The sequence below is a fragment of the Diplotaxodon limnothrissa genome, linkage group LG8 (assembly GCF_057381915.1).
Source record: "Diplotaxodon limnothrissa isolate DT_005_m linkage group LG8, D_limnothrissa_male_GT1.1, whole genome shotgun sequence".
In the NCBI taxonomy this organism is placed as follows: domain Eukaryota; kingdom Metazoa; phylum Chordata; class Actinopteri; order Cichliformes; family Cichlidae; genus Diplotaxodon; species Diplotaxodon limnothrissa.
In genome coordinates, this window is record NC_140603.1 from 10,310,416 (window position 1) to 10,382,112 (window position 71,697).

General features: G+C 42.3%; 3 protein-coding genes across 4 annotated transcripts in view; 1 reads left to right on the top strand and 2 right to left on the bottom strand.

The window, feature by feature from the left end:
- The first annotated feature begins 3,471 nt into the window (after positions 1-3,471).
- Positions 3,472-35,126, top strand: ep300a (EP300 lysine acetyltransferase a). Of its 2 annotated transcripts, none has more exons than XM_085361244.1 (31): positions 3,472-3,935; positions 6,356-7,023; positions 11,099-11,278; positions 11,731-12,049; positions 12,332-12,451; positions 12,852-13,091; positions 13,474-13,579; positions 13,707-13,829; positions 14,289-14,406; positions 14,696-14,837; positions 14,963-15,034; positions 15,410-15,495; positions 15,696-15,845; positions 19,277-19,768; positions 20,196-20,616; positions 20,726-20,844; positions 20,989-21,052; positions 21,218-21,393; positions 23,007-23,095; positions 26,530-26,610; positions 27,015-27,071; positions 27,167-27,244; positions 27,349-27,416; positions 27,748-27,898; positions 28,342-28,488; positions 28,618-28,731; positions 28,864-29,029; positions 29,135-29,302; positions 29,453-29,614; positions 29,733-30,014; positions 30,184-35,126. In XM_085361244.1, exons 1-31 carry the CDS (start codon positions 3,842-3,844, stop codon positions 33,262-33,264), a joined length of 8,334 nt encoding a protein of 2,777 aa, XP_085217370.1. In that variant the 5' UTR covers positions 3,472-3,841; the 3' UTR covers positions 33,265-35,126. The 2 variants fall into 2 exon arrangements, with proteins under 2 accessions (XP_085217370.1, XP_085217371.1); XM_085361245.1 differs by having other exon boundaries at positions 12,332-12,445.
- Positions 35,127-41,481: 6,355 nt separating this feature from the next.
- On the bottom strand, positions 41,482-58,620 carry cbx7b (chromobox homolog 7b). Its single transcript, XM_085360447.1, has 6 exons — positions 58,552-58,620; positions 48,478-48,521; positions 45,740-45,805; positions 43,928-43,994; positions 43,470-43,809; positions 41,482-41,850 (listed from the first exon to the last, which is right to left on the bottom strand). The coding sequence occupies exons 1-6, from the start codon at positions 58,618-58,620 to the stop codon at positions 41,660-41,662; spliced, it is 777 nt and encodes a 258-aa protein (XP_085216573.1). The 3' UTR covers positions 41,482-41,659.
- A 3,997-nt stretch (positions 58,621-62,617) lies between these two features.
- The window catches only part of josd1 (Josephin domain containing 1), a 10,698-nt gene continuing 1,618 nt past the window's right edge, over positions 62,618-71,697 (bottom strand). The window contains exons 3-4 of the mRNA XM_085360448.1: positions 70,223-70,417; positions 62,618-63,847 (exon numbers count right to left, since the gene is read on the bottom strand). Of these exons, the coding sequence (XP_085216574.1) occupies positions 63,748-63,847; positions 70,223-70,417 (295 nt within the window). The 3' untranslated portion in view covers positions 62,618-63,747. The remainder of the gene's footprint in view (positions 63,848-70,222; positions 70,418-71,697) is intronic.

The window sequence follows — 71,697 nt, forward strand, 5'->3', positions numbered from 1 at the left end:
TTCAGAAATGGAAGGAGTATGGCACAACTGTAAACCTACAAAGACAAGGCCGTCCACCTAAACTCACAGGCCGAACAAGGAGAGTGCTGATCAGAAATGCAGCCAAGAGGCCCATGGTGACTCTGGACGAGCTGCAGAGATCTACAGCTCAGGTGGGGGAATCTGTCCATAGGACAACTATTAGTCGTGCATTGCACAAAGTAGGCCTTTATGCAAGAGTGGCAAGAAGAAAGCCATTGTTAACAGAAAACCAGAAGAAATCCTGTCTTGATGCATTCTCAATCATCCAGGAAAGGAAATCTCCAAAAGTCGATTCTGTTCATCTGGACGTAGCGTTTTGTGGGAGAAACATTTCGTCACTCATCCAAGTGACTTCTTCAGTCTCAGCTGACTGCAGGTTTCCCCAAATCTTATAAACAGTACATTTGCATAATGACTGAAACCAGCTCACTGAAGGAACAATGGGCTAGGAGGTCAGTTCCTTCATCATAATTATGCAAATTCTCATGACCATTGATCAACAACCACTGACCAAAACCCACTGATCAAAGACCACTGATCAATGGTCATGAGTCCCATTCACAGAGAGTTGGGGAATGGCTGCAATCACACCATTGTAAGATGGCGAAATATGTTCTTGATCTTCTTGATGTGCTGTTCTTCTGCCTCTCTGGCCGCTGTGTCAGTGGGGATGGTGTTCGCTCGGTGTTGTAGTGTCCTGATGACACCCAGTTTGTGCTCCAGTGGATGATGAGAGTCAAACCTTAGATACTGATCCGTATGTGTAGGTTTACGGTACACGTCAGCTTTTAGATGTCCCCCATTACTGATGGAAATCTCACAGTCTAAGAAGGCTAACCTGCCACTTTTCATATCCTCCCTGGTGAATTTGATGTGTCGGTCCACTGAGTTAATTTGATCCGTGAAATGTGGTACGTCCTGAGATTTGATTTTCACCCAGGTGTCGTAAACAAATCTGAACCAATGGCTTGGTGGTGTTCCAGGGTAGGATAGCAAAGCCCTCTTTTCCACTTCTTCCATGTACAAATTTGCCACGATGGGTGAAACTGGGAAGCCCGTGGCACACCCATGTTTCTGCCTGTAGAACTGACCCTTGTATGTGAAGTAGGTGGAATGAAGACACAGTTCCAACAGCAAACACACTTGGTCGATGCTGAGAGTGGTCCTGTTGCTGAGGTTGGTGTCATCCTGTAATCTCTTACGGACTACCTCCAACGCTTCCGTGACTGGGATGCAAGTGAAGAGAGATGTTTGGGGAAACCTGCAGTCAGCTGAGACTGAAGAAGTCACTTGGATGAGTGACGAAACGTTTCTCCCACAAAACGCTACGTCCAGATGAACAGAATCAACTTTTGGAGACATAAGAAGTCCCGTTTGCAGTTTGCCACAAGCCATGTGGGGGACACAGCAAACATGTGGAAGAAGGTGCTCTGGTCAGATGAGACCAAAATGAAACTTTTTGGCCAAAATGCAAAACGCTATGTGTGGCGGAAAACTAACACTGCACATCACTCTGAACACACCATCCGCCCTGTCAAATATGGGGGTGGCAGCATCATGCTCTGGGGGTGCTTCTCTTCAGCAGGGACAGGGAAGCTGGTCAGAGTTGATGGGAAGATGGATGGAGCCAAATACAGGGCAATCTTGGAAGAAAACCTCTTGGAGTCTGCAAAAGACTTGAGACTGGGGCGGAGGTTCACCTTCCAGCAGGACAACGGCCCTAAACATAAAGCCAGGGCAACAATGGAGTGGTTTAAAACAAAACATATCCATGTGTTAGAATGGCCCAGTCAAAGTCCAGATCTAAATCCAATCAAGAATCTGTGGCAAGATCTGAAAACTGCTGTTCACAAACGCTGTCCATCTAATCTGACTGAGCTGGAGCTGTTTTGCAAAGAATGGGCAAGGATTTCAGTCTCTAGATGTGCAAAGCTGGTAGAGACATACCCTAAAAGACTGGCAGCTGTAATTGCAGCAAAAGGTGGTTCTACAAAGTATTGACTCATGGGGCTGAATAATTATGCACACCCCACTTTTCAGTTATTTATTTGTAAAAAATGTTTGGAATCATGTATGATTTTTGTTCCACTTCTCACGTGTGCACCACTTTGTGTTGGTCTTTCACGTGGAATTCCAATAAAATTGATTCCTGTTTGTGGCTGTAATGTGACAAAATGTGGAAAAGTTCAAGGGGGCCAAATACTTTCCCAAGCCACTGTATTCTGTGGAAGTGCACAGCATTTGTATAAAGTATTGCTTGAGAGGTGATTGATTGTTGTAATGAAAAACTTAAAAAGAATCAGTATATGCTGAGATACTTGTTAGAGAATGCATCACCAAAAGGCCCAAATTAAATAAGTTTAAAAAGGGCATTTTTTAGTGTGTTCACTCTTTACTCCAGATCAAGCTGTAAAACATTTACCAGCAGCTAACAGTAAGTTATTCTAGCACAGATCATGTAATTTATAAAAGCAAACTGATTCTGTGTTTCAGAGACACATGTGAAAATTCACATTGGTGGATATAATGGAGCAGTAACTAAATAAAGTGACCTTTGATTAAACTCAGACAGTGCATGTGTGTACCATTACTGTACAGATTTAATGGAACATGCTCATAAACATATTGCAAATGTTAGACAGTTACATTTTGTGCAGTTTTACATCTTTGAATACTTTTACACAGAGAGAGGTTTGAGGGGAAACACCAGGGGGACTGGAAATTAACACGTTAAAACAATCACTGTTCAAACAGGTTCTTTCTTTTCAGTGACATATTTATAAATGTTACTGAAAAGAAAGAACCTGTAGATTGGTTTTGGACAGTTTACTTGGCCTGAAGTGGAGAGTCTGGTGACAAGCTTTTAATGCTTTTCTCAGTGAAACTGGCTTTGGAGCAACCCTGCAGAGTTGCACCATCATCATGGGAAGATTACAAATTTTTGTGGTGTCTCACTGAAAGTTTAGCTATAAATAAAACATTATGTATTTAAATTAGAAAATAATCAGGCTCAGCCAAACCTTTCCACAGAATACAGAGTTTTCAAGCTTCATGAATCAACTTCGGTCTGCTAAATTCCAAGTTATTGCACTATTTTGTTCTTTAAAGCTTCCACTTACAAAATGTTTTAAAACATAAGTTCCCCTTCTTTAACACAGTTCAACATGAATCTTTGCAACTATAAACCTCAGAAACAGAAGATCACGTTCATCTTGCTGCATAGATGAATCATAACCAACTTTGAGGGTTTTTGGGTCTTTATATGCATAGATAATACGCATTATATTTTGTCAACCATTGCACTTGAATATTTTCAGTTTTATTTTTTTAATTTGCATCCCCGCATCCTCACCCGCTGCCACCAGCAGCACCACCGTCACTTCGCAGGCAAACGAGGCTTTTCTGCCCGACATTATCTTCATCCAGACTCCGCTGGAAAGGAAGCTGAAATGACGGATGCGATCATGGGAGAGGTAGCAGGGGCTAGTTTATTTACATCGGAAGAGGCTCTGTAAGTTTAGAGGGAAGCCGATGCGTGTGTCTCCCTCTACTTTCACGGACCCCCTCCTCCTCCGCTGGCAGAAATTTATAAAGAACAAAAAATCTGACGAGGGAGGGAGGGGGTTGATATACGCCGAGGCTGAAATCGAGAGGCGAACCCAGGGAAAGAGGAGTAATTCGTACCCGTGACTTTCCCCCTCTTAGTCCCCCAAAAGGAGGGGGAAAAGTCGCAATATTGGAAACGGAAAGGAATGAGGTTCTAAAGGTGTGAAAACGACTGCAATTGTGGATACTTTATATATTTTTATTTCGAAAAAATATGGCCGAGAACGTTCTGGACTCTGGCCCGCCTTCAGCCAAGAGGCCTAAACTCTCCTCTCCGGCACTTTCCGCGTCCGCCAGCGATGGAAACGGTAAGTACTGGCTCAGGTTATAATTTGGTTTGGTGTTATTCGTTGAGTTTTTTGTTTTTGAACGGCTTGTGGTTACTTAAAAGAGGAGGGAAACGCGGGATTACGCTTCTGTTTTTGTCGTAGCTTGCTAATGTTAGCGTGCTAGTAGTGAGTGTGTGTACGTGAAGAAACGCTCCCCGTCTAGCTCGCATGCTAACAGCCATTTTAGCCGGAGGTAGCTACTAGCCATTCAGCTAGCGCTAGGCTAGCCCACTTGAACGCGGATCTTGTCTTGACGGTCCCGTGTCTAATGACTACTTTAGCCGGGTTGTTTGTAACCCCATTGCCAGTCAAACTTACGATGAAGTTTCTTGGTGTCATAGAGTTGTCTTAAATTGACAGCCATGTATACGTACTGCTATTCTGTACTCGAGTTTTTAGGCTGCTAGGGTTTAAAACAACCTTGTTTTGCCCCATCATAACTCGGACCCTTTCTTAACTGCCGTAAGCCATCGTTAATGATGTTAGCGAAGACAGAGGTTGCAGACGGTGGTGCTGCTAGCCTGGTGAGAGCTAAATTTAGGCCCACGGGTCCGACTGATTGTTAAGCTCAAACTGCCATTGTTGGTACGTTTTTTTCCTGCGTGTGTGTGGATGGCGTGTGGCAGCAGCTGGAATAGTGGCCCGAGAACGAAACGGTGGAGCATGGACACAGCGCCATGCCTAACCACCGAGCTGCTAACCAGAAAGCCCAGTTAGTGACCGAATACTACTACACGCACGAAATATTCACCCAGATTTCATCACTTAGACATTCACTCAGTCGTTACACCAAAGCCAGCTGCGTCTCTGCCCGCCTGCTCGGCAATAAGAGAGACCATTACGGTTAAATTAGTCAGGCACTGCACACATTTCCGTCACCTTACAAAGTATATATCGATGACAGACGCATTACTGCCAAAAGATAAACACGATTTGAGGATGTAATTAACTGCACTCAAAATTATTCTTCGTGTCACTGCCATGAAGTGTGGTTGTTGCCGAAAGATGCTTCCCGTTGATGTCTCCAGTTGTCTTTAAATCGTAGCATTAATTGAACTGCAGGTTATTTTCATGGATGGTCAGTCTATTTGAAAAAGCATTTGGTCTACAAAACAACAAGAAATGGTAAAGGTGCTACCTAAATGCCTTAGTTAGGTCAGATAGCTCCCAAAACCCAAACTTTAACAATTACAGCAATGCAATACTTAAAACAAACAAGCAAACAAACAAAACTGTTACTCAAATGTCATAGCACTGAACCATTGAACCCGTTGCATTTGTATTTTAAATAAGGCTTAAGTAATTATTTGTCTAATATTTCTGCTTCCTGAGGGGAAAAAGTTAAGTGTGGACAGAATAAAAGCATGTTTCAAATGTTTGTGAGCTGCAGTGAATTTATGTTTAACTTAGTTATGTTTAATTGCTGACTGCCACATTTCTTTGTAATGTGTCAGATAACTAACTGATTGTAATGTGTATGTTACACATTACCTGGTAATGCTACACATTACCATTACTTGGTTACTTACTTGGTAATGTGTAGCATAAAAATTGTGTTTGACTGAACGGAATATAGCCTGCTAAAGCTTGGATTGCTGTTCTCACTAGAAATAATTTATCCCCGGTCCCTGTGTATCTTACCAATTTTTGTGGCCTTACTTCGATGAAATAGTCCATTCGTCAACCTGTCTGTGCAACACTTTGAATGTCTTTACTGATCAGAGACTCTTTCTGCAAACCTGGGTAGTAAGGTTAGTTTTAAATCACACATCACACTATTGGTTTACTGTTCTTGCTTGGATACAAAGCCTGCCACTAAAAACTTAACTGTCTCTGCAGATAGTAGATCGTACAGTAGATACTACAAATTTTTTTCTCTCTCTTGACTAGAAGTGGTGGTTATTATTGTCCGTCACTTTTGCTTCATTCAGCATTGTTGGTTAGCTGCTATACTTTGTCTGTCATGCCATTTTCTCTTTTACAAAATGTGGTAGACTCACAAGATGCATAGTGCGTCAAATGAATATCGTCCTACTTGTGCCACAGCTGATCACACTTTTGGTCATTTCATATGGAGGGAAAAAATGCTTAGACAACACTGTTTTTATTTTATTCATCATATAAGTTTGTCAGGTTGCCCACCTCTAAATCATTTACTGGTTCGGTGCTCAGTGTTGTTGCATTGGATAGTATGTTTTTAATTTCTGATGTGAGAAAATTGGTCATGCATGATCAGCTTTCATAAATTTTTGATGTCAAGCAAGTGATCACATTTTCACTTGGTCATGCTTAAATATGATGGATTATACCAGCTTAACATTGCTGTGGTCCCTGTTGTCGTCCTCCTCGCTCTTTCTCTGCTTTTTTTGCCTTCTTGAACTTGCCTTTCTTCATTTCAGATTTCGGATCTCTTTTTGAATTGGAGCACGACCTCCCAGATGAGCTCATCAGCTCCAATGAACAAGGTCTGGTCAATGGTGGGGACCCTAACCAGCTGCACACCACTCTAGGAGGAGGACCGGCATTGTTGGGTCCTGGAGGCGGTGGTGGAGGGGCAGGAGGATTGGGTCTTGGGCTTGGTCATGGTCCTGGGGGAGTTGGTGGAGGGCAGGATGCAGTGGCCAAGCATAAACAGCTGTCAGAGCTTTTGCGTGCGGGGGCAACACCCTCAACTCAGCCGGGGCACCAAGGAGCCATGGGTAGCCCAGGAGGCCCCGCTGCCATGGGGCAGCACTTAGCGAACATGAAGGCGTCCCCTGGTCAGGGGCCTCAGCAGATGATGGGCCAAGGACAACACCTTTCCCCTCAGCAGCAGGCCAACATGATGCAGCAGCAGAGTGCTGCAGGTGGAATGATCAGGACCATGATGGGAGCACAGCAGAAAGGCAGTAATGGACAGCAGCAGCCAGGCATGATTGGGAACCAGGTGATTAATGGCTCTCCAAGGATGGGTTTCGGCAATCAGGGGATGGTCGGTGGCAGCAACCTTTTGGCTGAGACCCTACAGCAGCCGGGAGCTGGGGGCCAGGCTGGGATAAGAGGCCAGCAGCCTGGAGCAATGAACAAGGTAGGCAGTGCTTCAGATATATATATATATATATATATATATATATATATATACATACATACATACATACATACATAAGGGTGCAACGATATTCGTATCGATATTGAACCGTTCGATACAGTGCTTTCGGTTCGGTACGCATATGTATCGAACAATACAACATTTGTAATTTATTTGATCAACTTTCCTTCTGACGATGCTGTCTGTGTTGAGCGCTCAGTGAATCTGCGTTCGACTACTCCGCCTAGGCTGCACTGTCGAGCGCAGATCCACTGAGCGCTCAACACAGACAGCATCGTCAGAAGGAAGAGCGCAGGGCAAGCTAGCGAGACAGAAGTTAAGCTCTCCTTGCAACATGGACCTCCCCCACCCTCATTCAGATCTGGCGTTTGGAATTATTTTGGTTTTCATGTGACGTATGACCCTGAAGGTAAGCGAGTCATGGACTAAAGTAAAACAGTATGTTGGATGTGCCATGCAATGCTCAATTACATGGGTGGGAGCTAGTGTGTTAGCGCAGTTAGCTCGTTAACGTGTTGGCCGTCTAGCCCCATGCACGGGGCGATCGGCGGTAGCTCGTTAACGGAGATTTGCCGTGTTGTGGCGTTAAGGTCATTTCAACGAGATTAACCTGAAAGCACTAGTGGGAACACAACGAATATGACTGCACATTTACGCCGACATCATCCTAGTGCAAAGACAAAAACAACTAACTTTAGCCGAGTCATTTAGACAGCTGTTAGCACATGATTCTCCTTATGCTGCTGAGAATATAGCCCAGAAGAAGCGGATAGTATAGCTTTTATTTTGGAAAGAGACATTTCTCTGTAATAAACTCTCTTTTCCAAAGATGAGTGATTCCTCAATCAGATACAGGGCTCGCAATATCGCTAGCCCGACGTCCCGGAGCTAGCGATTTTTTCAGTCGGGCTACCAAAATCTATCTCTTCCCTGCCCGTCGGGCTATTGTAGGAAAAATATATGTCAATGCTTTTGCATTCTTTCAGAAATGTAGCTGGGTAATTATGTCATTGGCATCGATGAGCCACTGTCAATATGTGACATATTGAAATCGCGTTTGAATTTGTGCTTGTTTTTTTGCTTTCACTTTGCAATCGTGCGAACTGTGTATAGAGAGCGACAGCACTGATCTGTGAGTGATGATAATTTGTGCACCAATTCCTCTGACATCGTCTTATCAATCGTTAGCTTACTATGCAAACATGACAAGTGAAATCTCCCGCAGCAAGCTTAAACATGTGAGAGGTTGATCACGCAGAGAATCGCTGAGCTTATGTGAGTCCGTGTGTAAAAGCAGCAGGATTTATATTTCAGTTCTGCTGAGCCAAATAAGACAGGTCAGGGTGAAGAAGTGACAGCCAAAGAAAAGCTTACCACAAAACGGAGAAGTTATGACAAATCAGACTATAAGGCAAAAAGAAAGTGCAGCTTTATGGTTTCATGGACAAAAGAATTTCTGTGGCTGCAATATGACGAGCTAAATAACCAGGGCTGCACATAAGTGGTCCGCAGGTGCGCATTCGCTGTCAAAATAAAAAACACGCACAAGGGTTAGGGTTAAATTTAAAAACTGTACTTTTGAGTTAAAATATATATTTATAATTGTAATAAATGACAAATAAAAAATGCATGAACATTTTTTGTATCGAAAAAATATCGAATATCGAACCGTGACACCAAAGTATCGAACCGAACCGTGAATTTTGTGTATCGTTGCACCCCTAGTATGTATGTATACACATATATATGTGTATATATATGTATATGTGTATATGTGTGTGTGTGTGTGTGTGTGTGTGTGTGTGTGTGTGTGTGTGTGTGTGTGTGTGTGTGTGTGTGTATATATATATATGTATATGTGTATATATGTATATGTGTATATATGTATATGTGTATATATATGTATATGTGTGTATATATATGTATATGTGTATATATATAAATTATATAAATTTTTTTTAAAGGAAAAAAAATCTACATTTGCAAGAAGCTTGCAAATGCAAAATAGTGGAAATTAACCCTTGCACACACTTAGTCTTATTTGCCTTAATAGTAATTTGTTCATCTGTGAGGTAATTTTCTAAATAAGACTGAATTTTCTTCAGCCTTACAATTTCAAAACTTAAGAATTTAAGCAGGCATAGATGTATAATTATGAAAGGTGTTCTCACGTTTTTTCATTGTTAACAAAGTTCTATTTAGAGACACTTAGACTTAAGACATAATGTTTGGGGGCACAAGAAATTCTCAAATCCTGTTTTTATTTCTTAGAATTTCTTATTCTTTGCTGCGGACTTCAGTTTGTTCTCAGATGGTTAAAGGTTCATGGTTGTATTTGTTTATTTTAACAAACGTAAGTAGTGCACTTGGGTTTTTTTTTTTTGAGTCCATCTGTGTGATTGACAGTCCCACAGGAGTGATGGTAAAATGTTGCAGCTGCAGGTACTGGTGATTAGGGCTGCCACAAACGATTATTTTGATAGTCGACTAGTCACCGATTATTTTTGCGATTAGTCGACTAATCAGATCATCATCCATTGGACGTAAAACTACAGCTTATTGCACCAGCAGCATCTGCTCTTATATAACTATCATTAGCTTACAGCTTTAAGTGTTTAAGGTCTGTGCTAACTAAAAATAAAGACAAGATGATAGTTTATTAAATTTTAATGAAATCTGCAGATTGTTTCGGTGAAGTTTAATCAACTCCTTGCTATCTAAAATATAACGGGACACCGGAGTAAATTTTCCAGCATCTCACACTTCTGATAATCAGCTGTCTGCTTGACGTTTATTCAGCTGTGTAAGAACTATAACTTTAATCTCAGCCAAACCGATTTACTCAGGAACAAATAAAATACTAAAAAAAGCCAAACAATAACATTTTAAGTTATCTAAGTGACTTATATATATTTAACCTGAGTAGCGAAAGACGGCAGTGGGTTTGAAAACGATCTGCCGGGAGTCCGGTGTTCTCACGGCTCTAGTGAGCCTAGCCCCCGGCTCGCTATCGAGCTAGTGGGTAACAGATGTCTCCGAAAACGTCGGAGCGCTTTTGAAAATATGTGGTGTCTTGATAAACTGAGCAGATATTTGAGGTTTACACAGCTACATTCTCGCCTGAAAATATGTTAAACGTTTATTTTGTGACCCAGAAAGAATAATAAGAGTAACATTAAAACTAACTAGCTGCCGCCATTGTTGGAAACTGGGCTGGGCCGCGCTATGAATTCTGGGACAGAGCTTCTTCTTCTTCGGGGTTTAACGGCAGCTGGCATCCTTGTACATGCAGTGCTGCCATCTTCTGTTTCAGTCCGTTATTACACTCTTAAATCCTACTAATTCCTGCGTCTTTTGGGATCTTACAAAGCTTCAAACGACGCGTCGACTATTAAATTAGTCGTCGACGATTTTGATAGTCGACGTAATCGTGACTAGTCGACTAATCGTGGCAGCCCTACTGGTGATGAAGATGATTCACTGTGGTAGAGCTACTGATGGTTGATGTTTACCCAATCAAATGCAATGAGTGGGATTCCTGGTTAGGAATAGGTTAAAGGAAAAACTCAGATGAGCTTGTGTTGGCCTCCTCAGTGTGGAGGGAGAAAAGAGAATCGCATCAGAATTGCTGTTGCATTCTCTCCTACTGTGAATTGCTGTTTTCGTTTGTTTCAGGTTATATTCTAATGATATGGTTAAAACATGTTCTATCTCCACTACTGTGAGATTTCATTGACTTAGTTGCTCCTTTTTAACTTTCGGTCTTATAAAGTTCGTGGTTTGTGGAAATATCCACAAATCCAGCTTATTTAACAACTGAGACTTGGGTTCTTGAGACTTGATTACACTACAAGATTATTTGGTAAAATAAGAGCACAACGTGCTGGCATGTATAGAGCTCAGATGCTCAACTCATCCTCATATCAGTGACATGCAGTTTAACAAAAAGAAGGCATAGAATAATTTTAAGTCTTGTTTTATCCTTGTCTTCATTATTGACACAAACATTTCTCTTTTTCAAAAAATTAAAATAACTTGTATTTTCATTTGCTAGATGGGGATGATGGGGAATCCAGGGGGGCCCTTTGGAGGCCCATATGGAAGTCAAGGGAATCAAGGTCTGGGAGGCGCAGGGCTGGGCCCTCAGCTCCAGAACAAAGGTTCCATGGCTAATAGCATGGCCCAGTTCAATGTGGACAAGAAGAACCCGCCCATGCAAGGAATGGGCGCCATGGTAAGGAAGAGATGATCAAGAGAATGTTTCCAATAAATAAGTTGTATTCTGATCCGTGTTATGAATTAGTAGATTACTATAAACTCTAGGACAGTACCAGATACTGATGCTGGTTGATAGCCAGTAATGATGAAAATGTTTTGTGTGAGCGTTTAGCAAAAATTGATGTGAAAGAGTCAGACAATACAGATATCTGTCAAATCTATCATTTAATCTCCCAACACAATCAGAAACTAAATTACCTCTTCCTGCTGCATTACCTCTTCATGTCCTGTCATTTGACTTGAGCACTCAGTACTCTAGTATTGCTGTAAACACCATCCTTTTATTTTCTTCCTCCACCTCCTCTTCCATTTTTACTCCCTCTAATCTTCTGCCTTCTCTTTATTCTGTTTCTTTTCTCTTATTTCCGCCGTCTCACCTTGTCTTGTTGTCGCCCACTTTCTTTCCAGGGCACACAGCAGTCACAGACAGGTGTGGGTGGTCCCACAGGTGCACCTGTGGGAGGAGCCCCCGGGATGGTGCCGGGCGCTCAAGCAGTTGGTACCCAGGTTTCTGCAGCATCCGCTGCAGCCGGAGCACCGCCCACAGCCGACCCTGAAAAACGCAAGCTAATCCAGCAGCAACTGGTACTCCTGCTACATGCACACAAGTGCCAGCGGCGGGAGCAGGCCAATGGTGAAGTCTGGCAGTGCAACCTGCCCCACTGCCGGACTATGAAGAATGTCCTCAACCATATGACTCACTGCCAGGCTGGGAAGTCCTGTCAGGGTAAGTAGAAAGGATGCTGCATCCTCCTGGAAACACTGGATAAAATAATCCCTTCTGTAGCTGTCAAGCTGGCAACGTTCCTCGTAATGAAAGTGTATCTCACCTATTAAAATGGTTTAGTGCTTAAGCACATGAAGCTTAATTTTATTATGCTACCTGATTTTTGAGAGTAGTACTTAAGAAAGAAAAAAAAACAGCCCCCCCCCTCCCCCCCTCCTTCTCTAATACACCTCCATTTCCCAACTCCTGATTCCATATCTGTTTTGCCTCATTGACCAACAGTTGCTCACTGTGCATCATCGAGGCAGATCATCTCCCACTGGAAGAATTGCACGCGACATGATTGTCCTGTCTGCCTGCCGCTGAAGAATGCCGGGGACAAGAGGAACACGCAGTGTGAGTGTCTGTATCCGACCAAACAAAAGAATATACCTTCCTTCATACCATTGGATAAATTTTTTAGATACTGTGCTGTTATCATTATCAATATATTTACACATTTATATTGTGTAAATGTATTAATAATGACCAAGTTTGATGTTCAGAATCAGAATACTTTATTAATCCCGAAGGAAATTAGGGGTTAACGTTGTAATGCTGATAATGTAAGTATGATTTTGTACTGGGTTTGAAATGACAGCGTTGTTTTGAATATACTAGTCAGTATTATATTATAGCACAAAAATATAATAATTTTTGCTGAATTTTCTATAAGTATTCAGTAAATGATTTTTATTTATTTATTTTTTAATTCTTAGCTTATTTTATTCATTCATAACTTTTGTTTTTTGTGTTCTTACAGCTCTACTTGCAGGGGCTGCTACAGGACTAGGCAGCTCACTTGGTACAATCCCTGGTAGCCAACCAAGTGCTCCCAATCTCAATCAGCCAAGCCAGATTGATCCCAGCTCTATAGAAAGGGCCTATGCTGCTCTGGGCCTCACCTACCAAGGGAACCAAATCCAGGCTCAGACTTCCCAGCCTAACATGCCCAACCAAGGCCTTCAAGGGCAGGCTGGTGTGAGGCCTCTGAACCCAATGGGTGAGTTTAGTTTATTTTCAGTAAAAAGACATTGTCTGAATTGTCTGCTCTTTTACAGCTTAATGCTAAGCATTTCTTTTTTTCAATGCCAGCAAGCGGTTAGGACCTTCAGCTTTCAGAATGAGTGAATTGTATACTTAAAGTGGCTTTTCAAAAGCTGTTTATCGCTGGTGGGAGCTATGAAGATAGCTATATAAAATTGTTTGTCAGATCTCCAGGAAAAATAATCATCTCAAGAATATGTTCCATGCTATGTAGCTTATCTTAACCCCTGGATATGTTGAAAAACATGTCCAGGCAAAAGCTTGTCCATTGTGTCCTACTGTTAGGATGACACTGAGAATAAACATATATAATTTCCTTTCTTTTCTATGCGGTGTAGGTGTGAATCCTATGGGAGTGAATGGAGGTGTGGGTGCTTCCCCTCAGAGCCAGCAAGCTAGTCTGCTGCAAGATACAATGATGCATCTTAATATGAACAACCAGGGGTAAGAGCAAACACAAAGGCTTTATTGTATTTATTTATTTTTTAAAGATTTAGTCAGTTCTACAAGGGTTTTAGGACATACATTTATTTTAAGAAGCCATTTAAAGGATTCACTCTGTCTCTTCTAGTCTGAATGATGCTGGTGGGGTCGGTTCCATGCCCACAGCAGCCCCTCCCTCCGCCACAGGCATGAGGAAAAGCTGGCATGAGGACATCACACAGGATCTACGAAATCATTTGGTACACAAGCTGTAAGTATTAAAGAGAAAAGCTGCATTATTTATTTAGTTTTGGACTGCACATAGGATCACAATTAGCATTGCTGTGCGAATACATTTAAAAAAGGGGGGGGGGGGGCTTGTGTTTTCTTTTTCTTTTCTTTTTTTTTTAAGTTCCATTCATCTGCCTGGATATAAAAAAATTAGGTGTCATGTATTTCTGTAGTCATAGATAGAAAACATACTGGTGGATTATCATATTAAATATGGTGAATGTTTCAGAAATAGATGGAGGGTTATCTGCTTGGTTTCATCAAGGTTTTTTTCTTCCTTTTTTTCTGGGATCTGAATGATGCCATCGAGACTGGATATCCATGTCATGTTCATCTCAGACACATACCTCTGTCCGCGCTGTAGTTAAAAACTACATAATTTCCACCATTTTTTCCTTCATCCTGTTTTCTGTCCTCCTCTTTACTTGTCCCTCCACAGTGTCCAGGCCATCTTTCCGACTCCAGATCCCGCTGCCCTCAAGGACCGTCGAATGGAGAACCTGGTGGCTTATGCCCGAAAAGTTGAGGGTGACATGTATGAATCAGCTAACAGCAGAGTAAGTTGCTCCTTACACTTGAGAAATCAGTGGTGTCGGTGTTTCAGTATCTATGTCAGTCATTGTGCTGTCATTACTTGTTCATTAAATTTATAGCAGCAGGTGAACCCCTGTCTTTTTTTCCTGTTGTTAACTTGTCTTTTTCCAAGATGAAAGAGAGCCACAGATTTGGTATTACTTGAGTTTCAAAATACTTCTATAATTTTCAAAATAATTTATATTTTTGTGTCCTTTCTGTGTTCAAATTCTTGTTTTCTAATGTCCTTAATCTCTTGTTTTCTTTTGACAGGCTGAGTATTACCATTTGCTGGCAGAGAAGATCTACAAGATCCAGAAGGAATTGGAAGAGAAGAGGAGGACCCGACTGCAGAAGCAAGGTGTGAACATTGGACCTGCTGGCATGGGACAGCCCCCTACTGGGCTGCCTCCAAGTGAGTGAACCTGTTGGGGGCAGGGGAAGAAGTGAAACGTTTTAGTGTTTGTTCAAAGTGTTCTGCTCATGCTTGGTGAACACACGGCAGTTTAACTTCCTTCTTCTCCTCCCCTATCTTTACAGACGGTCCCCTAACTGACCCGGTAATGGTGCGACCAGCAGGACCAAATCAGATGAACAGAACGCAAGGCCCAGGTAAAACATCTGTAGTTGCAGGCTCATCATTTTATGGTGGAATTGAAGCTTACACTGATTTTTTTTATTTTTATTTATTCATTTATTTATTTTCTATTTATTTTTTTTAATTTATGTTTTACCAAATGTTAACTTGGAGCCGAATGGGCTGAGTGTAATGCCATGATTAATCTCCACTGTGGACATAGACAGCTGGAGTAGCTGCGCGTCTCTAATATCTGCTGTCGTGCTCACTCTGATGACGAAGGCTTTAGAGTTGAGTGTCTTTGCCCTCATGTTGACACAGCCCCCCCCCCCCAGTGTTGATTACTTTGAAAAATAAAATCCATGTAAAATATGTTTATGTTGTATATCATAAATTCTGTGTTTTGTCAGGTATGAATCAGTTTAACCAAATGGGAATACAGTCTATGGGCCAGAGGTCAACACCTCCTCTACCCTTGGGACCATCTGGCAACCAGGTGAGTACACACAGTGTTTCAGATATGTAGAAGAACACAGTTTAAAGAGTGGGGGAAATAAAATGAGTAGCTGTTAAATTAATTTGATTTTTTTATAACAAACTTCTAAGAAAATATAAAGTTTGGTTTTTTTGAAGACCAGTGCTTTTTTTTTTTATTTTTATTTTTTTTATTTTATTTTATTTTTTTTTAAACTTCAGATGGGAATGGTTGGACCCAGGGTGGGGCAGCCCAATGTTAACCAGCTGCCAGCCCCGTATATGTCCCAGGGACAGTTTCCTGGCTCAGGACCTGGAGTTGGAGCTCAGTCTGGGATGACACCACCTGGGGGACCAGGAGGTATGGTGCAGGTAAGAGGGCTCGCACTTCTTTTTGATGTTGCTTAGAAACCCTGATTGTACCTGTAGCAATTCATATTTAGGTCTTTAATAAGGACCTAAATAGTCCTTCCTTTCTTTTCTTTTCTCTTTCATTTTTCCCCCTCCAACTCAAATATAAACTCTGTTGTTAATGTGTTGGGTGTGAGGAGGAGAATTGTAAAGAGTACTGTGCAGGTCATCGTGTTCTGTAAGTACACACTACACTAACCATTAGTTATACATGTAAATCTAGGGATGCACCAACCCTTTGGATCAGATATATTTCCAGTTGTAACTTGGTTCATTTCTATGTTGTTCTGTGTTATTCTGTCATATACCAGTAGAAGTACATATAGCTTCCTCTAAGCTATAACAGGAAAAGGCCTGTACATTTTACTCAACCACATACTGTGGTCAAGTGAGTTGACATGATTGAAAAGCTCCAACCATCCTTTCCCTGCGTGTCTGTTTATTTCTCTCTCGGTTGTTGGGAAGCTTTTGCTGCACTTACAGTAATAAAAGTGTTGTCGCCAATTTAATTAATATTGACTTCAATTGTCTCTTGCTAGCTCTACTCTACATGAGAGGTGTGTATATCTGTGTGCACTCGCTGTGAGTCAAGGGGAGGTGAAACTAGTGCGAGTGTAAATAACAACAGTATAAAGTAACCTAATGATGTTCACGCTGAAGTGAAAGTGTAATTTTTAAGCCCACCGGAGCAGGCACTATTTTTAAGTGACGTCATTTTTCATAGGAAACGTAGTTTTTTAACTCTACAGGGCCTTTCAAAAGTTTACTGGTGTTTCTGTAGTTTCTGGAATGCATAGAAATTAAATTGCACTGTTGGAAATAGTTAATTTGATGCACGTTGTGTGTTTTTTTTTTTTTTTTTTTTTTTTTTTTTTTTTTTTTGTCGTTGTGCACAACAGTATTTTTGTTTTTCCTGCAGTTTACGAAAACTAGTGCATCTTAAAAGTGAAACTATGAAGACACTCAAATTTCCTATGGTTGAAAACTATTTTATGCAACTTTCTTGCATTTAGTTTTGAGGGATATACCTCTGAAACTTCTGTAACTAGAACTCGGGTCAGTTTGGCACGCCTCAACATAGTTTTTAGGGTTTTCCATTAGGTCATAGTACCAGGTACTTTTTAGTAGTTACTCGACTGTGGGTTCCAAGGCAAACCAAAAATGTCACGCCAACAGACTGCATACTACCGATTGACTAGTCAGTGACACTCGATGAGTCGTGAGAGCGTCTCCTTTATTAAAATGAAAACTGCCAATTTTGAAAACTATGGCAGTTTTCAAAATTGGCAGGGAAATGGCCGCACAGAAACAACACTGTTGTCCCCGAGTCTGACAAAAAGTAAAGTCATGTTTTAGTACGACTTTGGTAAGCTATGAAGGCGCACCGCTTGATGGATTGCCGGAGCATTACGGCTGCCGTAGTCAGGAGCCTTTTGGAGTAATCTGGGTCCAAAACTCCGTCCGCTTCAGGTCCCACTGCGGCATCACTGAGAGTTAAAAACTGTCTAAATTCTTTCATCTTTAATAAAATGATAGGCGTTGCTGCTTTACCAGGTGTAACAATTAAGTTTAACATCCAGGCATCCATGAAAACAGAATTTAGTAAATTCAACTGAGTTAGAAGTTAGCAGGAAGTTAGCTCGCTAGTTTCCACCTAAACATGATATAGCATGTTCTGACTGAGAGATTTCTGAAAAAATTAAAACGTACTGCTCTGCTATCACTTCCAACATAAATGAAGACAGAAAATTAAACAGCAGTGACGTTTGTAGGGTTACTGAAGTTGGACTAGCTGGTATATAATGATGTGCTACGTGATCGCTAGCAAAACAGCTACGTTAGCATAATATTAGCACAGTGAAGCTGACGGATGAACGCTAACACTTTTCCACTTGATAAAAGTTAACGTGAGGGTTTCTGGGGGTTAGGGACAAATGCAATCACATGGCAGGATGCTATAAACGGGCCAAACTTCAGTCAGGAGAACAACTGAGATAATCCATCCACAATACAAGGTTAGTCATTAATATACTGCAACAACACGGGAATAGAGCAGTTGCGAGAGAATTCAGCATTAATGAATCAATGGTACGGAAGTGGAGGAAGCTCAGTTTTTGGCTTTCCCCATATTCCAAAAGTGCTTCGTCTCTTTGCTATGACTGTCGCCCGGCATAATTTGCAGATGATGTTGTTTGCAGCTGCTGCAATGCTTTCAACCCAAAACAGGCGCAGATTGATGACACCATCAACATGCGCTATCGCGGTAGAATGGTATAGTCAAAATCTCTACCGTTGGCCAAATTTATATAGTTTCTACCGTATACAGTTTATATCGCCCACCTCTGATTTAAATTTGTCTGAAGGAGAAGACACTAGATATGTATTTTCATACATAGGCTTTCTCCAGTTGTAAGACATAACCTTCACCAACAAAGGAAAGAAAATGCCACTGACATCTTCACAAAATGTTATCTTCTTTCTTAACATCTTAAGCTTCATCTCCTGAACTGAAGTCAGGTCTCTGACACAGGAAAACATGCATAAACATGCTTATTTATTCCAGATATCGTCACAGTAATTAATGTCAGCAGATTAGACACATGACCCTCCCATCTCAGAACAGCTGACAAGGAGCCAGCTAAACAACGTCGACAGCTGGTTATACGCTAACATTGTGACAGCTAATGTGGACTGTCAAGTAACTGAGTCCAAGAATGTTAGTGAAACTGTCTTTTGAGTGGATCTAAAGCCAGCTAACAGATGCTAAAACAGCAGCGCTTATCAGCAGTTCAACTTACCCTCAATAATTCATCTCCGCATCAATGAGACATGGAGTGTAAAGTCATGGTGAGCGGGCGTTTTTATTGTTTTTGATCTCTTGGCTAATTTAAACATGTTTTACCTGAAGGAGCCACTGTAGCTAGTGCACTTGAATTCGGGGGGGGGGGGTGTTAACTCTAATCTGCAATCCAGTCTACTGACATCTAACAGTGAAATTTATGCACACTGTAACTTTAAACTAACATAAGCACTGATACTCTGTACTGGCAGATATCTAAACCGGATTGGTGCATCCCCATTTAAAATGTAGCAAACTAAAATTTAAACCTGAAGAAGAGAAAACACACTCCAATAATTCCTGGATCATCAGATAGAACTGCAATATTCTGGGTTAATATAAAACTTTATGCGGTAAAATGTAAACGTAGGAGATGAGTAACCTCTTCATTCTTGCCATCCTCGGGCAGTATTGTTACAATTTCCTTATAGCGTGATGTTAAGAAACATGGATAGAATATAAAGCATCCTGATGTGATCTGATCACATACATTCTTAGGTTACCCAAAGAACAACATTTTCTGTCTCTTAACCAACTCTACCTCTGTCTTCAGACGCAGATGGGCACTCCTCCCCCCCTCTCAGTTGCGAGTCCTCTAGCACAGCCGGGTTCAGCTGGCACTCCCAGTGGTGTCCCTCCAGTAGGGCCAATGGGGCCTCAAAGCGTGGGTGGTGGAGGTCCCAACTCAGCTGTTGGAGCCCCTGCCTCATCAATGACTCCATCTAACACAAACCAACAACCCAACTCCAACCCTCATTTGGGGCCCATGCGTGGCAGCTCACCCTCTCCTGCTCACAGCCGATCACCTACTCCCCACCAGACGCCCCCCAGGCTTGCTGGGTCGCAGACGCCACAACCACACACCCCTAATGCATCACATTTGGTGCCACCCCCAGCTCCTCAGCAGAACCAGCTTGGTCAGGGTCCTGGCTCCAACAAGCCCCTCCAGCAGCAACACATGGGGCCTGCTGGTTCAACCACTCCATCTCATCCTGGAATGGCCTCAAGTTCAACACCGCATGGCAGTCAGCTGCCACGTACTCCGGTCAGTGTCCCTTATTATTAAAAACTGGCATTTATTTTTAATTCATGAGTTAGAAACTTTAAAAAATATTTTTTTTAAATCAGGTCTTTTAAGTTTGAAAAGTTTTAGACAACAATAAAATACTTTAAAGAGAAAATACTTTATAAATAATAGCACAAATATCTGAATCAGATCATCATCATGATATCAGTGATTTGCTGTGGGCATGCTTTGCCTCAAAGGTAAATTTACACAGTTCATCAAAGTTCTTTACAGATTTGATGCTCCAAGCAACTGCCAGAAGGATTAAGCTATGTCGCATTGCCCTTTCTGTTAATGTAACACCAAACTATGAGCAGTTTGTTCAGTTTTACTTGCATGTTCCCCTGTCGTGCACCACTTGCATATTTACTACTTGTATGCATCTAATTTGTGCATCTCTCTTCAGTTATCCCAGAAGGGTTCGTTCCCAGCCGATAGTCAGGCCCCGACCCCAGCTTCTGTCAGCAGTCTAGACACCTCGTCCCAGCAACCGGCGTCAAACACTTCAGCCACCAATGTGGACATAAAGATGGAGGTCAAACATCAGGATGAGGAGGACGAGAGCGATGCTGGGAGCTGCTCCAAAGGAGGGAAACTCGGCAACCTCAAAATGGAGGAAAAGCCTGTGAAATCCGAATTTAAAAAAGAAGAGTGTTCTGGAGAAGGCGGTAAAGGAGTTCCTATGGAAACGTCGACTACAACACAGGGGTCAGGAGTAAAGATGGAAGACAGAAAATCGGAGGTGAAGAAAGAGGTGAAGAAAGAGGTGAAAGATGAAGAGGAGAGCTCGGAAGCAGTCGTGTCGCAGGCCCCAGTGAAAAAGAAGAGTAAGTCAAAAATACATTTTTACCAGCTGTTTTACACCTGCTGAAAATGAATCATGTTTTATTAATCCTTTCATCTCACTCTGCCCTCGAATCTCCATCATTCTTTCAGTCTTCAAACCGGAGGAGCTTCGTCAGGCCCTGATGCCCACGCTTGAATCGCTCTACAGACAAGATCCAGAGTCTCTGCCATTCAGAATGCCTGTTGATCCTCAACTGCTCTGCATACCTGTATGTACCCCTGCTGAGGTTTAGATTATTTATACTTGCTCAGTTTCACATTTGCAAAAAAGTCTAACTTTTTATCTGCATTTTAACTCGTACAAATTTTAGTAGAGGGCTTAACGGCTCTGTTTTGACGTTGTGATGTTCCAGGATTACTTTGACATTGTGAAGAACCCAATGGACTTATCAACCATCAAGCGAAAGCTAGACACAGGTTAGTATGTGCTGCTGTATTTATGGAAACTTAGTAGACCACAACGAAAAAGCATAGATTTGGGGGTGTTAGAAGTTGATGTGTTAAGAAGGGAGGACTAAAAGTGTAAAAGTTTTTTGATTTCTAGATTGGAAAGTCATCATGGTTTGCGTGTGTTGGTTTTAGGTCAGTACCAGGAGCCCTGGCAGTACGTGGAAGACATCTGGCTGATGTTCAACAATGCCTGGCTGTACAATCGCAAAACCTCACGAGTCTACAAGTACTGCTCCAAGCTGGCTGAGGTTTTCGAACAGGAGATCGACCCTGTGATGCAGAGTCTTGGCTACTGTTGTGGGAGGAAGGTGAGACAAAGTGTGGAATAACTGGCTGAATGGACGAGGTGGAATAGGAGTGGGTACAGGTCACTCTTAAATTGGCAACAGCACTGCATAGGTTAGAGCTGTTCAACAGAGTTCGGTAATGGTTTGAGAGTCATTTGTATGTTCGGCAAGTATTGTGCATGTAAGTGGAAACACAAGCAATCTGCCAGAAAATCTAGTGAAAGTGCATTACATAGACAGACAAATGTCCCAAATGTTTTGTATAGCAGCCCAGAGCTCACACGATTATTAAAAAAATAAATAAAACAACTATTGGTTATTAAACTAACCCTTATCTTAATAAGCTAATTTAGTTTAGCTAAGTGTGTGTTCCTAAATGGCTCTTTCTCATCTGAGCTGCTGTGCAGAAATTTTCAGTATGTATGCGGATTTAAAAAAAAAAAAAAAAGAAAGAAAGAAGCAAAGCATTATTAATGCACTGGATTGGTATCGCGTTCCCAAGTTGTAGGACGTCACTTACACTGCTCAAGTTAAGGTGCTAAGTTGGTAACAACACCAAAGGTGAAGAAGCCCAATCCTGACACGGTGTGAAGACCTGAGTGCACGTTTGCATTGGTTCAAATTATCCCGGCCAATTAACTCATCAAAGTATTTACAAATGAACTTGAACCAGAGTCTAAGTAAACCAGGGCTTAGTGTATCTGGCTAAATATTAAGGAGTGATGCCGATAAAGTCTTACACTTTTATACTTTATAGAGGTTTTGTTTCAACACGTGAACCAATCCATGGAGCCTAAAACTATTACGGTTTTATAAAACGCAGGTTGAAGATGTGTGTTTGAATTCCTTGACCATGTTTCAGACCTGAAAACAGAAGCAAGTGAAGTGGGTTCATAGCTAAAATTGGCCTTGAGCATGCCACTGCGATATCACATTTCAGCTCTCATTAGACTCTGCTATTTTTGGTTTTGCAGACAAATAACAAAACTGATTGCCCCTCTATTATTAAAAGCTGGCTGAAGGTATAGTACAGTGTGACAAATCGAAGTAGAACTTGACTTAATCAGTAAAGTTTTTTTTCTCAGATAAAATAAAAACCTAAACAGAACTTGGGAAATGTTGTCTCCTGTGAGTTTTTTTCAGGTTCAGGTTTTGTTTCTGGTTCCTCAAGTCAAGTACAAACATTTTTCTTGAAATTGTGTATATATCTTTGCCACTGTCACAGTGTGATTAAACTGAAGGTCAGTTTTAAGAAGTGCTTAGACTTGATAATAGTACTGTTGTGTGGTGTGGGGTTGTTAACTCGGGCAGCTGTCCCAGCAAGAGTGCGGGGGTGCGGTGCAATTTAACGTTGCACTTGACTGAAGTAGCACTATCCAGCAGCTTCAATGCTAATCGTATGACATAGATGGAATAGCTGCCTAGGTCGAACTCCCCACATACAGGTCCAGGGACATAAAAGTAAGACTCGGGGAGTTTATTTCATTACTTTTATAAGTATCGTAGGCTATACCAGTGAGAGGGCACTGATGAGTTTGCCTCATTCACATGATGCTGAGTGGCTAAAGATTCAGTTGTTGATGGTCAAGAGGTTAACGAGTTGTTTATCATTTTTCTTTGCTTCTCTCCATCAGCTGGAGTTCTCTCCTCAGACGTTGTGCTGCTATGGAAAGCAGCTGTGCACTATCCCCCGAGACGCTGCATACTTCAGCTACCAGAACAGGTATGGGGGGAGAAGGGAAGAGCAATAAAGAAATGAAGGGTAATAGGAAGAATGGATAGTAAAAAAGGAAGAGATTATAGAAGAGAGCCATTAAGAAGAGTTTTAGCAGTGGGCCAGTATTCAGAGAATATGAGGTAAATGCCAAATAATTATCTGATTAATTTTGTTTCCCTAAACACTTCCCTTCACTTCATGTTCTCCTTTTTTTTTTTTTTTTTTTTTTTTGGTATTAAATATTTCCATGTGGTGCCTAATGCACTGGCATTTTAACAGTCAGTCCTCTGATCACATTCTTTTAGGTGTGTGTGTGTGTGTGTGTGTGTGTGTGTGTGTGTGTGTGTGTGAGAGATTTTTTTAAAGAAAGCTTAGAATATTTAAACACCAGTGCAAAGCAGACAAGGCTATTGACCGGACCACATACCACAGGCTGTACCCAGGGGAGTCTACACCAAGTCTGTATGGTTTACCGAAAATACATAAACAGGGTGCTCCTTTAAGACCGATTGTCTGCATGATCGACTCTGTCACCTACTATAACATCTCCAAGTTTCTGGCTTCGATCCTCAAGCTGGTGGGCAGCTCTGAACACCACATCCAGAACACCCTGGATTTTGTTGAGAAGGTGAGAGATGTCATTATGGAGGCAGATGAAACCATGGTCTCGTACGACGTTACATCTCTCTTCACTTGCATCCCAGTCACGGAAGCGTTGGAGGTAGTTCGTAAGAGATTACAGGATGACACCAACCTCAGCAACAGGACCACTCTCAGCATCGACCAAGTGTGTTTGCTGTTGGAACTGTGTCTTCATTCCACCTACTTCACATACAAGGGTCAGTTCTACAGGCAGAAACATGGGTGTGCCATGGGCTCCCCAGTTTCACCCATCGTGGCCAATTTGTACATGGAAGAAGTGGAAAAGAGGGCTTTGCTATCCTACCCTGGAACACCACCAAGCCATTGGTTCAGATTTGTTTATGACACCTGGGTGAAAATCAAATCTCAGGACGTACCACATTTCACGGATCACATTAACTCGGTGGACGGACACCTCACATTCACCAGGGAGGATATGAAAAGTGGCAGGTTAGCCTTCTTAGACTGTGAGATTTCCATCAGTAATGGGGGACATCTAAAAGCTGACGTGTACCGTAAACCTACACATACGGATCAGTATCTAAGGTTTGACTCTCATCATCCACTGAAGCACAAACTGGGTGTCATCAGGACACTACAACACCGAGCGAACACCATCCCCACTGACACAGCGGCCAGAGAGGCAAAAGAACAGCACATCAAGAAGGCCCTGAGTAAATGTGGTTTCCCAGCTGGACTTTTTCAAAGCTGGAAAGGTGCCTAAAAAAAGCTCCAGCTGATCCATGAGAGAAGGACAACCGCTGCCCAAGCAAAAACCTGTAGTGATCCCATATGTGTCAGGAGTATCGGAGCAGTTGAGACACATTTTTTCTAAACACCGGGTCTCTGTGGCTTTTAGGTCCCCCGACACAAACAGAGTAACATAGTGTACGCTGTTAAGTGCCAGGAGGATTGCCAGGATTTATACATCGGGGAAACCAAACAACCTTTGGCGAAGCAGATGGCACAACACAGAAGAGCTACCTCGTCAGGCCAGGACTCTGCAGTCTATTTACAGCTACAGGCCAGTGGACACTCTTTCAAGGATGGGGATGTACACATCCTGGACAGGGAGGAACGCTGGTTTGAGCGCGGAGTCAAGGAGGCCATTTACGTGAAAAGGGAAAGACCATCTCTGAATCGAGGAGGGGGCCTAAGGGTACATCTTTCACCATCTTACAATGCTGTGATTGCAGCCATTCCCCAACTCTCTGTGAATGGTACTCATGGCCATTGATCAGTGGTCTTTGATCAGTGGGTTTTGGTCAGTGGTTGTTGATCAATGGTCATGAGAATTTGCATAATTAAGATTAAGGAACTGACCTCCCAGCCCATTGTTCCTTCAGTGGGCTGGTTTCAGTCATTATGCAAATGTACTGTTTATAAGATTGGGGAAACCTGCAGTCAGCTGAGACTGAAGAAGTCACTTGGATGAGTGACGAAACGTTTCTCCCACAAAACGCTACGTCCAGATGAACAGAATCGGCTTTTGGAGATTTAAACACCAGTACTAGATTTTATCTGTGTGGTAGCGAGGCAGGAAACCCATGAACAACTGCAAACGAACACTCCCTCGCTTCCTAAAATGGTTAATAAATAAATAGCATTTATATTTTGTGACAATGATCAAAGAGGCTCAATCATCTGCCTTCCTTAGTAAGTTCTCTACCCAGTGGACGGACTCCTGATTTGTCACCTTTGACTCCAGGTGCCGAATTTTATTTTTTATTTTTTTCTACAGCATAGTGAGACATAACTCTCCACCCTGCTGCAGGTTCTGGTTAGGGTGGCTCTCCACAACCAATCAAAACTGGCATCACAGGCTGTAGTCAGAGACTGTCAAGTAAAGTCTGTTCCACCAAAGGACAAGGGACTTGAGACAGGTGAAGGATATTGAGGACTAGCCTACTTGTAGGGAAATGAGATGGTGAGGAATGAAACTAGTTGGCAGTGACAGACTTTTCAAAATAACTGTGGTGGATTGGTTACTAGTAAATCAATAATGTTAAATGTAATTAAAAGTAATGGGTGACTCGCCAAAGCAAAATGGAACTGTGGGGAAACTATGCTAACGCAAATTGAAGTAGGAAGAAACTGGACAATAAAGGCCACACTTTCAAAATCTTCCCTTGATCATTTTTAAAAATTATTTCTATTATCATCATCATCATCATCATTATTAAGTCCAGTCATGCAAACTTTAGCGGAATGTGAAAGGACCGACTTTAAAATGAACTTCCTGAATGAACAGCTGAGCAGTTGTCTGTGCTTGTTCATTATCTGTTGAGTGTTTGTATTACGTCCTGTGCCACAGCTTCCTGCTCCCATTTAGCTCCTGTTGATTCTGCTCCTGCTCTGTTAGCTGTGGTGGTTGTTGTTGTTGCTGTTGTTGCTCATCCTCTCATGTCCAAATTGCTAATCTGTGCTTTGCCTCGGCTCTCTGCTGTGTGTTGTCCTGGATGTTTGTCTCGTCTTGTTCCCATACGACGTGTCTGTCTCCCCTCCTCAAATGATTGTGATATCAACATTGGCTTGCATTTGCCTTGCCCCACCATGTACCACCAACCCCCCCTCCACCTCATTCCCTCACCCCTTACAATCATGACTGGCTGTTGCGGTGACGACTTCCCTGCTGTCCTGCGTTCCTCCTTCCTGCACTTCCTGCTTGCTTGGCTTGTGGCACCCTGCCTTGCCCATGTCCTATACCATTTGGTGACTGCCCTCCCATGCGCTGTCTGTGGTTGACTGTGCTGTGGGGAATGGTGTAGTTCACCAAAATTTGGGCTTCTTGCTAACAGGTACCACTACTGCGAAAAGTGTTTCAACGAGATCCAGGGAGAGACCGTTTCCCTGGGTGACGACCCCACCCAGCCACAGACGTGAGTATTAGTTAATAAAATGTGATTTTTGAACTTAAATGTCACCTTTCAGCATGCTAGATGCTTTTTAATGCTTTCCAGTTAATCTCTTGTGTGAGTCTACACTGTTCATTTCTATTATAGGAAAAAAAGAAACTGCAATAGGTGTGCTTAAATCATATTTCATGGTGTAAACTTTACCAGCAAAGCCATGGGATGTAGACTCCACACCTAATATTTGATTTAGCAGATTTTAATACGTCAACGAGAAAAGAAAATGAACATTTCTGCATTCCACTCAATTTCTAATCAAAATTAATTTCCTCAGCATGCCCCTGAAAGAGATTTTATTAAGTGTTTTGCAATAATTTATTTTCAATTTCCACCTGCTGCAGTTTTACAGTATCCCTCTTTGTTGGTTTTAGATCAATAAGCAAGGATCAGTTTGAGAAGAAGAAGAACGACACACTGGACCCTGAGCTGTAAGTCTGCCTTTTGTCGTGGGCAAATTTAATTTTTGTGGTGGGGTGAAGAGATTTGGTCTAAGCTGTGTCCTCCCCTCTGTCCCTTTCGTCAGGTTTGTTGAATGTATGGATTGTGGTCGGAAGATGCATCAGATATGCGTCTTGCACAATGACACAATCTGGCCAGAAGGGTAAATAGCCTTTTTGTTTCCATTTGTTTGATTTCTGTGAAAGTCCAGCTGGTGTTTGGTAAAAACTGATTTTGGTTTTTATCCATCTTGTTTCTGTTTCATAGTTTTGTATGTGATGGCTGCTTAAAGAAGTCGAATAAGGCGAGGAAGGAAAACAAGTATTCTGCCAAAAGTAAGTGGACATTTGTGAGCTCACTTTTGTAATTGTGCAGCTTTTAGTGTTTCACACAGATCAGTTTGTCGTTGGTGCAATGTGGGTGTATATGCATAAAATTATACCTGAATTAACTTTGGCTATATGTTGCTCATATAACCATTTGACCAAACTCTGACATAAAATAATAATTACAGCTAAAGTTTGTGTTGGCTTTCCTCCAGCTTGATGTCTTTCCCTGCAGTTGTTCAGAGTGTGTTAGACGTACACTTACCAACAGAAGTTTTTATATTTGTCATTTCGTGCTGGCTGTTTTATACAGTTGTTGACTAACTTAACTGTCCCACAGGGTTGCCCCAAACGAAGTTGGGGGTTTTTCTGGAGCAAAGGGTGAACGACTTCTTAAAGCGACAGGCCCACCCAGAGTCTGGAGAGGTCTTCATTCGTGTTGTTCATGTATCTGATAAAGTCGTGGAGGTCAAACCAGGCATGAAGTCCAGGTACAACACTCTTCATCCAGAGCTGGAGCTAGGTTTTACCTACATCCGCTCTTGTGTGTCAACTAGATCAAGGCGTTTTGGGAATTCAAGTTGAAATCTTGCGTCTGGTAAAACCTGCAACATTTCATTAATTGAGATAAGGAAAGGTGTCAGTGTTTATTTGTGAATTAATTTTTCGATTTACTGAATTGTAAAGAACGGAGTAATGGATAGTTAAAGCTATAAATGCTTTTAAAACAAAAGATTTTGCCTTTAATTTAAAATTTCCTGATTAAAATAGTGTTGAAATGGAAGCTAACAGTGATTAAGCTAATAATTATGATGAAATAAATGCAATCTAGCTATCAGCTTGTTGCAGACGTCTGTGAGTATAGGCTTTCATTTGATTTGTACAGATTCACATTATTCACAGCTCCTGTATTAACTCGTGTTTTTGTCTCCAGATTTGTGGACAGCGGCGAGATGTCAGAGTCATTCCCATACAGGACTAAAGCCCTTTTTGCATTCGAGGACATTGATGGAGCAGACGTCTGTTTCTTTGGTATGCATGTTCAGGAGTATGGATCTGACTGCCCTCAGCCCAACCAGAGGTAAAGATATCACCATATTGTTAAACTTTTACCAAGTACTTTGTGTTTTTCTATGTTGGAATCATTTAAAATGCAGTTTTGACACAATGTTTTTTTAAAGTTACATTTTTTCTTCTTTCATCCACTCAGGCGAGTGTACATCTCCTACCTGGATAGCGTACACTTCTTTCGGCCGCGCTGTCTAAGAACAGCAGTTTACCATGAAATACTCATTGGCTACTTGGAGTATGTGAAGAAATTGGGGTGAGTGCTGCTACAAGAAAAAAAACATTTTTTGTTCCGGGCTACACAAATTCTTATAAAAAGTTGTTATTTTGATATAGTTTAATTTGTCCAGTAGGTGTTTGATTTGTGTTCTCTTGTTTGAACTCGTAGCTACACCACCGGCCACATCTGGGCCTGCCCACCTAGCGAAGGCGACGACTACATCTTCCACTGTCACCCTGCAGATCAGAAGATCCCGAAGCCCAAACGCCTTCAGGAGTGGTACAAGAAAATGCTGGATAAAGCTGTGGCAGAACGGATAGTGCATGACTACAAGGTAAAGAGGCATTCTTTGACCTCTGGAGGGTTTAGAACAGGAGTAAAGATAAACTTTATTGTATAATACATGCGTAATAACAATACTGTCTGTTTACCCCAAAAGGATATATTCAAGCAGGCGACAGAGGATCGTTTGACCAGTGCCAAGGAATTGCCTTACTTTGAGGGGGACTTTTGGCCTAATGTGCTGGAGGAGAGCATCAAGGAGCTGGAGCAGGAGGAGGAGGAGAGGAAAAGGGAGGAGAACAGCACTTCCAATGAGAGTGTTGATGTAAGAATTAACGACTCAATGTAGTTCTTGAATCTAAATGCACTGATTGAAAGAGGGGTGAATAAGGGTTAGCATTGCAAACGTCAGTTTCTCATCAGTGTGATTGTTTTGTTTTAAACCACTTTTTTTTTTTTTTTTTTTTTGGTGCAGGACACAAAAGGAGACAGCAAAAATGCAAAGAAGAAGAACAACAAAAAGACTAGTAAGAACAAGAGCAGCCTGAGCCGAGCCAATAAGAAGAAGCCTGGGATGCCTAATGTGTCCAATGACCTATCACAGAAACTCTATGCCACTATGGAAAAACACAAAGAGGTATGTGGGGTGGGGGATTTTGAGGTTTTGCCATTTTTGGGGGATGAGCTGCTGGCAAAAACGTGAAACTGTTTTAAAGACTACGTTTCATCTGATCTCCTCTCTTTTCCTCTCCTAGGTGTTCTTTGTGATTCGGCTGATTGCAGGCCCAATGGCAAATGCCTTGCCCCCTATTGCTGACCCAGATCCCCTGATGGCATGTGACCTCATGGATGGTCGTGATGCTTTCCTGACACTGGCCCGAGACAAGCACCTTGAATTCAGTTCGCTGAGGAGGTCCATGTGGAGCTCAACGTGCATGTTGGTGGAGTTGCACAACCAAAGCCAGGACCGCTTCGTTTACACGTGCAATGAGTGCAAACACCACGTGGAGACTCGCTTCCACTGTACTGTTTGTGAGGTGAGTTGGAAAGAGAAGTGAGGTGTGTTTGGTTTGTCTGATTTGTCCCAGGGCAAAATAGGTGGCGTTTGGGTTTATTATTATTACTATTATTATTATTTTTATTATTGTAATTGTTCAAAAACCTCCAAGTTACACTTCTAACTGTCTCTATTGTCATCTGTTTTAGGATTACGACCTCTGCATCACATGCTACAACACTAAGGGACATGAGCACAAGATGGAGAAGTTAGGCCTCGGCTTGGATGATGAGAGCAGCAATCAGTCTGCCGCTGCCACTCAGAGTCCCGGAGATTCCCGTCGCCTCAGCATCCAGCGCTGTATCCAGTCGCTCGTCCACGCATGCCAGTGCCGAAATGCCAATTGCTCTCTGCCGTCCTGCCAGAAGATGAAACGTGTCGTTCAGCACACAAAAGGATGCAAGAGAAAAACCAACGGTGGCTGCCCCATCTGCAAGCAGCTTATCGCATTGTGTTGTTATCATGCTAAGCACTGTCAGGAAAACAAGTGCCCAGTCCCCTTCTGTCTAAATATCAAGCACAAGCTTCGCCAGCAGCAGCTGCAGCACAGGCTTCAGCAAGCTCAGATGCTGAGAAGGAGAATGGCCAGCATGCAGAGAGTGGGCCAGCCCGCTGCAGGAGGAGCACCTGGGGGAAATGGACAACCCTCTCCTGGAGCCAACAATGGAGCTACTGGTCCTGGTACCCCTACATCGGGAACGCAGCCCCCTACCCCACAGACACCTACCCAGGGTAACATGTCTGCACCTTCTCAGCAGCAGGGGGTTGGGATGGGTGGTATGGGAACTCCAGGTGAGCAACAGCAAGGTGGTGGCATCCCCCCTCAACACCATCTCCACCAGTTTCCGTCAGCAGGTGGAGGGGGGATGATGAATTCTCCTCAGCAGCAGATGGTACCTCAGCTTCAGCAGCAGCCACCAAATCTCCAGCAGCTCCAGCAGCAGCAGCATCCTGGTAGTTTGCCTCCATACAACCCCAGACCAGCTGGAGTCCCTGCTCTTCATCAGCCCCTTGGGAAACCTGGAATGGGTCCAGCAACCCCTCCTCAGCAACAACCACCACCCAATCAAGGCCAGGGGTCCATGGGTGTCCAAGGCCAGCAACAAGGGCCACCCCTGGCTGCTGTAGAGACGGCACTAAAAATCCAGCGCCTGGCAGAGACCCAGAGACAGATGGCTCACGCCCAAGCACACATGCGTGGCTTGGGACAGGGGGGCATGATACCTCCACATCCTCACCATCAGAACAACCAGGCCCAGATGAGAATGCCCCACATTGGGGCCCAGGGCATGCCGCTCCAGGCTCAGGGAGTTGATGGAAGGACTATGTTAGATCCACAGCAACCAGGAACGCTAGCAGGGATGCAACAGGGTGGTCCTCCGTCACAATTGCCGCCTCAAGTTCAGCAGCAGGTCCAGCCAGGTGGACAGCTTCAGCCAACAAACCAGCAGTGGGGTGCTGGGGGACCAACCATGAACCAACAACAACGGCCAAACATGATGGGTCATATGACACCACAGCAGCAGCCAGCAGTTCCCCAACCACAGCAACAAATGCTGAATCAGCAGCAGCCTCAACCAGGAAACCGAGGGCTGATGCAGGCAATTGGAGGAGCAGGGGGGGTACCTGCTTCATTAGTAGCTGGATCGGGGAACTTGCCACAGGCAGCACTACAAGATCTCCTGCGAGCGCTACGCTCCCCAAGCTCAGTCTTGCAACAGCAGCAAGTCCTCAACATCCTTCGTTCCAACCCAACGCTCATGGCTGCTTTTATTCGGCAGAGAGCAGCCAGGTATCAAGGTGCTCAGGGTGGCCCTGGAGGAGCAGGCGGGCCTCCGCAAGGAGGTCCTGGAGGTGTGCGTTTCCAAGGAGCTGCTGGAGGTCTGCCTGGTGTAGGAGCGCCTGGAGCCAACCAGCTTGCCAATATGGATGGACAACAGCAGGTTAATGTGAACCAGGCAGGCCAGCCAGGGATGAACATCCCTCAGGGTGGAGCAGGGGGAGGAAATATGCCCACCATGGCTCAGCTTCAGCAGTTACAGCAGCGCCCGATGTTGCCAGGAAACTTACAGCAACAACAGCAAATGGCCACTTTGCAGCAGCAGCAGCAGCAGCAGCAGCAACAACAGCAGCAGCCACAGGGAGCAATGCAACCAGGTCAGCAAGGGAACATCGCCAATATGACACCACAGTTCAGAGAGATGTTTTTGAGAAGACTGCAGCAACAGCAACAAATGGGGAACCACGGCCAGTTCCAGCAGCCTCAAGGACTCCAGCAGCAACAAGGCCAGCAAAGCTTCATGCAGCCTGGCCAGGGACAGCCAGGGATACCCCCATCTTCTCAACCCCAACCTGGGGGTGGTGTAGGGGTTCCCCAGCAGCAAGGACCACCACCAGGTGGGCCAGGACAGTTAGGCCAGCAAGGCTACCAGATGTCACAAGTAGCTGCAGTGCTCCAGCACAGGCTGATGCAGCAGCAGCAGCAGCAGCAGCAAAATCAAATGGGTGGTCTTCAAGGACAAGATGTAGGCCCCAGTGGAGGCCCTGGAGGACCTCCACTCCAGCCTGGACAAGGTGGATCAGGGCCAGGGCAACAACCGCAGAGTGGTGCAGGTGGTGGCCCCCAAATGCCACAGACGTCCCAAGCCATGCTTGCCCAAAATATCCAGCAGAGGCTCCTGCAGCAGCAGCAACAGCAGCACCTTGGAGGGGGTTCTCCAGCCCACCATAGCAGTCCTATGAGTCCCCAGCAGCAGATGGCCCAGTCCCCCCATCACCACCTACAGGGACAAGGAGGACTCGGTCCAGCTGGATCGCTCAGCAGTCAGGTCCGGTCCCCTCAGCCCTCACCAAGGCCACAGTCGCAGCCTCCACGCTCCAGCCCGTCCCCACGCATGCAGCCTTCCTCCCAGCCTCAGCCCTCACCTCACCGCATCTCCCCTCAGACCCAGAGTGGGTCGCCCCACCCAGGGCATCTCAGTCAACATTACTCCAACATGGCACCACCCCAACCTCCACAACCCCAGCAACAGCAGCCAGGTAGTTCTGTAGATCCTAGTCAGTACAATTCGGACCAGAACTCTATTATGTCTCAGCTGAGTGGGATGACGGGGATGCACGGTGGACAAGGGGGGCAATCAGACATGTTGGGTGGGAACAACAACAGCGGCGGCGGCAGCAACAACAACAACCAGGAGCTGGGAACGAACATTAACCACAACCTGATGTAGCCTTGACTCTGTACTGTCTCTCTCCGTCGTGATGCTCTGATCTGTTGCCCCAAATGACAAACTGCCATGAAAGGAGAGCGGGGCAGCTTTGGGGTTTTAGAAGTTTTTATTTTTTATTTAAATATTTTTCTGATGTATAAATATGAACTGAAAGCTTCCTTCCTATGGGAGATGCAACATCAATCTTAGAAGTCAATAATTGAATAAATTAAAACAATGGTAAGTTATTGCTGTTAATAAATATCTATATATTTTTGCCAATTGTGTACAAAAAAGGTGGAAGGTCAGTGTTTCAGGTTGAAGATATTACTTCTTTAAGTATATGACAATATTTTTGGGGACTGAGAATTTTTGCCTTTTTATGAATATTTTTAAGATTTCAAATGTTGCTAAAAATGAGAGTTGACATGATGTACTTTTTTTTTCTTATTCTTTTATTTTTTCTCCTCAAATACCCATCATGATTGTATCTATTTTGCAGAGTACGTTTATTTTATTTCTATATTATTATAATTATTATTATTTCGTGCCCTCGGCGATTCGTTAATCAGGCATCAACATATCTTCCGTTACCCGACCCTTCTTCTGGACACACAAACGTAGATTTTTTTTCCAGTGACTGCAGCGATTCAGAAGTATATTTATTGGGTTTGTGGGTGGTTAGGAAGGTGTGTTCAATGCAGTTTGATTTATTTTTTACATTTTTTTGACAGCTATCCCAGGTTTGTCTTCGTCAGGGTTTCTATAATTTGAATTAAACCGTAAGATCTTTTGTTTTTGTTTTTTTTCCCTTATGGGGCCGCCTCTTCGCACTTCTCCTGTGAATGTGCACACTTTCTTCATCCTAACTTCTCCTGCTCCACAACCTGCGTACTATATACCTGTATTATAGCTGTTGAAGCTCGCTGATGATTTAAAAAAAGAAAAAGAAAAAAAAAAAAGGTTGTGTGTACATATATTACAGCTGCATTTATGAACAGTAACCTGGAGAAGAGGTCGCTAAAATCCCGCCTTTATCCCGAACCCCAACAGTTTTCCTTACATCCTTATCCTCCCCCCGTCCCACACCCTCACGACTGCCTCTCAGCCACAAGGTTTAATTCACTGTTAGTACTGTACAAATTAAGAAATGGTGGACTTGGATACTTTTTGTTTGTTTGTTTTTTCTTTTGTAATGAAAGTGAAAGATGTAAAATAAGTGTACATACTTTAAAATCTTATGAGCAGAGACATTTTCTGCTGTTGTTTCCTCTTGTTTGATTGAATATTTGCTTGTATGTGTTTGGAAAAAAAAGTGCTCCTGAGCTACTGTACAGTATTGTTTTGTTTTGTTTTCTATAATGTACAGTATGGGGTGTAGTCGGTCACAAGCACCAATGCGCCTTTTTCTGTGTAAGGTTTTAGGGAGGCTATAGCAACCGAGTCACACACCTAAACAATCTCAGCAGTTAAGACAGGAAACCTGTACGACGATGAGCCGAAGCTGGGGTCGGTTAGAGGTGTGACTTAAGAGTTCAAATTTGGTCATTTAGCTTTTTATGGAGAGGACTGAAGACACAATATTCACATGCTCACTATTTTTCTTAAAGGTCGGGCTTGCTGGGTATGGGGAAGGGAACGCATCAGAAACCAGGTGGCAATATATCTTGAGACTTATTTTATAAGAAAAAAAAAAACAAGGAAAAACTGTCTTTTATAAATAGATATATTATTTAATTTTATTTTTTGGAAATAAAACTTGAAGCTACAGGAATTAATAGATAAAACATGCTTTGTTTTTGTATTAAAGATGTTATGGTGATGCAAAAAGAACCTGCAGACAGTCTTTCAGTTCGCCTGGGGAGGCCTTGGAGTATATTATACCATCCTTTTTTTTTTTTTCTTTTCTTTTTGGTTGTTTTGAAGAAATGTTTCATGTACATGAATATAGTTGTAAACATACTGAATCACTGTACAAACTGATGGCAACTGAACAAATAGTTTTGTTTTTATCATTTCTTTTTCCTAAAGAGACTGGAAGTAAGACTATTTAAATATTTGTTTAGTATTCAAATGGAATCTTTGACCACTCTCTTCTTTTCTTTTTTGTTCTTGTTAACAGTTTTGGTGCTTGCTGAGAGAAAGCAAAAATAACTGTTGCTCCATTTTCATTAGTTTCTTTTAAGTTATTTCGGTGGTCTGATTGTTTTTGTTTTTGCCAATAAATTAATTGTACAATAAAGTATGTTTGTACCATTGGGGAAAAAAAACTTTTTTTTTTTCTCTGTCAGTTATTAATGACAATATGATGCATCTGCGCATCAGTCAGAAGCCTGTGCCATTTGAAGATGGACAGTAAATAAGTCTAAAAAAATTCCACATTTAAGCGATGAAGAGGTTTAAAGGGTTTTTGCCAGAGGACACTGAAAATTGTTTTGTCATCCTGTGGGGACGAGTTTGTTCAGCTCTAGCATTTTAGAAAGAAGTTGTGTCAGCATGTTTTCTGTTAAAAGATCAGATATTGTGAGATATTTTTCAAACACGTGTATATAGTCCTTAAAATTTACTATATCTTGAACGAAGTGCCAAACTGGAGTTCTTGAATTGTCATTTGAAGCTGCCTTCAGAAAAACGATTCTGTCCGAGTTTTAAGCCTGAGATTTGTTTTTTCCAAGTTCCTTCCTTACAGACCACAACTGTGTAGGTAAGAATAATGTATTTACTTATGGTTTAAAGTTAAGCATCTTAGGGGAATGACTGTTTTTAATGGCTTTTTTATCACAGTGTTGTGCAAAGTGATGCAAATGCATCAGCTGTTCCAAGTTCTCCAGTAAGGAGTTTCGTTTTTACTAGCCTAAATTAGCATCACAGTAAGTTCAAATAAAATGCAGTAAATTAAAGATGCAATTTGCTGATTAAGCTGTCTAAACTGTGCTAAGATTAGCTGATAAATCTCCAGCTCTACCCTCTCAGTCAAATATGGACATGCATACCTAAAAAAAACAACAACAACCCAAAAACAAATATGGAGATGGGGGGAAAAAATGCTAAACCTGCGCTTTCATCATTCTCCACAAACCAACAATGGACTGATGGCTGCATCCATCATTTATATACAGTCAATGGTCTAAATATGTGAAAACTATCAAGTCAAAGAAACAAAGTTTAAACTTGAAATCTGCTTTTAAAAAACCTCTGCGTTAATATTTTTTCGAACGTCCCCCCCACGTTATTCCTAAACATGGCATTAGAGATATTACAGACCATGTCTGCAGTAGAAAAGTATGACCATTTAAGTCAATGTAATATGACTGTAAATTAAGTACAACGATTTAGGTTTTTCTAAGAAAAGAATAGGACATAAATATATATTTAATGGTACACTGAGTAAAATTTCACCACTAGATAGCAGTAGATTGCAGTCATGTGAATTCTGTTCTGCCAATTCAAGTAGGTAATCCCAGTTGCACCTGCAGTGAGTCTACGCTGTCAGTCTGCTGTGTATATTTACTCTGGAACAGGCTGTAAAACTTTGTGAAATGAGTCCAATACAATATATGTCTTTCTTTAGTCTTTTCACTTGTTAGCTGAAGGGGAGCCATTCTCAGATGATAAAATATAAAACTTCATATCTTGAGTCTGAAGTTGCAGACACATTAAAATTTGCCTCTTTTTTGCCTTTTACATGCAAGCCATGGAGGCTCTCTGACAGCTTTACCTCACATTCAGTTCTTCAGTTCACTTAAAGTGACACCACATGTCGACCCACTGTAGATCTGTTATAACCTTTAGACACAAAACTGCACCTGGAAAAAGTCACTCGTGTCACTGTAAATAATCAAGAGGCTGACTTCAAATGATATTAAACATGAGCAACATTTATTTTAGTAGTACCATAGAAATAGTTTATACACGATGACACTTCATAAACCGGAGCATGTAATCTGTAGGGTTACATCACAATAAAGTGCAAGGTTCTTCGCTCAGTGGTGGACGAAAGCAGCGCGAGCAACCACGTCAGGCAACGTCAAATCCAAGGTGCTTTTTACGTCATGTCAGCAACACTGAAGTATGGCATGAGCTCAGTGGTTATCACAAACTGTATAAAAAACTATCCTTGTTGGTCATCGAAGTGACAAATACACCCTCAAAGAATAAATATACATTCAGGTCAATGTAGAAAAATAACCACCAAAAAATACACGTTTCCTCTCCGGCTTCCTCCTCGCGTCGCCTTGTTTTTCAAGTCTTAGTAACATCATTGAAGGATGGTGAAATCCAGACATACAGAAACAAAACAAAACAAAAACAGCCAAACAAAAAACTGGGACGGGAAAGGTGTGTTAATGTGTGTGTGTAAAAGGGAAGTATTAGCCCTAAAAGCTCCACAGACAAAAGAAAAAAAAGGCAACATCAGGCACTTCCATTCCCTGCAGCTCGTTGTCACACAGAGACAGTTTGAAGATCATGAGAGGCTGACCCATCAATCCTCAGTGTGATATAAACAACATGTGGACCAATGCGATGCCTCTGTGGGAGATTCCATAGATGTGACACATCACATCGGCTCCTGCGTCCCCAGTGGAAGCCTGTGGAGTCAGACTGACCTGCTGGGTCCAGAGTTAGGCTTTACTTCTTAGTTTGTTTTGAATTTGTAATACTGATCATTCAGTGTCGCTCCCTGATAACTCAAACCTTCCACTTTTGATTAACACATCGCAATCATTTGTCAAGGTTTCCATTTATTTGAGCCGCTGGCTGCTCAGCTGTCATGGAATTGATCATTTTGAACGTTGATATCTTTAATCGTTTTTAATATCATCTAAATGATTTGGATTTCTGTGATTTTCATCTCTCGGTGTTCTGAAACCTTTTTAGCAGAACTGAAGCGAGGTGGTGTTTTAAAGTTTAGTTTAAAGTCATGTATGAACTGCAAAAACTCAACTTTTTCAGTCAACGTTAGAAGAAATGTTCATGGAAATGCAGACGAAAGAAGGAATCTCTAAGCAAAACCCGGTGATGAAACTAATGTAAAATAATAAGCCAAACCTACTCGGGTGACCAGAAGCCCGTCCTTATGTGGGACCGTGCAGCACTTTGATTCCTTGTCCAATCTATGCAATGATGCAAACAGAACTACTGGAATAACAGAGACATAAAAAAGAAAAATACAGGAGTATATAAAGCCCATCACATCATAGCATAAGAACAAACTAGAGCTTTCTTTTTCAGTAGTGTATTTACTTACTGGGAGAGTTGGAACATGAACAATTTATTGTATTTTTATTTTGTGGTTGGATATGAACGTTTCAGACTACCTCTCAGCATCGCTGACGTGTCCCTCACATTCAGTTTCTTGGGATCTGGTCACCCTAGCTATAGGTTAGCCTGGTCCAAAATGACCTTTTACTCATAATTACTGTGAATATATCATGTTACAGATACTTATGTTATGAGATAACCAATTATAGGTTGCTAGAGATCAGTTGGCGGCCCCTCAGACACCACCGGTCCCTCTGGAAAAATGTGCATTCTTCTACGCACATTACTTTGGGTTCCTATTGGTCTTTAGGCTGGTGTGACTGGGGATTTATACAGTTTGGAAAAGTGTTTTATAAAGCCTGCTACAGCTTCCAACATAAGAGACTCTACATGTAGTTACACAGTTTCAAATTTTAAAGTATAGACTCTCGTCCAGTTTTACATGTTAATGTCCACGTTAGTCCCTCTTTGTTTTCAGAGACCATTTGTTTAAAACTGAAAGGTTTTCCTGCATTATTAAATGACATTATCACTGGCTAAGAGCCTTAGCCGGCTGTTAGATGATGGGTTACTAATATTATCTGTTTTATTAGCCGAAAAGCACATTTTCTGAAAGTTGTGCTGGAACGCTACACGGTTGACAAAACTAAATGCATTAGCTCGGCTTTTTAGCCTTTTGGTAATTGACTTAATGAGGCATTTCCAGTTTTAAAAGAATCACATTAATGGATAAGGACAGTGCAAATGATATGATTAAAAGGGACTGAATATTGGTGCGAAACATCAGCTGGTAGCAGCTTTAAAACTTTGCCTTTGAAATTCTACCCATCAGTCTTTGCAAAGAGAGCCTCCCGGTGGACACACAAACCTCTATGATGCTAATACAGTGCAATTCCTTAATACATTCTCTCATTTAGTTTCTCCTTTTGGTACAAATTTGTCACTTGTATGGTGGGCTATATGTGCGGAGATGAAGAGCTAGTTGAACAGAGAAGACTACACCGTCTTTATATCGCTATAGTAACTGTACTGGAGGAGAAAGGCATGCAGGCGGATCAAATCTTCTCTCGGAGGATTTTGAAACGCATACAAGACTAAAGCCACGTGTTGTACAGCAGTAACAGTCTATGAGTTTACAGGTTACAGGTACAGCACTGTGTGTTAGTATGGGTCTGATACCTAAGCCCACCTCACTGAGTATGTACAAAATGTTTGAGTCCAGTCAGGCTGGCTTAGTGTGGCTCCGTTTACATGCACAGAGAACTCCTCCCTTCTCTTCCTCACATGTTTACTAATGTAGCCTGTGTGCTTCAATGACCAGGAGAGCTGTGCCAGTGGGAGCAGAGGCTCCTGGTAGGGATACCCAGGTTGAACAGGTCAAAGGGTAGAGGCCAGACAAATTTGAACCACCTCTAAAGCTAACATGTCTAAAGCAAAAAACAAAAACAAAAGCCCATAACTATTACACAAACATAAATGGCAAACTCAGATCACGCTGGTGGGGAGTTGTCAGTGGATTTTGCTCGTCATGGGGCAAATGGGCTTAGAGGAAAAAGACGATCTAATGTAAGGTCAAACATTTAGCCAAGAAATTTGCTCAGGCGCTAATGAAAAGTGCAATATCAAAGGAATTGGCTGTTTGACTTTCCAGTTTTGTGCTACTTTAAACTGTGAAACTACTACATATACTTCATTGCTGGAGTTCAAAAATAAAGACTCTGCATGAAAGGTAAGATCCTCTCGATTCACAGTGTTCAGTCATAACTTGGGATCCACGTAAAGTACGGAGCTCTGTGTTTCCATCACTAAAACCATGGAATTGCCTGCGGGAGCGCTACTTTACTTGTTTTCCATCATTGTCTGAATGCCTCCGGGATCAACATTTATGCAATTTCAAACAGTTACAGGGATTTTAAATCCACATGGGTCAATAATTTGGACATTTGGGACATCAAGGAGAAGAAATACTTCATTCTCAAAGCAACTAAGTTTTTGGTTTCACGGTGCCTGTCAGTACTGTCAGGTAGCCATAACCAATGACCCACCACTGACAGCTTGGATGGATTGGTGCGATCTGGCCGCTCTGCCAAACCTGGTAAACTAACTATGAAGCAGGTGACTTTTCAAATGGTTTGTCGTGGCAGAAATGTGTTTTGCATCTTTACTATACCTTAGGGTAACAAAGAAAACCCCTATCCACTACTGTGCGACTGTAGTTGTGTTTCTTTGAAAGACATCTCTAGAGGAGAACTTTACTTTGGACATCTATGCATTAAGCAATGCCAACAATACAAGTAAACTCTGAGCCATTTTACCTCCACACATTTCCAGCTGTTTGATTCCAGATGTCTGGACATTCTTCACATTTGATCTGTCAGTGTTTCTGACTGTACCTTGGTCATGATTAGCTGAAATACTTAATGTGGCCCAGTCTTTGCTCCAGTGGCAAAGGAAAGAACAGATACCAAAATGATTTTGCCAGTATTCAATGCCTTCACAGATATTCAGTACTGTCTTTTCATCACGTTTGTGTTGGACCTGTGTTTGGATAACCTCATCTCTCTCTCTGGAGATGTAACTTTCCATGTTTTTCTGTTGTCTTGGTTGTCATAAAAAATGAAAATTCACTTAGAAAAATGGAGCAGAGCAAGATTTTTGCAGTTGTCCACATGACGTACCACGTGGACTTCTTCTGTGGCTGATCCACTTATTTAATGCATGAGAATGCTACGCAAGTTGTATGGTGGCCATTTTTTAAGTTTTGGTCAGAAGGTCCTTACTGTGGCCATCACTTTATAAGCCTCTCATTCTACTGGAACCACAAAATAACTTCCTTTCAGGATTTACTCCAGTTTTAAATCCTGTTCTTAATATAAACATTGATGTAATGCTCTTCTTATTCAAGGCAACTCAGTCTGATTGTAGGAAAAGTGTCAAGAACAATGAAAATAACACTTTACCTGGAGATCAGCTTATATTCAGGTGACTCTGTGCATGTAAATGTACCACTCAGAAAGTTGGGAGAGGCTGGCAATGAGACAAGCAGAGAGAGAGTGAAAACACCTACTGTGGCACCTTTTACCTACTGTGTCGGTGCCTTCAGCTCCCTCTCACCATGCCTCCACTGCTAACCGGCCAACCCCATTTCCAGCATTCAGACTTTCAGGCCCCAGTCTCTGAAGAAGCCTTTGGCCACTCTTGACTCTCGGAAAGTCACTGTGAGGGATTTCAGGGTGATGTCTGTGACAGTTATTTCTCCCGGACATATGACGGGTCTCCAGATATTTTCTGATGTAGTGCCCTCGTCTGGTCCCGTGGAGCTCCAGCCGTCTGTCCTCTCATGTCCTGGTTGAGGCAGGGACACAGAGGGAGAAAGGCAGAAGGTGAAAAGTGTACATTTACACTAAGACAACTACTGCATCAAGGCTGCCACTCGAGTTCTGAGTTAGCTTGCCTTGACTGATCTGTTTTGATGCATGTTATAAACTGACAGAGTGCACGTGGCTGCTTATGTTTCCCAGAAAACAGAAGAGCACACTACGGTTGGGATTACTGCACGATCATGCAGAACAGTGAATATCAACAAGACCGCTCCCTGTTACTGAACTAGGAGAGGAGGCAATCCCCGTTAAATTCAATTCAAATAGCACCAAATCACAACAAGAGTCACCTCAAGGTGCTTTATATTGTCAGGTACAGACCTTACAATAATACAGAACACCCCATCAATCACACAATCTCCTTTGACCAAGCACTTGGCGAAAGTGGGAAAGAAAAACTCCCTTTTCACAGAAAGGGGAAAAGGTGAGGGTAGAAAGAAGACAGTTTTTGGAGAGACAACAAAAGACACAAGAGAGATTAATATTAACTAATGATCACTAATTACTATAATAACTAATGACTCATAGTGAGTAAATGACAAATCAATCATCCCAAACCATCTCTCTTTATCGGGGCAAAACAATATTTATCAAATATAAACAATTTATCCATCCAGTTTCTTCCACTTATTCAAGCTTGGATCAGGGTTGCAGCAGGATAAACAGGGTATTCCAGATGTCTTTTCCCCTATTGTTTTCCACTTCTCTGTGGGGGTTTAAAGATACATACTCTCTCCAGCGAGTGCTGGGTCTACCCTGTGTATGTGTTATTGCAGCTGGGTGGGGAGGAGCCCAGGAGATAGCCTGAGTAGATGTGTGAAAATTTGTAACACAAACAATTGTGCATTCACAGACTTACACTGTGGCCTGGACACCCTTCTGGATAACACTAGCATTAAGAGAACAGCATGATAGTCTGCTGACAGCTGGGAGATGCTCTGTCACTACAATACATTTACAGAACAGAGAGATGGAGGATGAAGAACAAAGACTAGAGTTACACTAGAAGTGCTGAAAGGTGGTGTAGCCCATCCTCCAGCCTATGATGGGTGGGAGAGGTGACCTTGATATGGATCAGCAGAAGAAAATGGACGGATGGTATCTCATATTGAAAAACAACTGCACATGGATGGGACTTATCGTTGATCAGAAGGACAGCAAGGTAGAAACAACAGGAACTGCTACAACAGACATGTATAGTAGGTGATTCTCAGCCACCCAGAGGTGTAAACGTGAGTGTGTGGTTGCTCTTCTCTCTGTGTTAGTCACTTGATTGATGGGCTTAAGCCCCTCTCCCCCTGACTCGGGTCTTTGCACTCCAAACAGCAGAACAAGCTACTTAAAACCTTAGAAAAGGACTAGTCAGTGAGGGTCGACTGGGACAAAAACAACCCGGTGTCAATGCTTGTATCAAGTTAATGTAGTCAGTTAATTAAAAAAAGCAATAACAAAGATAGACAAGTCATTCTTTTTATCTATTAAATACAGTTGCTTGTTTATTAACTGGCCCCTGACCTCATGAGAGCATCCCAGAGGCAAACGCAGCTGATTAGAGTCCACTGGCTGACCAAGTGACACACATACCATTTAAAATGCCATCGCTCTCCTTTGCTGTGTTCTTCTGAGTCTCCTCTTGCTCCTCCTCCCTGTCCTCATCATCTTCCATGCTGTTCTCTCCCTCTTCCTCGTCCTCGTCCTCCTCGTCTTCCTCTCCATGCTCTTCCCAGTTCTCTTGTCTTGGACTTGGAGGGTTTGAGTTAAAGCATCTGAACTCCTTCGTCCTCAGTCTGTGTTGTGATTCCTGTCTGTATGGCTGATGGTCATCCTCGGGGAGCAGAGAGCGTGTCAGAGACAGACGCAGGCGCGGTGCAGGCTTTTCGGGAATCTTGTGAGCGCTGCGGAGATCCATGGTGTAGACAGTATTCTGAATCAAGATCAAACAGAAAAAGAAAAAAAGAGTAATGTCATTGTCAGGCCCCAATGAGAGAAACACAGTTTGAATTTTATATATATATAATTTTTAATCAAATTCCAAACTTTACCTGCAGAAGGATTCTTTTGGATTTGGCTCCTTTCCTTCTGGGACCCAGAGCTCGTTCTCTCTGTTCTCTGGAAAAACCAAGCAGACCTTTGTCAGGCAGGAAAAGCATCCAAGCCAAATTGTGCGTTCTGACTCGGGGTCAGAAAGTCTGAAAAGAGCTGTACTGTAATGTTGGGAAGCTTTGAGGTACTACATTAGACAACAACCACTCAAACTACGCCATGTGTGCCATCATACATAGGGACACTGTGCATTAACAACAACACAACTGTTGCTCACCACCGAACAACTTTGGCCCCTCCCTAATTAATTCAAGCTGAAAGGTTGCGATTGTGACATTTTGGAATCACTGCAGACGTACAAATGTAAATGGTCAGAGAGGGGCTTTCAAGGAGGCTTCTAAAAATAGTCTTCCAGTGTTGCCCAAGGAGACTACCTACATGCTTTACTTCAATATTCGTCCAAAAATTATATAAAAAATTATATATGTGTGTCTGAGTGTGTGTGTGTTGTTTAGCAATTCTCCTTTCAGAAATCACCAACATATATATGATTATAGAACCAAGTACCAATTTAGAGGTTATACAAACAAATAAGAAGAAATCTTATGTCTTATTTCAAATGTCATAGTTAAATGCAAATTTCTGTCTATGTTTCTATATGTGCTTTTTGATGATTTATAATGATTTGTAAATCCAAATAACTGAATTCTACATGTGTATAAAATCAAGCTCCTCGGCATGCAGACTGCTTTTACAAACATTGAAAGAATGGGTCGCTCTCAGTGAATTCCAGGATCGTACTGTGATAGGATGAAACCTGTGCAACGAGTCCAGTCGTGGAATTTTCTTGCTATTAAATGTTCCACAGTCAACTGTTAGTGTTATTATAACAAAGTGGAAGCGACTGGAGGAAACGATGACAACTCAGCCAAGAAAAATCAGCAGTGCGGTAGCAGTGCGGTCAGCAGATGCTGAGGCACATACTGCGCAGAGATCACCTACTTTCTGCAGAGTCAGTCGCTACAGACCTCTAAACTTCATGTGGCCTTTAGATTAGCTCAAGAACAGTGTGTAGAGAGCTTCATGGAATGGTTTTCCAGGGTCAAGCAGATACATCCAAGCCTTACATCACCAAGCCCAATGCAAAGCGTTGAATAAGGATGTGTAAAGCACGCTGCCACTGGACTCTAGAGCAGCCCAGACCCTTTGCATCTCTAAATCCCTCTTCTCTGTCTAGTAAACCAATGGACAAGTCTGGGTTTGGTGACTGCCTGGAGATCAGTACTTTGTGCATTGCGCCAAGTGACAACGTCCAGGCCTTCTCTTCCAGCATCATTGTCTGATCTCACAAATGCCCTTCTGGAAGAATTATCAAACATTCCTATAAACACGCTCATAAAACTTGTGGAAAGCCATCCCAGAAGATCTGAAGCTGTTGAAGCTACAGAGGGTGGGCAAACATCATATTAAACCCTATAGATTAAGAATGGGATGTGAGTCAAGTTTATATGTGCGTGAAGGCAGATGAACAAATACTTTTGGCAATATAGGAAAACTGCTGGATTATCAGATTCAGAGTGTATGCAACTGCCAACTTGACCCCATTCAAGTGCAGACAGATATCAGACTGATAACACACTGCCTCCAAGGGGAAACCCTAAAAATATAATATAATTTGTATCTATATACGTATATATATGCACACATTTATAAACAAAAATTAGACTCTGCATGTCAGTTTGTGTTAAATAAAGGAGCAAAGTACAAAGTTGAAAAAATAAATGACAAATGGTGGCTGAAGGCAGCCTTACTTCTCTTCGTAGGCCTGAACCAAGCGCCGGTCCAGAATGTGTTCCTCAGGTTCCCAAGTGCTGTACCTGTAGGAGGATGCAAAACATATATAAAAGCTTTCTTCGTTTTTCAATGACCTCCATAAATAATTTATTATTATAATCATTTAGGTAATTAAAATCAGTCTGTTGATTCATTTAAAAACAAGGCCAAAGTGCTGACACAGTGTATTTATTGTATTTCTAAATCAGAAAAACAAACTTTAGAACTCCAGTTAAAATAAATTCTTGCCCTGGTGTAACTTTTCAAAACGGCATTTCTATATTTTTTAGTATGTTGATATTTACAACATTAAAACCACTGACAGCTTAAGTGAAAAACACTGATCGTCTGCATACAATAAAAAGTTCTTCTGGGAACCCTTAGATTTTAACATTCATGTGGATGTCACCTGACACACACCACCCACGTAAATATTGCTCCATGGTAACTACACTCCCTGATGATAGCGGCTTACCCCGGGAGAATAATGTGCCCGTGCACACTGCAAAAATTGCTCAGGAATGACTCGAGGAACACGACAAAGATCCCAAAGCGTTGACCCGACCTCCATGCTCCCGAGATCTCAATACAATCGAACAAGAGGACCTACCCTACAACCCAAACAGGGCCCAAAGAAGGACACTCCCAGAGATCCTGTGTCCATGCCCCAATGGGTGGCAGCACCAAGGGGACCTACAGAGTATCAGGCAGGTGGTTTTAATGCTGTCGTGGGTCAGAGTATACACAACCCCATTCCCACAAAGTCAATACACAAAAAAAATCCCATTTAAAACCTGTATTTAAGTTGAAATAAAACAAGGACGACATATTGAATGTTTAATTGATCGAGATTTATTATTATAAAAACGAATTCTCATTTTAAATTCATGCATGGTGTCAGTAACATATTTCAATAAAAGCTGGATCATAAGGATGAGCACCACTGTGTTCTTTTAACAACACTAACTGTTTAGGGACTGAGAAAAGCAGCTGCTGTAGTCAAGAAAGGAAAGTATTTACCCACTGTTGCTTGATATATAACTCCTTCCTCTTGCTTTTTAATGTCTCTATGGCTCTTTAATAATGATGGCTCTTTATTAGAAACTGATTCTGCTGTAATACATGTCAAAACAGTTTGTTACTCTCTTCTACAATAAAACAGCCCGTACCTGAAGAAGTAGTGGTCTGGATGGTAGTATACATAGATTGCTCCAAAATCTATAGTATGGTTCAGCATTAATGGTGCCTTAGCAGAAGTGCAGATTAAATGTGCCACTGTACATCTTGTTGTGCTCATAACAAACCGAACAGTGCCTCTACCCCTTAGCCTGGAGGACACAGCATCCATAATTTCAAGAAAGAATTTTAAATTCTGCCTTATCAGACCGTAAAACAAATTTTCCCTTTGCCTCAGTCCATCCAAAGTGAGTTTACGTCAGAGAAAGTGACAGTGTAAAGATTTTCACAATAAAACTGTGTCAATCTTTAATCCAGAGCTATCTAAGAGCCTGATAACTATGGTCATTCAATACAGGTTCTCCCCTGCATAGCTTCTCTCTGAATACCATCCATCCATTCTTTTCTGCTTATCCTTGTCAGGGTCGTAGGGGGTGGAGCCTATCCCAGGTACCATAGAGCAAGAGGGAGGGTACACCCTGGACAGGTCGCCAGTCCGTCACAGGGTTAACACATAGAGAGAGAGAGACAATCATTCCCACCTATGGGCACTTTAGAATCATTAATTAACCTAACCCCACTAACTGCGTTCTTAGGAAGGCAGAGTACCCAGGGAGAACATGCAAACTCCACACAGGAAGGCCCGAGCCAGATGGTAGCCTGGTGGAATGGAACTCAGGACCTTCTTGCTGTGAGGCTACAGTGCTAATCACCACGCCACACCATATGTGATGAAATCCTCTAATTCTCTGAAATTTTGCTCTGACAAACATTCTTACAGTGTCAAACTGCCAAAGCACAGACCTCGCCTATAGGATGTCCTATTATCCAATCATACTGCTACTGTACATTAACTGATTTGTCATGAGATCATCCTGTTTTTTTTGTCCCTGTTTCAACTTTTCTGAAAGATGCAGCTTGCATCCAATTGAAAATGGGCATGTTTTTCAACAAATTACTACATTTCTAATTTCACAACATCTGATGCATTGTTTATATACTTTTAAAAAGATAAATATGATTGATTGCAATGTTGAACAGTGTGTTTATGTGGAGAGTAAATCTTGGCCCAACTGGCATTTCTTCATATTTTGCTAGGAATATGAGAAACAGGTGATGGAAATTATTGTAACATGTGCAACAATGCACAGAAATTCAGTCTGTAGTCAAAATCTAAGTTTGCACACTTTTAACAAGCCATAAGGTCCATATATAATATGACCAACTTTATTCTTCATATAGTTTGAAGTGTTTTGGGCAAGCTTTCTTGTAATGTTTTAAACTTTAGGAATAGCTCTCCGGGGTTCTTGAAGGATACTCCAAAGCTCTTTTTTGGATGCTAGTTGTGTTTTACCTTCAGAAAGCCAAAGGACTACTGTTCAAAACCACTTTCAAAAAGTTACAGGCAAAACTGGGTCCTGTTAAGTACAATATTTTTAAAAAAATGAGGGGTGGCTCAAGACTTTTGCAGACCACTCTGTGAGTCACATTCAGTTCCATTTCATGTTATCCATCCTATTCTTCTAATCTACATACTCACTTTGGAGGCCATCCTTTCCACTTCAGCAGATACTCCACATTCCCCTGTGGAGACAAAGTTTCAGAGTAGCTTCAAATAGAGAGTAGTGTTTGTCCCCCCCCGTTTTGAACTGTTTAAGTAATTGAAGAAACAAATTACAAGCCAAAAAAAAAAAAAACCAGACAAAAAAAAACAAAAAACAAACCAAAACAAAACTTTCTGCTCCTCTCTTCTCTTTTTTCCTCCACTCAGTGGATCTTGTGACCTACTGTGAGTGCTTTCACCTCCAGGTTGGGAACCACTGCCAAGCACAATGAAATCAGCCCATCAACAATTACCTCATCTCTCAGACGCACAATGTCTCATTTTGATGCAACTTAAGGGAGTGCATCGCTATTCTGTGCAGCATTTTCACATTTAAACTGATTTAACTGCCTGGATGTGATATCGCGGGGCCAGGCAGTTAGATTTGATGGTATCAGGTTGTTCAGGTCACTTCCATCAAATATGAATTCTGCAAACATTAATCTCCTGCTAAAACCAGGCAAAGACCCTGTATATCCCTCAAGCTATCGTCCAATATCCCTTATAAATGTAGACCTTAAAATAATCTGCAAAGCTCTCTCAAAGAGACTGGAGAAAATAACCCCCCTCTTAATTCATCCTGACCAAACTGGTTTCATAAAAGGTAGGCACTCATCAACAAATACACGTAGATTACTTAATTTGATAGACTACTCATACAGTAAAAACCTAGAAACTACAATATTCTCTTTAGACGCAGAAAAAGCATTTGACAGAGTTAACTGGAAATTTCTATTTGCAACTTTACACAAATTTGGTTTTGGATCCTCTTTCATAAACTGGTTAAAAATATTATATAATCCCCCAACAGCTTGTGTTAAAACAAATGACCAGACATCCTCCAGCTTCTGTCTCTTGAGGGGCACCAGGCAGGGATGCCCACTCTCCCCTTCACTATTTGCAATTTTTATTGAACCACTAGCAGCAGCAATTAGACAGAATTCAGTAATTAAGGGCATAAAATGCAAGAACGTGGAACATAAAATCAGCCTTTATGCGGATGATGTGTTACTCTTTCTCCAAAATTCACAAACCAATATCTCTGGGGTGATTGAATTGATAAACTCTTTTGCAAGAATATCAGATTACTCAATTAACTGGTCAAAATCTACAGTCCTACCGATTAATTGCTCTTTCCATAATTCCTCTTCTACACCACTGCAAGCGGGAAATATAAAATATTTAGGTATTAATGTTTCTCCCAAGCTTGCAGATCTAACTAAATTAAACCATATCCCACTTTTAAAGAAGGTAGAAGATGATCTGGCTAGATGGAAATGTCTACCCATATCACTCATGGGAAGGGTTGCCGCTATAAAAATGATGGTCTTACCAAAAATAAATTATTTATTCTCAATGATCCCAACTAAACCGCCACAAGATTGGTTCAGATCTCTAGATTCATGTATGTCCAAATTCCTTTGGAAAAATAAACCCCCACGTATAAGCTTAAAAACACTACAAAAGACCAAGGATAAAGGAGGACTAGAACTGCCTAACTTTCAGCACTACTTCTTAGCCAACAGGCTTCAGTTTATCTCAGGATGGCTAAAACACACCCTCTTAGATGAACCTTGGCTAGATGTAGAACAACCACTCTGCAATAATCTAGAGATCTCAGACCTACCATTTATCAGCTCAAACATCCAACGACATGAATGCTTTAAAAGCATCAACATCAGCTCTTCTCTGACAGCATGGTGGGAGTTTCTAAAATTGACGGGGTCTTCATTAATCCCATGCAAACGTACACCTATCTGGAACAACCCTGACATATTACAAAACAATAATATGATAAACTTTTCAGATTGGAGTGATAAAGGAATCAAATATTTAGAACATATACTAGAAGGAACAGAATTTATTTCATTTGACGGACTAGTTACACAATATGGGATCAACAAGAAAAGATTTTTAGAATATCAACAAATTAAATCCATAGTAAAAAAGAAATTTAAACCGGGTCAAGTTGAACTACAAACACCACCAAGTGTGGTTCAATTTCTTACTCTTAAACCCCCCAAATTACTATCCAAAATATACAGAATGCTTTCTAAAACAGATGAATCAATATCACTTCCTATTGCAAAATGGGAAGCGGATTTATCAGTTAACTTAGACCTAAACTTCTGGTCTCAGATCTGCTTAAAAACCTTTCATCTAATTAGAAATCCCAGTCTTCAATTAATTCAATACAAAATATTACATAGAGTGCACTATACAGGTCATCGGATGTTCAAGATGGGCTTTACGTCTACCAACAACTGCTCACACTGCCAAACCAATTCACCGGACAATTATATCCACGCTCTTTGGTTCTGTCCACCAGTTCAGAAGTTTTGGCGCGAGATATGTGAAGACTTATCGAAGTGTCTGAAATGTAACATTCCAACTTCCCCCTTAGTGTGTTTGTTGGGCAGCTTAGATAATGTCACTTCAGAAAAGAATATAGCCCATATGGTTTTCACTGCCCTATGCATAGCCAAGAAAACAGTCCTCATGAACTGGAAAAATAAAAATAATCTTAATTCTAACCAATATAGAAATTATCTATTAGATTACATTAGTCTTGATACAGCCTCTGCCACCACATCAGATCAATTGCTCTGGGCTCCTTTGATCAGCTCCATCACCTAGTGGGGGTGGGGGGTCATAGTTTGGTCCCGCCTTCACTGTTGTGATTGGTGTGGGGGTAGGGACAGGCTTAGGGCGTCGGGGGGTTCCCCGGAGGCATCTTCCTTGGGGGGCTCAACCCGGGGTAGCGGTCATGTCCGGTTAGGGGCTCTGTTGGCTCTCAGGTGACTGTTTCCTCGCGGCTGCGTGCAGCGGGGCTAGGGGAGGGTCTGTGCTGACGGACGTGGGTTACTGACCTGGTAGCCTGGCTGCCCCTGGGTGGGTCCGGGATGGGCGTGAGGTTCTGGGGGCGCTCCGTCTCTGGGCTGGGACCCGGACCGGGCCTCGGGGGCTTGGGTCCTGGTTGGTGTGTTGCCGGGGTTGTGGGCGGGTGGGTGCATGGGGGCCCAGCCCTGGAGCAGGGTGCCGCCGGTGCGTCGAGCCACCTGAGGGGCTCTTCAACTGGTGGGGGAGATTGTCACATCTTGCAGGAGCTTTCCTCTCCTCAGGAGCTCCCTCTGCAGGAGGGGGAGATACAGGAGAGGTGGAGGAAGATCTCAGCCTGGGTGTTTATTGTCTTATGTAGTCTGGAAGATGAGTGGATGGTGGGGTGGGTGCAGTTTTCTCTGTGGTGGGGTTGGGTGGACTGTCCCGGGCTCTGTGGGGCCAGGCGGCGCTGCTGCACTGGGCCCCGGTCTGGATGGGCCTGGGCCCCCTTTCCCTGGCGGGTCGCGGAGTATGGGGGTGCCTACTGGGGTCAGCGGGGGAGCTGGCCCCAGGGAGGGGTCACTTGCCCCTCCCTTCCTTCCCTCCCCATCTCCAGCTGCCTCCCTCTTCCCGCTCCACCACAACCACCCACACATGCAGGACCTTGGAGTAGGGGTATGTCACCAGGGTGCAGAGGAGGCTACCCCCCCCCCTCTGTCCCCTTCTGGCTGCCTCTGCCTCAATTTTATCCCACAACTTAGACATTCACATTACTCACACTCTCATTACACATACATATAGGATCTTGGGGGTGGGCACGATGCACGGAGTCCAAAGTACCATCAGGGTGTACACCCCACCCCTGGCATCGTTGCCCACCTCTCAATTTTAAATACACGTAGACATTGAGGGCTAGCAGGAGGGACCATGCGCTTACCTGCTGCTCTCTGGCAGGTAGCTCCAAGCCCTCCTGGGTTTTAAATGCACCTTAGAACACACATGCATCAACACTACAATGAGCGGGTGGAGGGAGGTTTGGAGTCTTCTCTCACCCCCATTCTCTGCGACCTGCTGGAGCAGGGGGGCTAGGACTAGGAGGAGGAGTTGGCCGTCCGACTGCGGTCTGGAGTGTGGAGCCTTCCTGCTGCTACGGAGTCGGGGCGGTCTGCCTCCCCCCACCGCAGGGAAAAGGGAAACACCACCTGGGTCTGGGTGCAGTTCCCCCCTCCAGGGGCGGGGGCACCTAGACCCGGTTTGTAGAGTACGCTTGGGGAGTGTGATCGTGTGTACAACGTCTCTTTATGTCTGTCTCCACGTTGGTTGAGTGTGGAGTGAGTGCATATGAGAGCATGAGGGTGGGAATGGATGTTTGTATCTGTGTGTGCCTGTATGTCTGTGTCTATATGTCAGGTTGGGTGTCAGGCGCCACCTCTCTGGGGACATCTCAGGCCCTCCAAGGTTTGGAGGCCTATCTCCCCCTACCACCACTTCCCCTGCCAGTGGCGGACCCCCTCAGACATCGGTGCGTTGGTGGTTCTTTGTGTCCGGGGATGGGCGTCCAGGTACACACCGGCTCACTCCTTGGCGGCCGCTTATCGGGGCCTGGAGCCTGGGGCTTGCTCGGGCCACTTCGGAGGTGGGGTGCCCCCGGCCTCTCGGCCTGGGGCTCGGTCACTCAGGCACAGCTGGCTGCCGGCGGAGCTCACGGGCGCGTCACTGCAACTCCCCCTGGCTTCTGCTCCGCGGCTGCTGAGTGAGCCCTCATCTGGGACTCTCCTCAGCTCTTTCCGGGACAGTGGCGCGGCTGCCCCTCTGTTGGTCTTCCTTGGTCTCTTGTGTTCTGGGGGCCTCTGGATGTCTGGAGTTTTGATCTCCTCCACACCTGCTTCATGCCCTGGAGGACGGGGCTGTGGCCCCCCCCACACCCTCTAGCAGATTATTACATGAAGGAACTTTTTAAAAAACAAAAAACAAGCGCGTCCATGCTCACAGGTGTACACACGGGTGATCACACCCACAAACTACACCCTTTTTGGCTCCTACCTCAAAGCACACTGTGTTCTGTTGATCTTATGTGCTGCACAATAATGTTTAACATTTAGTATTTACTGTCATATTCCCATATATCATTGTGATGTTGTTTATTCTATTACTCTTGTTCTCTTCTGCTTGCTTTCTTTTTTCTTTCTCAGCAGGTGATCCAGGTGATTGATATATGCATTTTTTTTTTCTCTGCCCGTTCTGTTGGTTTTTGTCTTTTGCCCTTCTCCCCCGTCCCTCTTCTCAGCTTTTTCTCTTTCCTTCTTTCTTTCTCCCCTTCTTTCCCCCAGTCAAGTCTGTCCCGTATTCAGTAAGTGAAAATAAAATAAACAATAAAAGGTGAATCAAATGGACCATTACGGCAAGGCTGGGATGGTCAGTTTGGTAAAGTAAATCCGTTGGGCATCTTTGTTTGTCTTTAGACAACAATTCTGATGGCAAAAGAGCCAAACGGGACAGGCCAAAAAAAAAAAAAAAAAAAAAGGTTGTTCAGGTCAAAATGTCAAACACATAAAGGTTGTAACTGTCAGGGCTCTGTGTGCAGGCGGATGGAGAGGAGGATCCAAATGCGAGACTCGGACACTGAATACAACTCAAAACCTCAGCTTTATTGCTGGCATGAAGACAAAACATGAAGTGACCACTGAATACTGAGAACAGAAACCCACAGGCATAATCTGATGGCACGACGCGACACTGAGCACAGGAAAACACAGGGCTAATATACACAGGGTGGTAATCAGGGAATGGGCAATCAGAATCAGAATACTTTATTGATCCCTGGGGGAAATTATTTTTTGTTACAGTGCTCCACTTTAAACCAACATTAAGACAAGACAGACAATACACTAACTAAGAATAGTACAATAGTACAACAAGAGGGAGACACAGCTGGGAGAAATTGGACTATACGAGGCAGGGGAGCAGTAGAACTGAACACACTCACATGAGACAGACCTTCACAATAAAACAGGAAACCACTAAAGAAGGACGCAGACAGAATATAACACATGCAACAACAAATCCTTAAACACCGATAAACAGAAACATGTAACTCTAATAATAATAATAATAATAATAATCGAAACAAAACAATCATTCAAAAATAAACCAAAAGAACTCAAAATGCTGGGTCGAACCTGACCCAGAACCGTGACAGTAACCCCCCTCCAAGGGCTGGCTCCCGACAGCCCAAAACCCCCCCCCCCCCCCCCCCAAAAAAAAAACAATGAGCACAAGAGTCCAAGAACCGGAGTCCATGAAAAGTTCAGGGGGTCAACCCGGAGGTCGACAGCACAAGGGCCAAAACAGTTCAGGGGACCGACCGTGCCCGACCGGCCCTCCAGCTGACGAGGCACGAGGCTGGACGGGCGCCTTGGGCTCTCCAGCTGGAGCAGATGCAGGGCCAGAGCCATTTGGGACCCCTGGCTGAGGGTGAAGATGAGTGGCTGACTGAATGGGTGAAAGCACTGGGGCCTGAACTGATGACAAAGTTAATGATTCCTCTACCAGCTGAGCTACTGACTGGGCTGTGGACTGTAACAAAGTTTGTAGTAAGTCTGGTTTTGGTAATGACTGAGCTATGGGTAGCAGGGCTGAATGTGGTGGAGGTGGAGACTGAGCTAGGGACTGCAATAGAGGTTGTAGTGACGGTGGTTGTGAAGGTGACTGAGCTAATCCTCCTGAGCCTTCTGAACATGAGAACAACTGCTGGACGGGCTCACCTGAGCCTCCAGCCGACACAGGAACAGGTGCTGGCAACAGCTGAACACCGGCCCCTCCCACCCGAGGTACTGAAATGGGTGGAGGGGAACGCTGGGCCCGAGCTACCCTGGGAGCAGGAACAGGAGGAGAGAGAAGCTCAGGAACGACCTCAAAATGCACAATATTGCCAACTGGGTCTGGGCATATAGTCTTTGCAGAGTGGGCAACCTCAGACACATCCAGCAGGGATACAGAACAGTCCCTAGGAGGAGCCACAGTCTTAATAGATTGTAGAAAGGGGCAACTAGAGTCCTTAAATGTCCTTGGGGAGCAGACAGCCTCTTCCTTCAGAGAGCCCAAGTTACAGCCTGCAATCTCCGTCCCTACCAACTGCCTGTGCCCTTGATGAAAAGTACATGGCTGAAAAGCTGACTTAGAAACATTAACCACCTCCCTTTCCGCTGACTTGAAAACAGAACTTGCAGCCTCCAGAAATTTCACAGCAGTCCGAAAATTTCTCCCCCCAGATTCAAGTAAAGTAGTCTTAGTCATTTTAACACTGGGTTCAGATTGTGCCGAATGAAAACCGGTTCTTAAATCCTCAGAGCAGGAGTTCACAGAGTTAACAAACACAGACTCAACTACCTCTAAGTTAGCAGATTTAGATTCACTTGCATGGCAGGTAGCCTTCAGGGTCTTAGGGGTGGATTTATTGTTCGTTACATTCATGAGTTCAGGAGGAGCATGAGAAAAACAGTCTGTTGCTCACCACTGCTGATTGTCCAGAGGCAGCGGAGCGACGGCTGCGTGAGCGTCGCTCACTGGGGGAGGAGGGAGGTAAGCCAGACTGCGAATCCTCCTGCAGACCGGACCGAAAGTCTTTCGGTGGGCCGGGCTGGGACGAAGAAGCGGGAAGTTTGTGTAGCTCCGAACGTGGAAGTCCCAAAAAACAAAGCAAAGGACTGCAGTGGAGTAAGCCCAGTGTCTTCCACCACATAATCCTTCTTTCGCCACTGCTTGCCCCTCCTGCAGGGCCTGAATTCTAAGAGCAGCGGCGGAGTGGCACCAGAAAACTGAGGAGCTGCTGCCTTTGAGAGAGAGCACTTGCCCCCTCGCATCCCTGACAGAACAACTGATGGAACGGCGGTAGCCATCGCGGTTTGGAAGCTGCGGGGCCCACCCAGAGCCAAACGAGACCCATCGAAGGGCGACTCGTGCTCCCAGATACACCTAGCCTCCTGCCTCTCCCTCTCCTTGAGGAAGGTAGAAACTGCAGGTCGCCGATACCGCACGGAGTCCACTGGATCCATTACTGGTTGCGTCGTTCTGCCAGAGCTCTGTGTGCAGGCGGATGGAGAGGAGGATCCAAATGCGAGACTCGGACACTGAATACAACTCAAAACCTCAGCTTTATTGCTGGCATGAAGACAAAACATGAAGTGACCACTGAATACTGAGAACAGAAACACACAGGCATAATCTGATGGTACGACGCGACACTGAGCACAGGAAAACACAGGGCTAATATACACAGGGTGGTAATCGGGGAATGGGCAACAGGAGGGAGACACAGCTGGGAGAAATTGGACTATACGAGACAGGGGAGCAGTAGAACTGAACACACTCACATGAGACACAGACCTTCACAATAAAACAGGAAACAAGAAACCACTAAATAAAGACGCAGACAGAGAGGCAGACAGAATATAACACATGCAACTCAAACAATACATGAAACAACAAATCCTTAAACACGGATAAACAAAAAACATGGAACTCTAATAATAATAATCATCATAGCATCAGAGAAACAAAACAATCATTCAAAAATAAACCAAAACATAAGAACTCAAAATGCTGGGTCGAACCTGACCCAGAACCGTGACAGTAACTTTTCCATCAGTGTCTTGGATTTCATTGAAATGTGCCGTTTGCTACAACCAGAGGTGGTTTCTTTTTTTGTGGTACATAGTAAGTTTGTCTCTTTTAAGCTTTTATGTGTGAAACTATATAAACAACATTAGAAATCCTAAATGTAACATATTATACAAGTATATCACATGAAAACACAGTAGCATGACTACAAATCTGAAATGGAACAAATCAAACTTTAAATTAGTTTATTTAATGATTATCTGTTATTTCTTATCTATTTCAGGCCTCGTCGCATTCTCGTTAAATGTGCAGGAAGATGTTGCCATGATGTCATCAGAAGATATCTATAATTAACACAATTCAAAATGTATTGTATGTTTTCCACATACTAGCGAATCTACTCAGATTAGTCATCCTCTGTGACATCATCCAATAATAACTTCCAGGCTCTCAACGGTATTCTCAGTTGGTGAAATCACCGCTTTTCCCCGACTTCATTTTAATCACTAGTTACACATACACAAAAAAAGACTGTATGATTAAAAGCACCTCATATGTTTGACTGTAATAAATACATTTATTACCTATCATTTCTAAACCTTGTAATAAGATCACATAAATATTAGAGCCAATATAGAATTTAAAGACTGATACTGATATTTGATGTTTTAAAAATCTGATATATTGGCCAACATATCAACATACGACTACTATACTAATACTACTACAATATACTACACAAGAAATGACTTTAATGTTAGTCGTTATTTATGAATACAGTTTAAAAATAATCTTGTTTTATTGTCACAACAAGTTGTGGATTATGCATGTGCTGCCCGCCTGATGCACTCAGATCCACTGGTTGCTGGTTGTTGTTATGATGTTGCAGAGAACTCTGTTGGACAAACTATGCAACATTAACAGTTATAACATGGATGAAGGTTCTCTCATCTCTTCTTCACTTTTTACATTTTCATTCCTTGACTGCTATAAATGCTGATTCTGACATATCAGCAAATCGCTAATTTCACTTGGGAAACAAGTATGTAAGTGGATCTTTAGCACTGTATTTATATTCTGTATATTAGTTGTTGACACTGGTGGAAACCACTAGTTTCACCCCCCCCCCCCCCCCCCCCCCTCCCCTCCCCTCCTGTGCCCTGCGAGTAAACAAATGCGTCGCGCCTACACATGTCAATACAACACGGTAACTTAGACCCAAACACAATTAGCGAGCAAATGGGCCCAAAGGCAGAGTATTTTGGGGTTGATAGCGCGTCCTCCTTCAAGCCTTATAAGCCAAACACCTGACACTTTAAGCTGTAGTACAGGAACAACAGTCTCCGTGTCAAATTAAAGGGACATCCCCCGCTCACCTGCTCCCTCAATACACTCCGCAATTAGATAACCAGCTTAGAAACGCTGCTCTCCTCGTTTAATCTCCAAAGCTTTCATTAGCATCTTTAAAGTAGCATTCTGGTTCACCAAAAGAAAAAAAAAGCGTGTCTCCTTAAAGTGCTGAGAGCTAGAGAAGCTGATAATTTGGCCGCATTTTGTTTTTTACACGCTTACCTTTCTAACTCTTTTCTTGACGATTGATTCCACTGCAAACACTTGCTCTCCGATCGCTGACAGCTCCATCTCTTCGCACGCCGCCGTCCGCTGGCTTTTAACTGTCAAAGTAACGTCCCTCTCCCCGACAAACTAAGCTAACGTTAACTGCGTATGACAGCCCTCCCTCGGATACGTCTTCTTCCACGCGTGTCTCCTTCGGCTGCCTCGTTTTCCTGAAAGTTTAAAGGCCCATTTATCCAGAGCGACTTCCTTTTGCTGGCTCTTTCCATGCGTCCAGTGACTTTACAAAATCTGCGACACATCTGCACACCGCTTCGCGCGCGCCCGCTCTGGCCCAAAGCGCGTTTCCGGCGCGCGCCACCAGCTTCCCCATCATCCTTATTATGCAGCGTGTATACGGATACCAAAGACGGTGATAGTACTTTCCTCCTCTGCTTCACTTAAAGCAGCAGCACCGTAGTATAAACAGTCATTCTTTTATTATAATATTTATGATATAATATCGTTATTACATGTATGGAAGCTGCTCATTTTTAAGTATGCACTTAAAGTAAGCCAGCTTTCAAAGGGTTAGTACCTGAGGTGTAGAGGAATAAACGAACATTAGCTTGGATTTCTTGAGTCTGTACTTTTATTGTGACATATCTGATCACAGAATTATGACGTTGATCTTGGTGAGAGGGTCCTTTTAGTGTTTGGTGGAACAACTCAGGTGTCTAACGTGTAAATAGGGGGCCCAACCAAACTTTGCTTTTATGCAGGTCTGGGCTTGCAAAGCAAATGTTTAATGTTTAACTGTAAACCTTCATGTTGGAGAGGAGGTAGGGATACAGCTGTCAGATGGAGTTATCATTTTTTTAAACAACATTATTAGTGCATCTCAGAAAATTAGAATATTGTAAAAATGTTTGTTATGTCCCCACATTTAGTTCAAAAAGGCAAGCTTTCATTTATTATATATGCATTACATGTAAGGTGAAATATATTGTCTTTTCTCTGTTATAATTTATATTATTGCATTTTTTGACTTACAAAAATCTTTTCAGTTTGATGAGTCCGCCAGTATCAATACTGTGTCTAGTTCAGCACATGCAACCACTGTTCAGTAGCTCAGCGATCTTCCCCAATCATGAGGAAGACTGCTGACTTGACAGTTGTCCAGAGCCACAGAAGGTCATTGCTGCATAGATTGTCTGTCGGAAAAAGTGGACAAACAAAAAGGATGACCAGTCTTCAGATGATTGTGTGTTAGAAGAGCTTTGCAATCAGTGGACTGTAGCTGGTGTTAGTGCATTAGGAGGCACCACAAGCAGACATCTTTAGGAATAGCGGGGAACAGTCACACACTAATTTTTTGCACTTCATTTTGAAATTAAGGCGGTAGAGCACACGAGTCACATACAACTCACTTTGATCTTAGGTGCGATGGCGCAGTGACATTACAGGATAAATGTGTAAAATTACAGAAAGAGTTTGGGTAGTTTATTGCCCAGGCTGTCCTGTTTGTTTGTTTTTTAATCATTAATTCACAGAAATGTTTCTTCTGTGAATTATTTTACTGTGGACTCACAGAAAAATAAATAAATAAATGAAAAATTAAAAAAAACTTACATGATTTAATTTAATAATTTGGTGTAGTATTAATGGTATTTATTTTGGGCGGTGGTGAGGTCTTTACCAATAGGAAAAGCTTTCAAACTAAAAGTTCAAAAACTATCCTCCACTTAATGTTTTCCAAAGTCTTTGCTGGGCTGATCCTGCTCCCTGGGCCTTATCGTTGTTTGGAGGAAGAGTGGGAGAGGCACAGAATCCAGTGGGAAGTTTCCACGGTCTGTGATGATGCTGATGTTGTTGGTGGCTGGCCCACTGTGTGTTATGAAGTCCAAAGTCAACACAATCGTCTTCATGGTTCCATCTGCTGACATGCTTTATGGAAACACAGATCTCCTTTTCCAGTAGGACTTAGCATCTACCTCCAGTGCCAGAACTGCTACCGAATGTTGAACACCTTATTGTGTTTCATTGGCCAACCAGCTCCTGACCTGAACCCTGTAGAGAATTCATCTACAGGGTCAAAGCCACCTGGGCTTCAATAACACCTCAGCAGAGCCACGATGCACTAATGCAGCAGTTCTTGGTAAAGGAGTCCAAACAAAAAACTGAGTAGAAGTGAACAAACTTTTCAAGAGAAAAATAGTCGGAAAAACTGGATTTCTGATTTTCATGAGCTTACATGAAGATCATCAAGTTGGGGGGGAAAAAAGATTTGAAATATTTCACTTGAAGTATGACGAATATATAAGGTATGAAGGCTTACATTCTCTGACGCACCACAATTTCCCTGTGAAATGAACAAATGTTCTAAAGGGCAACATGTCATTGTAAAAGTGAGACATACTTTCCACACACTCACTGAGGCTCAGAATAGCAACATTATAATCTACATGTAACCCAACAATGACCCTTTGAAAGCAAATAGACACCCATTTAATACACCCACACACCAGCTTATACATAAAGTGCCAATATAAGCATTTTATTTCTATTGAAAAGAAAATTACAGTGACAATCAGGGTCCTTTAATAGGAAGGGCTAAATGGATTGTCATGGCAAAAAAAAAGAAGAAAAAGGCAAATGCTGAGTGCAAATGTGCCACACTAGTCACGACGTGATTGGGCTGAAAACTCTCCACAAATTACTGACGATTGCTCGGCTTGGATATAACGAGGTGGTGATGGCCAACAGCCTGCGCTGGAGTCACTCTAAAATAAGACATGCACCATTAAAATAAAGTAATCTTTTTTCCTATAAAAGTCATTTCAAACGTTTGAATAGAACATAAAGTCCTTGGCGGCAAAACTGAAAATATCATTACAGATTAGTTTCTTTGCTTACTGGATTTCTCGTCGGTGCTTTGGAATTAACCTCCTGAAGTGGCGCCAAACTGCACAGCCCCCCCGTCAATATTTCAGAGCAACGTATATCTATATGTTTCTTTCAATGTAAACAAGTTAAGGCCAATATTGTCGTCAACAGACAATACATTTATAGTAGCAAACAGTTTTAACAGTTGATAAATACGAAAAGCTACAACAGCAGAATCTCTCATTAGGCTCATTTCACTACACTTTCCCACAGCACGCGTAAAGGCTGGAAATTTGGGACACTTTCCGACTTACACTTTCTTTACCTGACACCTCCTAAAGATCTTCAAGCTTTTTTTTAAGTTTCATTTCCCCTAAGCCACCAACAAAATCTTCCACAGATTGAAACTTCACGCAACAGAAGCAGCTGCGTAAGACTTGGTGGGACAATCGTTGACATTCTCTCAGAGCTGTATTTTGGCAGGATATTTATGAGAGGATACAGAGAAGGAGAATCTCTGCATAGGCTGAGCTCCAGTGCTACTGAGGACTGCTGTGGTGGGGACACTCGCAAGCCAAAGTAAGAGGTAGGGTGGGGGCTACAGTGGGTTGATAACTGTTGTGTCATCTGCGTGAAAGATCACTTTGAAGACGTATAACAAATGTTGGTGGCTCTGAGTAGAAGTCGGTGATGGAGGGAAACAAAATTATTTCCTCATATGCATGATCTCTCGTTAGCTGGCGTACAGAGCCCAACTGGTATCTGACTTAACTGATATTTTTAGACGACACTCACCTATTATCAGTATATAAATGCCATCTGATATGTGCAGTAACCTTTGTTTTTTTAAATATTACTGTTTCTTTAAGGAAAATAATGGAGAAAGGGATGTGTCGGGCAATTACGGCGACATTACAGAGTTTTACACACTCCCATTCTTTTGCCTTTAATACAATGCCATATTGCACCTCAGCAGATCTGAATTAACAACAAAAGCAATTCCTCCTCTAATTTGACACATGTATTTATATGCTGTATATGTATATGTAGAATACATATACATAAAAAAGCAACCCATCAGGAACAAATCGGCCTCTACAAAATATGGTGAAGTTTTTTCATTTTGTAATATGGAACAGGCTTTGCTGGTACACTTTTATCTATCCTTTAGACTTACATTTGAAATGTCACACTAAATTGATTATTATATGTAAAAGAATCCTGCTAAAGGTAAACACCACCTTTTCGGATATGCAAACTTAACTCTGTTGCAGTGATACTAACTTTGGGAGCTTATATAAATGTGATTTGGTTTTTTTTTTTTAGGGAAAATGGACAAACTGAAGGTTGATGACTCTTGTGCTGACCAGTGTTTAAGCTAAATTAAAGCTGGACCCATTATGATTAATGATTGATTTAAAAGGAAAAAACAGTCATGGGGCATTGGCTTCTTAATCAAGGCATGCTATAAGAAGTTTGAGACTTCAGAAAAACTGGATAGGTGATGATGGTATGTCTTGCTTGACTGAAAATTAGGCGAACATCCACTAGAGGGTCTACTTGGCCAGGGTGCTGTTGCATTGCTTTGTTGCCATATAAAAGTGTTGTGTTGGCAGAGCCTCCGCAGCAAAGGCTCTGTCTGTGCCAGAAATGTTTGGGAGGTGTTGAAGTATACAAACTTGGCAACGTGATCACTCACCGATTCTTACCAGTGACGTGAAAAAGACAGAGATGGAGTCACGCTGAGGCAACGAAGGGCACGCTTTGGTGAAAGTGATACGGACAAAGAGAAAGAGAGCTTTACAACACGAAGGGAAGGACACAAACACAAAGACACATCAGTGAACGTCATGACAGAAGCGGGGAGGATCACTGAAGGAGACAGGCACATGAACATAGCAGTTTTCATAAAGCCTGAACTCGAATGACTTTGGAAACTAGAAAAGTAAAAAGGGAAAAAAACAAAATCAAAAGATCAAAACTGACATTGAAAATATGCATCAATATAAAAAAAATCCACAAGAATAGCAGAAACAGGATAACACTTCAGAAGTCTTAGCTGTGTCGTGAGAAAGAGCTGTGATTCTTTGATTCTCCCTGTATGTAAAGTGTTTGCTTCCTTCATTGCATTGTATCTCGCCAGATAATTGTCCAGCAATGGCTGTGTAAACAAAACCTCCAAAAAAGGTGTGTGTGTGTGTAGTAGATATATATCTGCAAGTGTGCATCAAAGGGGTTTGGCTGAGCACAACAATGCTAGTTCCTCTTCCGTTTATTCTGCGATTGGACTGCTGGCCCAGTTAGAGCTGTGGTAGGCTGGTTAAACCCTTAGCCATCAGATCGCCATGTCTGGTGCGCCTCCACTTCCTCTGAGACGACTAGCAGGAGTTCACAGTTCTTCCCTCGTAGCTGCTGGTGGAGAAACTTCCTGAGAATGTGATAAAAATCAAACAAAGAATTACATTTTTTTAAATTAAAGTGAAAGTGATTAAAGTGAAACAACAACAACAAAATTAACAAGGTGTACGCTGATGTAAAGCTTCAATGAATTATTTTTTAGCCCAGCAGAACAAGTTGTAAACCACAATACAAGTTGTAATTCAAGTTGTTCAGGTTCAGTGAATAGCTTGAAATGAACTGCCAGAGGTTAAAAAAAAGTAAAGGTTACCCAAAACTAAAGAAATAATGCAATTTTTCTTAAATGAATTATACTAAAAGGCCTTTTTCATGGAACATAAAATGGGTTAACAATTTAAACTGTTCTGCAGCAACGGAGGTTTATCAAGCCTTGAAACCTGGTGTTCCAACCCTCTGTCTACATAAACACTGGAACACACTGGATCCATACCCTCTTGAGCATCGGTTGAACAGTATTGCGCTGCATAAAATAGTGTGTTGCTACAAAAATGGTGAGAAAAAGGCAATTAATAATGGAAGATGTCTGGCGCACCCAAAGCCACACCTGAATCAGACGACAAGTTTCTGAGAGTTAACAGCTTGCGTGATAGGCGGCTCAGAGGACAACAGCTTCAAGCACAGCTTAATAGTGGTCGTAGTAAGCAAGTCTCAGTCTGAACTGTGATGAGGAGACTTCGAGCGGACAAGTTGCAGCAAGAAAAATATAGTTAAGACGTCAGAATAAGACAAAGAGGTTTGCCTGGCCATGAAACATTGCCAATGGACTATGGGCAGAAATCTGTGCCATCAGAAACTGAATTTGAATAAGTTAAATTTGAATTTGAATTGCTCAGATTGAATCTGAATTGTAACTTGAATAAATGCTTTTGAAAACCGAATTTGAATTAGTCTAATTTGAAATTGAATTTATGGTTTGAAAATGATCATCACTAAATTGAAATTGAATTTTATATTTTGAAAATGAATTGATTTGCTTTGAAACTGCATTTTATCCTTTAAAAATTCAGCTCTCGAATAATTTCAGTTTCACTTCTCACCATTCAGTTTCAGTTCTACAATTCAATTTCAGTTCCAAAATTCAGTTTTTTGGAACTTACATCCGGTTCCGGTTCAAGCGCAGATTAATAGAACTACGTTTTACTAGCGGACCGAAAGTGTTACCGACGGGAATCTACAGCGTCTTGAGCTGAATTAAGACTTCAGAAGTCATTCGTCATGTCGAGTGACCAGCGGATGAACTCTCAGGTTGGTAATAAATGTATTACATGTATAAGAACAAGCGTCATGTTAACAAATGATAGCCGTACGGTAACTTTTATGCTTATTGTAGCTGTTAGCTAAAAACGCTAATTTAGCGTAGTTTGCCCTGAATTCAGCTTTGACAACAAATATGATCGACTGTTTCTAGTAGAATTCCAAAGTTGTCATCTTGGACCCTCTCAGAGTACCCCCTCTGTATGCTTGCAGAGACCCCTACAGTAGGGAAACATGCAAAACGGTGTCCAAACCTTTGTATTTTAGCTTTATTTATGTCTTACACAGCATCCCAACTCTTTAGCTAACTTAATAACTTTAGCTAAAGTGAATAGTTAGTCTAATTCATTAGTGCAGCATTACTGGATCACCTCTGTTTGAAGTGATATAACATGATATACAACTTTCACTGTGTTTAACTACCATAATAATTCTACTTAATTAATTTTTTTTTAAACATACTGCTCCATTAATATGTTTGACAGGCTGAAGTTGTCGGGTCACCTCCTAAATCGACCATCTTTTACAGGTGTTTTGTGCCAGAAATGGAGTGTCCACTGAAGACTGAAGATACTGAATCTCTACGCCTTGCAATCCATCCCTCTTGTGCCTTCATCTAGACAAGAGACAAACTTAACCACTCTCATATGCTCTGTACCTACATCACCTTCCCTGACAGTCGTAGCTTGGCTCATCTGAGGGTGAAATTATAAGAATGTGTTATTTTGCAAAGTGCTCTCTAGGGTTCCTAAATAAAATATGGCATTGAGGTCTTTTGAATTAATCCCTTCTTCTGAAATATAAGAACCTCTCCTGGTTTTAATGGCACTTTGGATTTCCTTACTTTCTGTTCCACTCCCAACCCCAAATAGATGCTGACAAGCTGCCACAGTAACATGGAAGAGGGAAAGAAGTTGGAAAGGACTACTACAAATAAACCTAATGCCTAACAATGTAAAATAAGAACAATAATAAAGATAAGATGAAGTAACAAGTTTTTAGTTTTTTGTTTATTCCAAATGATCATCCAGATGTCTGTGACATGTGATGACAAACACCATAATGGAAGGCCTTAGTCATCACATGCTTAAACTCATATTTTTGCATATGCTGAACAGGCAGTCAGACATGCTGTAACTGTGGGGTAGAAAACAGCATAAACACCATACGGCAGGGGTCTCAAACTCCAGTCCTCGAGGGCATGGAAAAGTTGCATGACACTGGCCCTCGAGGACTGGAGTTTGAGACCCCTGTCATATTGGTTGAACTGCATGAAGACTCTGAAGTTTCTCTTCTCTTCTGGCAGGACAGGAATGTGGCCTTGTCCTGTGAGCCACTGTAAGGATGTACTTAGAGTAGAACTGGACTGTCACCAGCCTCAGGCTCTTCACCCTTTTCAAAGACAAAGAAGTCATTTAGATAAAATATTAGATATTGTTTACCTGTAAATGCACAAAGTAAATTTAGAAATGTAATTATTGTTAAGAGTGAACAAGCACTGATAGTGTAATCTACAGCTGTGGCCAAACGTTTAGAGAATGAGAAGTGTTGTTTGCTTATTTACAAAGTTTGCTGTTTCAGTGATAGTTGTATATCATATTATATCACTTCAAACAGAGGTGATCCAGTAATGCTGCACTAATGAATTAGGCTACCTATTCACTTTAGCTAAAGTTATTAAGTTAGCTAAAGAGTTGGGATGCTGTGTAAGACATAAATAAAGCTAAAATACAAAGGTTTGGACACCGTTTTGCATGTTTCCCTACTGTAGGGGTCTCTGCAAGCATACAGAGGGGGTACTCTGAGAGGGTCCAAGATGACAACTTTGGAATTCTACTAGAAACAGTCGATCATATTTGTTGTCAAAGCTGAATTCAGGGCAAACTACGCTAAATTAGCGTTTTTAGCTAGCAGCTGCAATAAGCATAAAAGTTACCGTACGGCTATCATTTGTTAACATGACGCTTGTTCTTATACATGTAGTACATTTATTACCAACCTGAGAGTTTATCCGCTGGTCACTCGACATGACGAATGACTTCTGAAGTCTTAATTCAGCTCAAGACGCTGTAGATTCCCGTCAGTAACACTTTAGGTCGGCTAGTAAAACGTAGTTCTATTAATCTGCGCTTGAACCGGAACCGGATGTAAGTTCCAAAAAACTGAATTTTGGAACTGAAATTGAATTGTAGAACTGAAACTGAATGGTGAGAAGTGAAACTGAAAGTATTCGAGAGCTGAATTTTTAAAGGATAAAATGCAGTTTCAAAGCAAATCAATTCATTTTCAAAATATAAAATTCAATTTCAATTTAGTGATGATCATTTTCAAACCATAAATTCAATTTCAAATTAGACTAATTCAAATTCGGTTTTCAAAAGCATTTATTCAAGTTACAATTCTGATTCGATCTGAGCAATTCAAATTCAAATTTAACTTATTCAAATTCAGTTTCTGATGGCACAGATTTCTGCCCATAATGGACCACTGAAGACTGGAAGATGGTATTATGGACTGGATCAAAATTTGAAATCATCACACAAGATATTTGTACGGCATCAAGTAGGCGAAAGGACAACTGTCAAACATGGAAGAGGAAGTGTGATGGTCTGGAGCTGTTTTGCTGGACCCAGTGTCGGTGACTTGTACAAAGGGTGTTACCACAGCGCCATGCAGTACCCTCTGGTCAGGGGTTCATCCTACAGCAAGATGATGACCCAAAACATAAGTCCAAGCTATACCAGAGCTACCTCAGGAAAAAAGAGCAAGACGGTAAGCTTGAAAACATGGAGTGGCCAGCACAGTCTCCAGACTTAAAGCCCATCAAGCTGGTTTGGGATGAACTGGACAGAAGAGTGAAAGCAAAGCAACCTACTGCCACACATTTATGGGAACTTCTGCAACAGATATTGTAAGAACTTTTTGAGGAATATTTAATTTCTATTGTAGAAAGAATGCCACGGGTGTGTTCAGCTGTTATATCTGCCAATGGTGGCTACTTTGATGAGTCAAAAGTTTAGAATACATTTTGGTCTATAAATTGATTCCATGATTTTTTTTTTTTACTCCAATTGCTTATTTCTACTATGCTTTCATCTTAGAGTGCAATGAGACATTAAACTGCATAATTTTCAATTCTAAAACGTTTGACTGGTAGTGTATGTCTGATTAAACCGTGTCTTTTCCATGCATGCTCAACTTGCACATAGAGGCTCAGGCAAATAGTCTTTTGCACATTTACAACCACATGCTAACATGTTCTTTTTTAACTTTATATTTTCAGTGTACACTGAGGGCCATGGGAGCATTGCGATTTCAAATTCCTGTGTATAACTCTACATATGGTCTTCAACAATAAAGCTGACCTTGATTTGACTTTGTTAGTATGTGTATAGAATGGGCAATGTCACCAAGTTTGTCAGAGTAAACCACGGTGTGCCCACCACGAGACTGCTCGTAACAACAAACCTAATCAAACACTTGAATTACCCTTGACCAGCTGAACATGGACATTTTAAAGAAGCTAACAAAGGAAAAGTGATTAAAGTGAAAGCTATCCAGAGCTTAGAGTCAGCCTCGGTATGATCAGTGAAAAACCCCAAAAAACATTAAAGCAGCCAACAAGGAAAACTTGTTTGGTTAAATGTATAATATATATAAATATTTGTTATTGATATATACATATCAATAACATATCAAATATATCAGGTAAAAGTGGGTGTACAACAACCCATTTTAAGTTGTTTATTAGTTAGTTATTTGTACCTTTTCTTAGTAGCAGGGCTCTTTATTTTTATTGCTTAGGGGAGAGAAGATTCTGCAACGCGTGCACCAGGTATAGCGGAATGGTTCGGTTTGTCCCCAGTATACCTTTTTTGCTTTCTTCTGACCACTACTCATGCTAGGGCCTTCATCTGGGCTGGAATTTTCTCCAGGACGCAGGTCATATTGACTATGTTTTCTTTTAAAATATTTATCTATTGCTATTACACGCTGCATTATCTCACATGACTATTATGTCATTTCTTCTTTATTTTCTTCTGTTTTACTGGCAGTTGGCAGCCCATTTAATTAGAGCAGGAAGTTGTACTGCCCTCTAGTGGAAGAGAATGTACCTGTTCTGCCCGATCGCTTTGAGCAGCGGTCCCCAACCCCCGGGCCTCGGACCGGTACCGGTCCGTGAGTCGTTTGGTACCGGGCCACGAGAGTTGAGGCTCAGGTGTGAAATGTATGGTTTTCAGGGTTTTCAGCGTTATTTTGTTATCGTTTTTATCGTTAACTCGATTTTCCTGGGTCTTTTCACGTGTGTTATGAATAAATCTTCTTTTTTTCGGTACCGGTACTAGTTTTATTTTGTTGTATTTATCCGCGACACCCTAAAGGCCGGTCCGTGAAAATATTGTCGGGCATAAACCGGTCCGTGGCGCAAAAAAGGTTGGGGACCGCTGGCTTAGAGTACTAATCAGGTGGAACCAGATTATCTTCCACAGCACACCTGATCATTTCTCGCGGCACACAGTGGTTGGGAAACACTGGTCTACAAGACACAGCCCTCTGCCCTGACCTCTGTCTACACTTTCTGATGAGTTTATAATCTCACTCATTCATTTCAGGACATATGTAATAAAACATTAAGACTATATGGTAAAGTTAGGTCATTCTAAGTAAGTAGTATGAGGTTTTATCACTATAATAGATGGCTAGAACATTTTTGTGGATCAACATGGCTGTCTTGGGCCTTTACAGATCCTCGAGTCATCTAGAATCGTTATGAGGTACATTTCGTCATGAGATGATGAGCTTGATGGTCCGTGCGGCTGTCCGCGTGCCTCTATCGTCTACAGATTTTACATTACAATGCAATAACTATGCATGCACCCCAGGCAGCAGACTTCAAAGAACTTCAACAGGAATAACTACTCAGCTGTGATGCATTAGTTGTCCATGTACATGCAGAGCATCATCAAGGCTTCACACTTACTTCTAACATGGAGCTAACTGTACATTTCTCAGCTAGATCCTCTCCACTAGCACATCTATTAGTTTTTAAAACTTTATGACAACAAAATTATAAAACAACACAGCTGCTGCTGCTGCTGCTACACATGCACACACTCCCCATCCCTCTCACCTGAGCTCATCCGGATTGCCAATTGGTTGAGGGCTACGTAGCTTGGAGTCCAAGTTGTAGTAGACTCCTCCCACCTCTCTGACGCCTATCCAGTGCTGGCGCTTAAGCGGCAACCGGAGGGGCCCCCAGCGCAGATTGGACGGTACGTTCAGGATGAAGCCCTCCACGTTGGACAGTTCAATATTGCCAACATCCCTAAAAAAAAATATATTTTTAATAATAACAATAACAACAACAACAATATTAGTAACACTAATAATACATATATATTACATGACTATTTGAAAATATTTGTATTTACTTTTTTTAAAGATTTTTTTTTTGGCCTTTATTGGATGGAGACAGTGTAGATTGAAAGGAAAGTGGGGATTGAGAGAGGGGAAGACAAAGGGCTGCGGGTCGGACTCGAACCCGGGCCTACTGCTCTCCAGCCATACAGCATTTTTGTTACCTGTCATTATTTGGGCTTGCATTTACTTGAGCAATATATATATATATTTATTTTTACATTGAAACTTTCAGCTATGTTCAGATAAAATGCACTTACAAGTGTAGTCACAACACAAAGGTCCATTCTAAGTCAGGAAGTCCAGAAAAAAAAACCCTGTGATAAACCATCCGCAGTAACAATCACAAGCAAAGCTATTCAGCTATGTACAGGACATCGCAAGAGACTGCGTAGAATACCAGAGAGAAGCATTCTTGCAGCCAGAAGTTTAAACAAACCAGGAAGGCGTATCCATTTTCAAATGAAACAAACAGGTTATATGGCACACATGCTTACGGCACTTCAAAGCACTCTTGATTTTTTTATCAGTTCCCATTGATGACTGTAACGAACACTGTGTAACTCAACTGCGCTGACCTTTGTGCAGTTTGTGTAGCGACATGTGTTGCAAACTTTGCATCTGTCAAAATTCAAAACTGTCATTAACTGGCAAACGAAGACTGAAGTGGAGACTGTGAAGTTTTAGTGCTTGAATGCCTGCCACACCTACGCTCCAGTATCAGAGCACACTTCTAAACACAGTTGACTGTACACTGATGATAATACTACACGAGGACAACGATCAACCAATCAGATTTAATAAAAACTCAGAGTTTGTGGGTTTTCTGCTCCAGAAAGAGAGCTAACTTAAACTCGGGGTCTATTATTGGAGTAACAGACTCTGAGACCGCTGGCAGGTTTTCTTCAACAAACTCTGAGCACATACTGAAATGTATTAATTTAAGAAGTTTACAAATATTATAATCCCACTGATATGTTAGCTTAGTATTTGTTCTATTTAACCTGAGTGCTTATAGAATTGATCTTTTCATCTGTGATTCTGTGGACAATAAGTCATCTCTGAGGCTGTCTGGTGAGGGTTCTCGTTGAGGGACATTCACATTTCTGGATTAAAACGAAGGCTCTGCATTTTCTTTACCCAATGCTGGTACCTTTTTTTTTCATTACACATGCTGAACTGCTAGAA

What these genes read in the sequence shown, in the direction of transcription:
- ep300a (XM_085361244.1), top strand. Translation starts at nt 3,842, where the DNA reads ATGGCCGAGAACGTTCTGGACTCTGGCCCGCCTTCAGCCAAGAGGCCT. An exon ending in GAACAGAACGCAAGGCCCAG is followed by an intron (nt 15,035 to 15,409) that starts GTAAAACATCTG and finishes GTGTTTTGTCAG; the next exon opens with GTATGAATCAGTTTAACCAA. An exon ending in CTCAACTGCTCTGCATACCT is followed by an intron (nt 20,845 to 20,988) that starts GTATGTACCCCT and finishes GTGATGTTCCAG; the next exon opens with GATTACTTTGACATTGTGAA.
- cbx7b (XM_085360447.1), bottom strand. Translation starts at nt 58,620, where the DNA reads ATGGAGCTGTCAGCGATCGGAGAGCAAGTGTTTGCAGTGGAATCAATC. An exon ending in TCAAGAAAAGAGTTAGAAAG is followed by an intron (nt 48,522 to 58,551) that starts GTAAGCGTGTAA and finishes TTGTCTCCACAG; the next exon opens with GGGAATGTGGAGTATCTGCT. An exon ending in GTTCAGGCCTACGAAGAGAA is followed by an intron (nt 43,995 to 45,739) that starts GTAAGGCTGCCT and finishes TGGTTTTTCCAG; the next exon opens with AGAACAGAGAGAACGAGCTC.